General features: G+C 39.6%; 1 long non-coding RNA gene across 2 annotated transcripts; it reads right to left on the bottom strand.

Annotated features, from left to right (window-relative positions):
• Positions 1 to 26749: 26749 nt before the first annotated feature.
• Positions 26750 to 42772, bottom strand: LOC138843948 (uncharacterized). Of its 2 annotated transcripts, XR_011379180.1 has the most exons (5): positions 42540 to 42772; positions 41904 to 42024; positions 39981 to 40088; positions 30809 to 30866; positions 26750 to 27719 (listed from the first exon to the last, which is right to left on the bottom strand). It is a non-coding gene; the product is annotated as an uncharacterized lncRNA (long non-coding RNA). The 2 variants fall into 2 exon arrangements; XR_011379181.1 differs by lacking the exon at positions 41904 to 42024.
• Positions 42773 to 68557: the final 25785 nt, after the last annotated feature.

The raw sequence follows: 68557 nt of genomic DNA, 5'->3' as shown, positions 1-68557 counted from the left end.
TTTCCTTTCCTTTCCTTTCCTTTCCTTTCCTTTCCTTTCCTTTCCTTTCCTTTCCTTTCCTTTCCTTTCCTTTCCTTTCACAGGCATAGTTAGACAGTGAGATAGAGAAACAGAGAGAAAGGTCTGCCTTCCGTTGGTTCACCCCCGAAATGGCCGCCACAGCAGGTGCACTGCACTGATCCAAAGCCAGGAGCCAGGTGCTTCCTCCTGGTCTCCCATGCAGGTGCAGGACCTAAGGACCTGGGCCATCCTCCACTGCCCTCTCAGGCCACAGCAGAGAGCTGGAATGGAAGAGGAGCAACCGGGACAGAATCTGGCACCCCAACTGGGACTAGAACCTGGGGTTTAGAACCCGGCACCGCAGGTGAAGGATTAGCCTAGTGAGCCGTGGCGCCGGCCTACCAGTTTTCAATCTAGTTTGCCATCTTATTCTTTCTTTCCAGTGACATATCATGGTTTCTGAATTCTTCCTTTAAATGACCTTTGCCATACTCCCGTCCATACTCCTGGTTCCTTAATTAAAGACTTAACTTTCAATTTGTATGAAAGTCAATTTCTGAAAGTTCTTATACCTTGAAGTTTAGTTCAAATGGCAATTCTTTTAATTCTTTTTTTTTTTTTTTTTTTTTTTTGACAGGCAGAGTGGATAGTGAGAGAGAGAGAGAGAGAAAGGTCTTCCTTTTTGCCGTTGGTTCACCCTCCAATGGCCGCCACGGCTGGCGTGCTGCGGCCGGCGCACCGCGCTGATCCAAAGCCAGGAGCCAGGTGCTTCTCCTGGTCTCCTATGGGGTGCAGGGCCCAAGCACTTGGGCCATCCTCCACTGCACTCCCGGGCCACAGCAGAGAGCTGGCCTGGAAGAGGGCAACCGGGACAGAATCCGTCGCCCTGACCGGGACTAGAACCCGGTGTGCCGGCGCCGCAAGGCGGAGGATTAGCCTAGTGAGCCGCGGCGCCGGCCTAAAATGGCAGTTCTTATTACTTCTGCAACATTCACCTTGTCCTTCACAGAATTATTTTAAATTTATTTAGGCATTTTAATATTTCTTTATTTATAAAAATATGTTGTATACTTCATCTATACTCAATTCTTATCTCTGAAAGCAGAGACAGCCTCTTTTAATGTTCATTGGATTTAATAGGGTTGTGCTGAATCTGTCTCCATTGTCTTCAGCCTTAGGCTGCTAGTAATAGCAGCATGGAAAGAAAGCCTTTGCTCTCACAGAATATTAGTTATTATAGATATCATTCTAGTCTCTTAGGAGTATTTACACTGGCTATTGTTTGTTTTTGTAGCTGTCCATCTTGGGTCCAATTTTGGCAGCTTTCTAAAATCTCTCTATAAGCAGCAGAGCATGTTTGAGTCATCTTCCTTAATGCCAGTAAAATGTCACCCAGTTTCCCCCTTGGAATACTGGCCTGAAACTAACTGCATCATTCCTTTCTTACCTATGAATTTTATCCACACTGAGCTAGATGATGCCTGGGAATTATATATAATGTAACATTTATGCCCTTCTTCTTTTGTTTTCATATGTTGAAATTAATGTGTCATTGTGAGGATTCTAAACAGATGGGGAAAGGTCAAGGTTTCTTTGTTGCTAAGTGTGTTACCATGGCTACAGTAATATCTGTGCATTATCAGAAAACATCATTTATTTGGCTGCTGGTGGCTCATTAGAGGAGGGAGCAGCCCTGCCTTCATGGTTCTGGATGGTTTATTTCTGTTTTATACTTTTTATCTTGCTATGAGAACCACAGTAATAGGTTGGAACACAAACAAATCTGGTGGCAGTAGGTGGAGAATAATCAAAGCAGGCCCACACTTGCATACAAATGACCCAAACAATTTAACTGGGACAGCTGGGCCCAGATCAAATAAGCTTTGGGTAAAATTAAGCAGTGTCCAAACAATCATGTATCTGGGCTGTGCTTGACTGAACAAGCAGTGCTCTGAATGGAACCTTTCCTGTCCTGAGTCTTGGGTAATGCTGCCTTCATACCTGTTGCTTTTGTACTGTCCAAGGTGATCTTGCTCTAATGCAAACTGGAATTGCAGCAGAGAGTATGTGAAAGGGAATACCTTAGACTAGGCAGTCTAAGGACTAGAATTGACCAAGTTAATCCCTAATGAGGTGATGTGTGGTGTAAATACTTGGATACCAATGTATGATAATTATAAAAATTTAATTCAAGCAGAATTCAAGAGATTCTAACAGGGATAAAATGTGGCCATGAGTGACTGAGCAGTAGGGATGTTAGAAGTCAGACCCGTGTCAGGCTATCTGATTTCAAGCAGGACCTCAGTTAGTGGATAAAGATTTGGTGAAATTATCCAATTCCCAGGAAGAAAAGTAACAAGACAGACTTTTGAAGAGCATCATCCAGGGTAGACTGAATTTCCTACAAATGTTTCAACCCCAGTGAATACACAATATAGGCAGTAGTGCCATGGATAACATCCAGACCTAACAATAGCCAAAATAATTCCAGTGTGCACTGGTCACTAGGTCTAGCTTGAGGATTTGCTGTCTTCTTCAGCAAAATGGTGCCTACATAAATGAAAATTCATTTTAGATTTTTCTCAGGCCTGGGGTTTATTTCCCTGTGTTATAGCCTCTAGCACCAGGGCTCATGAGGATTAATGAATATGTGTCAGGAGCCCAGTGATCTGTGAGGGCTTTGCCTAAGGGTTGAAGAATATGTGCCTCTCCTGTGAGAGACTAGAGGAGTCAAAAACCAAGAGCTTTTGCGTCTTTGGCAGGAGCATATCCTTGCTCTGAACTTGGTCTCTTGGGATGATGATTGATGGTTTCTAGGGTGAAAATTCTGGTCTAACGAGAGCAATACCAGAGTGACAAGAATGGACCTATTCTTGGCTTACCGCTAGCACTGGATGCTGTAAGACAGTTCTCTCTTCTCTGGACTGTAGTATCTTCATTGATTCAATTTGAAGCTGAATCTGATGTTCAGCTTATGTGCTTCATGGATTTATTGATGTTTTTCAATGTATATTGAAGTGTATGCATCAGAATATTGCTGTCTTGGTCTGTGGGTGCTGCTGTTAAGAAAATTCCTGGGATTAGGTAATTTACAGAGAGCAAAATTTTCTTTCTTTCTCATTGTTCCCTGGAGACTAGGGAATCCAAGACCACGGCGACAGCACGCTCAGGGTCTGGTGAAGGGCCTGGTCTGTCATTCCAAGATGTGCTTTGGTTTAGTTTCCTCTGGAGGGGAAAAAAACTGTGTCGTCCCCCTGGTAGAAGGCACATAAAGGTAAAACAGGGCTAAGGTAGCTGTCTGCAGGTCTTTTATAAGACATTAACCCATTAAGTGCCTTTATATATATATATATATATTCTACATTAAGATTCATTTTCAGTTAACTTTGTACACAGACTACCAACTCTATACTAAGTAAAGATTTCAACAATTTGCACATATACACACTCACACACAAAACTGTTTGAGAACAAGTATCACAGTTAATTCTCACAATGTAACTAATTTAGGACAAAGGTCCTGCATGGGGGGTTAGTGCACAGTGACTCCTGTTAATTTAACTATTAATGCACTATTCGTTCTCACAGATCAGGGAGAACATATGATATTTGAACCTTTGGGACTGGCTTATTATAATAAGTATATTTTCCAAATTCATCTATTTTGTTGCAAATGACCAAATTTCATGTTTTTTCTGCTTTGTAGTATTCCATAGTGTACATATCGATTCTTTATCCAGTCTTTGGTTGACGGGCATTTAGGTTGTTTCCATGTCTTAGCTATTGTGAGTTGAGCTGCAATAAATATGGGGAGGCAGATAACTCTTTTATTTACTTATTTCATTTCATTTAGCTAAATTCCCAGGAGAGGGATGGCTAGGTCAAATGGTAGGTCTATATTCAGATTTCTGAGTTATCTCCATACTGTCCTCCAAAGTGGCTTTACCATTCTACAATCCCACCACCAGTGAATTAGGGTACCTTTCCCGCCACGTCCTTGTCAGAATTTGTTCATTTCTGTATGAAAGCCATTCTCACTGCAGTGAGATGAAGCTTCATTGTGGTTTTGATTTGCATTTCCCTGATGGCTAATGATCCTGAACATTTTTTTATGTGTCTTGGCCATTTGGATTTTCTCTTTTGAAAAATGTCTATTTAGGTCCTTTGCCCAGTTAAAAAATGGGTTGTTTGTTTGTTGTTGTAGAGTTTCTTCATCTCTTTGTATATTCTGGCTATTAACCCTTTATAAGTTGCATAGTTTGCAAATAATTTCTCCCATTCTGTCGGTTGCCTCTTTACTTTCCTTTCACTTTTCTTTTGCAATTCACAAACTTCTCAATTTGATGTAATCCTATTTTTTAATTTTGGCTTTGACTGCCTGTGCCTCTGGGATCTTTTTCAAGAACCCTTTGCCTGTGCAAATGTCTTGCAGGGTTTCCCCATTGTACTCTAACAATTTGATGGTATTGGGTCATAGATTTAGATCTTTAATCCATTTTGACTGGATTTTCATGCAAGGTATAAGGTAGGGGTCTTGGTTCATACTTCTTTTTTAGTTGTTGTTGTTTTATAGGCAGAGTTAGTGAGAGAGAGAGACAGAGAGAGAGAAAGGCCTTCTTTCCATTGGTTCACCCCCTAGATGGCCGCCATGGCCAGCGTGCTGTGCCGATCTGAAGCCAGGAGCCAGGTGCTTCCTCCTGGTCTCCCTTGCGGGTGCAGGGCCCAAGCACTTGGGCCATCTTCCACTGCCTTCCCGGGCCACAGCAGACAGCTGGACTGGAAGAGGAGCAACCGGGACTAGAACCAGCGCCCATATGGGATGCCAGCACCACAGGTGGAGGATTAACCTAGTGTGCCACGGTGCTGCCCCTCTAATTACTTGATGTAGGCACCAGTTGCTATAAACTTTCCTTTTAACACTGCTTTTATTGTATTTAATTGATTTTAATATATTGCATTGTTGCCTTCATTTGTTTCCAGAAATTTTTTGATTTCTTCTATGAACCCCTGTTCATTCAGGAGTATGTTGTTCAGTCTTCACGAGTTCGCATATGTTCTGAAGATTCCTGAGTTGTTGATGTTCAGCTTCATTCTATTGTGGTCCAAGAAGATGCATGGTATGATTTCGGTTTTTTTGAATTTGCTGAGACTTGCTTTATGGTCTAGCTTGTGGTCAGTTCTAGAGAAGGGTTTGTGCACTGCTGAGAAAAAGGTGTATTCTGCAACTCCAGGGTGAAAAGTTCTGTAGATATCTCTTAGGTACATTTGGTCTCTAGTGTTGATTAACTCTATTGTTTCTTGCCGAATAGAGATCCATATAGAATGGAACTCAGCCAAGATCAGACTTTGAAAGTAGGGAATGTGAATTTGAAACTATTGTTTTTTACTTAAAAATGAATTATATTTTCACTATTTACTTGGTGAGTAATTATCCTCTCTTCGTAGACTCCAGAAATCCTGCTGAACCATCTGGAATCACAATTAGCCTTCAATATCATACATCCTTATCTACATGAATGTCTACTGATCTCCCACTTCTGTGTTAGGTGGTAGAGCCAGCTGTTCTGTTTTGTAAGGACAGGGAGCTAACATTAGCATTCATTGAGCTCCTAGGTACTATAGATTTCATATTAGTTTTTATTTTTTAAAAAGATTCATTTATCTATTCATTTGAAAGGCAGAGTAATAGAGAGAGAGGAGAGACAGAGAGAGAAAGGTCTTCTATTTGCTGGTTCACTCCCCAAATGGCTACAATGGCTAGGACTGGGCCAGGCTGAAACCAGGAGCTCCATCTGTGTCTTCCATTTGGGTGACAGATGAATAAGTAGTTGGGCTACCTTCTGCTGCTTTCCAAGGTCATTAGCAGGGAATTGGATCAGAAGCCAAGCAGCTGAGACTCCAGCTGGCTCTCTGATATGGGATACCAGCAATGCAGGCAGTGGCTTAACCCATTGTACTACAGTGTCAGCCCTAGTCTCATATTTTTTATGAAGCTTTCACAAGAACCCTTTGTCTACTTATTTATTATGTGTTATTAATTCATATTAATATTTTATAACTTCTTAGAGTGTGTAGGTCTTTAAGCATCATTTATATCAACTTGTAAGGAAGAGAAACTTGGCTCAAATTCTTATTTTCTGACTGTTATTCCATAACGTTTCCATTGGCCACACTGTCTAATGCAGGAAAAGGGAGTTTTATAGTCTCGGATTTGAGTTATCATATTCTTGATGACACATATATGAAAAATTCTCTCCACACTTTAGAAACTCCCTTTTTCCTAGGGCACTAATAACCAACCAATGAAATACAGAAATGGAAGAAAAGCTTGAGATCAGTATCCTCTCATAAAATCAGAAAAGTAAAATTGGTGCTGTGGCGTAGCAGAAAAAGTGATGCCTGTGGCGCCAGCATCCCATATGGGTGCTGGTTTGAATCCCAGCTGCTCCACTTCCAATCCAACCCCCTGCTAATGTGCTTGAGAAAGCAGCAGAGGATGGCCTGAGTGTTTGGGCCTCTGTACCCATATGGGAGACCTGGAACAAACTCCTAGCTCCTGGCTTCCAGACAGCCCACTTTGAGTCATTGCAGCCATTTGGGGAATGAACCAGTGGCTAGAAGGCCTCTCTCTCTGTGTCTCCTTTCTCTCTCTCTGTAACTCTGCGTTTTAAGTAAACAAATAAATATATATTTTTAAAAAGTCAGAAAAGCATGACTTCTTTAAAAGTGCTGCCTTTTTCATTCCTGTGCATAGTTCTTTTGTAAAAGTAACTTTCCTCTGCAAGAAGATTGCTTTTGGTGAAAATATCATGTGTTTAGCTAAAACGAACTCTACGAAGTATGAAATGACAAGGGAGAAAACGCTTTCTCCTGGAAATATGCTGTCAATATGCTGTTCTTAAGTATAACTTCTGCCTTGGGCAGTGGTTTGTTTTATGATGTTGAGATATTGGGAGAAAGTGGGTTTTCTCTAACAACAAATAGGAAAGCCTAACATTTGAAATAAAAAGGCAAGAGGAAAATGCATTCATGGATCTAGAAAATCAAGAGCAAACCAATCCCAATGTTGGAATGAAAGAAATAATAGAGATAAGTGACAATATAAGTGAATTAAAAAATTTAAAAATATGGATAGACAATGAAAGGAAAAATTATTATTTAAAAAAAATTAAAATAAGCCTTTGGCAAAACTAATAAATAAAGAAGATTAAATAAATCAGAGATGAAAATGGAGATATTATAACTGATACTACAGAAATACAAAGGATCATTAGCAGCTATTATAAACAAGTACAGGTAAAAAATTGAAAAAAAAAAAACTAGAAAAAGTAGATAATTTATGGATACAGAAAACTTACCAACATTGAACCAAAATGACATGGAGAACATGAATAGATTAATAACAAAGCAATGGGATTCAATTACTAATCAAAAGTCTCTTATTCATTTTGAAAGAGTTGGAGAGAGGGAGATATACACACACACACACATACACACACACAGAGAGAGAGGGAGAAAGAGAGAGAGAGATTTTCCATCTTCTGGTTTACTTCCCAGATGGCCACTATGGCAGTGCTGGGCCAGGGAAAAACTGGGAGCCAGGAGTTTCATCCAAACATCCCATGTATGTGGCAGGGCCCCAAACACTTAGGCCATCTTCTGTTGCTCTTCCTGGGCCATTAACAGGGAGCTGGATGGGAAATGGAGGAGCCTGGACAGAACTGACACCCATATGGGATGCTGTTGTCACTGGCAGTGGTTAGTTTTATCTGCTGTGCCACAAAGCTGGCCCCAGAATCCTACCAAACTTTTAAGGAAGAAATAACAGTAATTCTTTTCAAAAGATTCCAAAAATTGTAAGAGATGGAATCCTTTCAAACCCATTTTATGAGGCCAGGATTAATTTGATTCTGAAATTGACAAGGATCAAAATAACAAGAGCAACCACAACATCTTTTTTAGGCCAATATCCCTAATGAACATAGTTGCAAAAATTCTCAACAAGGTACTGGCAAATCTGGGGCCGACGCCGTGGCTCTCTTGGCTAATCCTCTGCCTGTGGCGCCAGCATCCCATATGGGCGCCGGGTTCTAGTCCCAGCTGCTCCTCTTCCAGTCCGGCTTTCTACTGTGGCCCGGGAAGGCAGTGGAGGATGGCCCAGGGGATTGGGCGCTTGCACCCGCATGGGAGACCAGGAGGAAGCACCTGGCCCCTGGCTTTGGATTGGCGTAGCTCCGGCCATAGCAGCCATTTGGGGGTTGAACCAACGGAAGGGAAACCTTTCTCTCTGTCTCTCTCTCTCACTCTCTAACTCTACCTGTCAAATAAGTAAAAAACAAACAAACAAAAAAACTAGCAAATCTAATCCAGCAACACATTAAAAGATCATTCATCATGATCAAGTAGGATTTAATATGTAGATATAGATATGGTTCAACATATGCAAAGAAATAAATATAATACATTATAAAAGCAGAATGAATAATAAAAATCATCTCAAAAGATGCAGAAAAGCGTTCAATAAATTTCAACATCCATCCGTAAAAACAAAAAAAGAAACAAAAAAACCTTGAGCAAATCAGCTATAGCAAATATATAGAAGGAACATGACTCTACATAATAAGTTATTTATGAAAACCTACAGCCAACATCATATTGGGTGGGGAAAAGATGAAAGCATTTCCTCTAAGATCTGGAATCAAACAAAGATGTCTACTTTCACCGCTCTTATTCAATACAATACTGGAAGATTTAGCCAGAGCCATTAAGCGAGAGATAGAAATAAAATGCAAGAAGGAATTCAGTGTCCTTCTCTGAAGATATCATGATTCTGTGTAGAGAAGAACCTTGACTCCACCAAGGGAATATTAGAAGTGAAAAATGAATTCTATAAAGTTGCGGGATACAAAATCAACAAAAATTAGAACTTTTATATATCAATAATAAATTCATTGCAAAATAAATTAAAAGCGATCCCATTAACAGTAGCTATAAAATTAAAATACATTGGAATAAGTTAAACCAAGGATATGAAAGACCTTTGCAAAGAAAATTACAAAACATTGCTGAAAGTAATTGAGGAAGACACAAAAAGTGGAAAGACCACCTATGTTCAAAGGTTGGGAAAATTAATATTACTAAAATACCCTTATTACCCAGAAGAATATGCAGATTTAGTATAATCCTCATCAAAATACTAATGACACTTTTCACTCAACTATAAGAAATAACCCTAAAATTTATGGAACCACAAGACACCAAAGAGCCAAAGCAATTTTGAAGAAAAACAAAATCTAGGGTATGTAATGCCTTATTTTAAGACATTTTACAGGAAAATTGTAACCAAACCAGCATGGTAATATAAGGAACAGAATAAAGATTTACACCCAACTGTCCTTTAATAAAGGTGTCAAAAACATAGATTACATCAACAGCCAATTGACATTTTAACAAAGGTGCCAGAAACATACACCGAGACAACACAGTGTCTTCAGTGACTGGTACTAGGAAAACTGGATGCTACTTGTAGAAGATCAAAACTTGCTCTTTCTCTGTCTCCCTATGCAAATATCAACTCATCAAAATGAATCAGAGATCTAAATGTAAGACATGAAACTACTAGAAGAAAACAAATGAAAAATATTTTAAAACATTTGCAGCAGGCAATGGTGACTTTTTGGAAAAGACCTCAAAACACAGGCAACAAAATCAAAATTAGACAAATGGTATTATGTCAAACTACAAAGTTTCTGCATAGCAAAAATAATGATTGGAGAGACAACCAATGTAATGGGAGAAAATATTTGCAACCTATTCATCTGGCAAAGGATTAACACACAGAATATATAAGATTATAAAACACAACAATAATAAGAGAAGGGTTAATAAATAGGCGAAAGATCTTAATAGACATTTCTCTTTTTTTTTTTTTTTTTTGGACAGGAGGTTAAATACAAATGGCTAACAAATACATGAAAAAACTGTTCAATTTCATTACCCATCTGGGAAATGCAAATCAAAAGCAAGATGAGATATTTCACTTCAGTTATAATGACTGTTATAAGAAAGAAAAATATTAGAGGTGAGTTTTTGGTTCAGCAGTTAAAGAGGCCACCTGAGTCTTTTTTCTACAAATATTTCATCACCATCATTAAACATGTTATCACTCTGAATTTTAGTATAAAAAGCAGAACAGAAATTGGTTAGGATGGAATGATCACAAATAAGTAAAATGAATAGAAAAAAAGTATGTTAATGATAATTATGTCTGGGTTATGGAACTTGGTAGCTAAAACAACTTGACAGGACCATGATGAAGGAGGGACCAGAGGTTTAAGCAGCTAGATGACCTCTAAGGTCCACTCAAGTTCTGATATATTATGGTAACTACAGTGAAAGCATTCTTAGGTGCTAGTTTAGTTGTAGCAGAAATACAACTCAAACTGGAGTAAGAAAACAAAACTATTTATTGGCTCCTGACCTCAGGACTTCCTTACTCTGAAATTTGAACTTTGTTTTCTTCTGTGTTTTGACCTTTTTATTCTCCCACCCACTGTGGATTCTTGTATGTGGTATGGAAATCTGGCAGCCCTGGATTCACCTATGTCAGATTCTCCAGTAGAAAAAGTAGCTGCTTGCTGCTAATATCTGAATGTCACTCTCAGAGATAAGCTATAATTGGCCTTGCTTGGACTGTCTTCTCCCTCTTTGTGACTGGATTATATAACTGACAGCTCCACTACATGTAGTCATAGAAGTGTCCCAATCAAAGCTTTCTTTCACAGAACCTGCTGTGGGGGAGCATAGCTGATTGACAGCTTCAGCTGCCATACCTATGGATCCGCCACATCACTCACACCCAGCCCTGAGTGAGCATAGAGATGTTGCTCTAACCTAGCCATTCCTGCCTGATGAGAAATTTCTCTAATGAGTGCTAATGAGTTCAAGAACTCTACACTGACCCGACTGAGACTGTCTCATAATTATTTTGACATCTGAGGTCATTCCTACCCAATGATTCCTCTTTTCACTTTTTATAGGTGTCAAATCTGTCTCACAGTCTGAGTGAAGTTTCTCCTTGCCTAGTTATTCTTGTTCCCTCTACACTCTCTCCACCACAGGCGTTTCCTCCAATCTCTTGCTTTCTTTCCCTGACTTGATGTCTGCTTTCTATAGAATCTGAGTCAATCCACACTAAATGAAATGTGAATGAGGCGGCTCACATCAGGAAGGAATGTCAGGTATTCAGAATAAAACACATGTATGGATTATTCTGTAGAGAGGATAAAGAGAAAATGCCAAACTAGGCAGGTTTCAAGCCTTGTATGTCTTCTAGAGGAACACTGATATTTCCATGGCCCAGTGAAGCCCCAAATGGTCAAGACAAAGATATAAAGTCTTGCTTGTAGAAGAATCTATTAAAAAGGAATACATCTAGATGCAAAAGAGTTGTTACATATGTTATTTAGTTCTCTAGAGACATCAGTCATGGAGTTCATTGTCTTATTAAAAATTGCACTGCCCAATTGATGTTTCCAGAGCCCATTTAACCTAGTTTTTCTAATTAGTAAAGAGATATAGACTCTATATAATCACTATTTGGCATGGATAAAAGTTAATTTTCAAAATATATGCTTCAGAATTGGCATTTGGTACAGCGGTTAAACTGCTCCTTAGGATGCCTTCATTCCATATGGGAGTGCTTGGGGCGGAGTGTTGGGTTCAAGCACCAGCTTCATTTCTGATTTTGCTCATGTATACCATAGAATGTTTTGGGTGATGGCTAAAGTACTTGGATTGAATTTTCATTCTTTGGAGCTTGGGGAGTGAACCAGTGGATGGGAGTACTCTCTTTCTTTGTCTTCTTGCCTTTCAAATTAAATTTTTTTAAAAAAATTCTTTATATTTTTTGGTTGTTGTTTATTCTTATGAGTGGTAAAAGAAGCAGAAAGTTTTTAGTAGAGAGTAAATAGAATTCTTTTAATACTTCTTAAGCCTTAGCTTTCAGATACCAATTCTCTGATCTCATCACTTTTCCTGAGATAATCTATTACATATTCATTTCTTCTTTCTTAAGGGAAAATTATTGAAGAGCCTAGTGTTAATATGCTAGCATTCCTGAAGGGAGTTACTCTTTAATCAACTTTTATAAGCTCTTCAGTGTGAGCTACTTCTTAGCTCAAATTTCAAGTTAGCAACTTGCTGGGAGTGGGACTCGAAAGGGTAAGAATGTTTCCATGTCTTTGGGGCTGAGGAACAAACAAGTCTGGTTCCTCAGAGCAGTTAATGTCTCCTTAGGCTGATTTGGAAGGATACTAAGTCATGGTTGTGAGTTATCAGGGTCCACTGGTTGTCTCAGGGGGTGGGGATTGGGCATAAATTGAGTAAATGAAAAGATTGGAGAAAAAATGAGGAACAACGAAGGCAGAGGTTTTCTGCTTTGTAATTTTGCCAAAGGTCTGGCTTGGGCTCTGTCTGCCTTTGCAGGAAAATGTGCAGAAGTTACCATGACATCCTGAGAGAACAGGTGGTCACAATCGCCCTTGTATCTCTCCAACCAGAAGGATGCTCATGTCCAGTCCTTGGCAAGGGCCACTTGATGATGATCTGGGGATCTCTGCCAATTTTTCTGCCTGGCCAAGCTGTGAGACCAACTGTTCCTTATTTTCCAGCCACTGGGATACTTCTGGACTTTGCATCTTTGTTTAGGAAATTTAGCCAAAACCCTCTCTTGTGGAATTGCTTGATCCCCCAAGCCTGAAGTCAAGCCAGCACTGGTTATTCTCTGTTCTCCCAGCCTCATATTTAACAATCAGAAAACATACACACATTTATAGGGTCACTTGTTTTTGTCAAGAGGCTTCTTCTTATTCCACCTGATTTGATATGAGAAACAAAGCTCTATGTTAGATCAGGCAGGTATTATTACTTGTTTGGCAGGTGTTAGGCCTATAACCTGGAGAAGCTGACACAAAACTTGCCAGAGTCAGAACCCAACTTCAGGCTGTGTATAGCTCATGAATACCAGTGCATTCTCTCTCTCTCTCTCTCTCTCTCTCTCTCTCTCTCTTGACAGGCAGAGTGGACAGTGAGAGAGAGAGGGAGAATGGTCTTCCTTTTCCATTGGTTCACCCCCCAATGGCCGCCGCTGCTAGCGTACTGTGCTGATCCGAAGCCAGGATCAGGTGCTTCTCCTGGTCTCCCATGTGGGTGCAGGGCCCAAGAACTTGGGCCATCTTTCACTGCACTCCTGGGCCCTAGCAGAGAGCAGGACTGGAAGAGGAGCAACTGGGACAGAATCCGGTGCCCCAACCAGGACTAGAACCTGGAGTGCCAGTGCTGCAGGCAGAAGATTAGCCTATTGAGCCATGGCGCCGGCCACAGTGCATTATCTCTTGAGATATCTTGTTGCCCACATCTATTGGGCAAAATATAAACTCCAATGGGACTTTCATCTTCAGTTCTTTATTCTCAAGCAGCCAAGTGAAGGAAACAAGGAATTAATATGATAGAGCCCAAGCCACCCAATTTATAGAGCCAAAGTGGGAACTTGTAGGAGTTGTTTTAGGTTGCTCATGTCTGTGATTTAATAAGAGGAATGTAAAAACTAGGAACATAAAAAACAAGAATAAGAAAGCCTACATTTTAATTTTGTCTGGTGGATTAGTTCCATGATGTGTGTTAAATTCAACTTCTCTTAGTTTTGCTTGCTACTTCTCTTAAGTCAGAATGCTGACCTGCCATGTGTAACTACACAGAGTTACAAAAATTCAGTGAAGCTATAAAATATGTTTTTAAAATTATAAAGCAGATTAAAATAGCAAGGTGGTTTCAACATTGTTAACAATATTTGCACAGAGAGTGACTAAATTAGTATCTGTGAGAAGCATGAATAAATGAATGAATGATTTGACTCTTTGAATACATCTTAATGATGTATTCATCCTTTATTATCTCCAGTCATTCTTAAATGCTGGTAGATTTATCTTTTCTCTTTTTTTCTTTATCTGGATATCAGTCTACCAGGCACAGCCTTAATGCCAAGTTAAGTGTAGTCACTAAGTACCATTCATGAACCCCAAAATTAGCAGTGACACTCCCTTATCAAGTCCTAAATATTGAGTGCTTTCTGAACCAAATCATCTCCCATCCCTGTTGTTCCCTTATCCTAGCAGTTTCTAAAAAGTATGTGCAAAGAATGAAACACTGGACACCATGGGAGAGAGAACAAACTTTAATGAGTCAAAGAATCTTAGAGCTAAAGGAATCCCGAGAGACCATCTTAACCTCTCCACTTATTTTATAGATGCAGCTGCTGGGGTTCACAGGAATCAAAGCCGTGAATTAGGCACACACAACCAGTAGGTAAAGTCCAAGGTTTTAGATTTACCAGCACAGTGGTCTTTCCAACTTATAATTCTGATTGTATTTGCGGCTTTCATGGAATGGGAGAACAAATTTCCCAAGGTCTGTTTCTGGTGTCTTGAGTCACTCCTCAATTTTGAAGACATCTCTTTGAAGACTTCTTCAGCCCTGAAGTGCCCTTTAATGCTATATTCCACTGGAGTTAGCTATTCTAGGTTGTATTATTTTATTGGCTTATACTTTGGGGACTCAGGATTTAATGTCTACCTTCTTGTGTTTTCGCATGTTTTACATTCAGTTTCATTAGAGAGTAACTTCAATTGATGCCTTATGTAACAAACTTATTGAGGAAAATTGTAGACCGTTGATCCCAACTATGTTGAGTACTGTAGAAATATAGGAATTTCATCAGGTTTGAACAACTTATAGCAGACCTGGAGAAATCTCAGTGGTACTATAGGGGAATACTCAAAATTTCCCTATGCAAAGATGTTTAAATATTTTTGCATAGAAATAAACAACTTTTTAAAGTTTTTTAAAAATTTTATTTTAGAGGCAGTGGTGATAAAAGAGATAGGTAGTGACAGAGATAGTCACCATCTGCTGATTCATTTCCCAAACTCCCATGATGGCCATGGCTGGATCAGATATGAAGCTGGGAGCTAGGAATTCAATCCAGTTCTCCTGTTGGGTTTTAGGAATCCAACTAATTGAGTCAAAACTCCTGCTTCCTAGGGGTCTGCACTCTTAGGAACCTGGAGTCAAGAGGGACTGGGAATCAAACTGAGGTACTCCTATGTGGGATGTAGGCTTTGTAATAGCTAGGTTAAACACCTTTTCCTATAAATTTATATTTTAATTATATTTTCCCATAGACTTTTTCAAGTGCCATATGTTTCAAGGATTTGAGCCTTTAAATTTGCAGTTTATCTTCAGAAACATGTGAAATTATTCTTTAGGGAATTTGTACCTTTAATATCAATTGTATTTGTAAAAGTACAGGTTCCAGGCTGTCCACTCAAAAGTGATCAGCCTGTGACCAAGAGTAGTCTTTGTTCTTTGTATTCAGGGTGACTTAGTCAATATTTTTGACTTATTAATAGACAATTTTGATTTCTTCCTTTGCATCATAATTTCCAGGTCATTGCACTACATACATTGCTCTAGGAAGAATCTTCAGAGGAAATAAATGGTTGCTTTGGAAGTGGCATGATTTTAGGAACCCAGGGAAAGACTCCAAGTCAATGAGTGGGTTATGGAAAAGCGTAATTTTGGTGTAATTACTTATGTTTATGGAATATAATATAAATGAAAATATGCTTTATGATCTGTTTTAAGCATTCTTTCATTGTTTTATTCAATAAATATTTTCATGAGTTCTTCTTAAACTCCTGGCAATGTCAATAAGGATTTTGGAGATTGTGTGAGGCCTAATTACTGAGCTAAGTACAGAAGAATCACAACGTGGACTTGTAGGTTCAGTGTTCTTTGTGATGCATCATGTGCTAGGTCTCCTGGCTTCTGCCATAGACTGTGCTCCATCCTTCCAGTGTTGTGCTGTGTATTCAGCATGGAATAGCAAAAGATGCAAAAGGACAAGCCTTGGTTTTGAATGTTATGGAATAAGCATGCATAATTGTGCTGACTTCTTCACTTTTTAAACACCATGTCCATTTTAATTGTCCTGTGACCATTCCATATTTGTTGGTAAGTATTTGATGTCTAGTTGTCATCCCATCACATTTCAGGCTATTTTGTATTTGAACTGAACTGCTCAGCATTGGGTATAATATTGACCAAAACTATTCCAGTCCCTCCTTGGCGCAGATGTAGATCTTTCATTGACAGACACCTTTATTTGTTCTGAGATTCAGCTCTATCCTAATGTCCTGGAGAAGGGTCAGAGATATGAAAAGGGCAATGCACAAACCTCACTTTTCTCATCTCTAAAATTCTAAGACTTCATTTCTGAAGAAGTTTATTCCACAGAGTACTTCTGAGGATCAATCAATGTAAGATCTTTGGAAATACCTAATAAATGATAACATATGTGAGAAATAAAAGATGGCATTATATGTTTTATGCATGAGAATATAAAAGACAGTCATTGCATGTGGCACCCTATAACACATGTACACTGATCTATTAGCTTGTCTTTCATGGGATCTGAGAATTATTCATTGTTGTGTTCTTGACATACAGTGTTTGAAGAAAGTATAAATTAAATAAGAAAACAGGGAGTACATAAATGTTTAAGGAAAATTGCAGAAAATAAGTCTTACAGAAATTTGCAGTAATGAGGAAATACAGTTATGTGAAGAGATGACACAGATGTGTTTTTTAAAGATTTATTAATTTATTTTAAAGGTAGAGAGAGATATTTCATTCACCAATTAACTTCCAACATGCACACAACATGCAGGCCTGAGACAGCTCCAAACCAAGAGCCAGGAATTCCATCCAGGTTTCCTATGTGAGTAGCAGAAACTCAAGTATGTGAGCCATCATCTGCTGCTTCCCAGGTGTGTTAGCAGAAACCTGGATCAGAAATGTGGAGTAGCCAGTACTTGAACCAGACTCACCCATACTCATGGGATATGGGTGTCTCAAGCAGTGGCTTAACCCACTGCACCACAACATTTTTAAGACCTCTATTATGTGTGCAAATGTATGGGTAAATATATTAAAGTATTATTCACACCAAGGAAGCATGTAGGCTAAGTTTGGTTTGTATGCTGCACATTTGTGGCCTCTTTCCTTAGAAAGCTACAGAATAAAGGGATATTTTGGGGATTCCAGGATGGTGGAATAGTCACAGGGTGGTCTGCTCTAGGTGAAAATAGTAAAAAAGGAGAGAGAGAGACAGAGACAGAGAGAGAGACAGAGAGAGAGAGAGAGAGAGAGAGAGGAGAAACTGCATTCTCAAGGGAGATTTGGAGGGAAAACTGCAGTATAGTTTCTGAAGAAGGAGAAATGCTGTGGATCTGTGTGGAAGGTGCAGACACGCAGCAATGAGAATGCACACAACAAATGATCCCAGCAAATGGAGAAAGTGCCAGCTTTGGAAAGCAAAGTGAAATCAATCTGTAGCAGCCTGTGCCACTGCTGATACAGCTGGAGGGGAAGCCTAGCAGACTACACTATCTTTGAGTCCAGCCCCAAGCCTTGAGGGGAACAGGGTGCCCATCACTCTCTCCTCATCCCCCACTACAATGGCACCCAGTAACCAGCTGTGAGAGGGTGGGTGCCAATTTGGATGTAAGTAGGTAGGAGTTGCAGCAGGTCTTGTGTGCACACCCAGCAACTGGAAGAGACACAGAATGGGTTAGATATTGAATGGATTAGAAGGTCTATATAGTGAAATAATTACAGAAAATTTCTCCAGTTAGGAGAAAGAAGGGGACATTCAAGTACTGGAAGCACATAGAACTCCTAATAGATATGACCAAAAAAGATCTTCACCACAACACTGTAGTCAAACTTTCAGCAGTGAAACATAAGAAAAAAAATTCTAAATTGTGCGCAAGAGAAATGCCAGATTACTTTCAGAGGATCTCCAATTAGACTCACAGCTGGCTTCTCTTCAGAAACCCTAGTTGCTAGGGGAGAATGGAAGACATAGTCCCAGTCTTAAGAGAAAAAAAACAAAACAAAACTGTCAACCCAGAATACTGTACCCTGCAAAGCTCTCATTTATGAATGAAGGTGAAATAAAGATCTTTTGTAACAGAGATTGAAAGAATTTGTCACCACTCATCCAGCCTTACAAAAATTGCTTAAGGATGTGCTACACATAAAACACAGAAAGATAGTCATCATTATGAAGAAATGTGAAAGCAGAAAATCTCCTAGTAAAAGAACAAAGGAGGCCGGCACTGCGGCTCCCTAGGCTAATCCTCTGCCTGCGGTGCCGGCACTCCAGGTTCTAGTCCCGGTTGCTCCTCTTCCCGTCCAGCTCTCTGCTGTGGCCCGGGAGTGCAGTGGAGGATGGCCCAAGTGTTTGGGAGACCAGGAGGAAGCACCTGGCTCCTGGCTTCAGATTGGCACATTACACTGATCCTGGCAGACATTTGGGGGGTGAACCAATGGAAGGAAGACCTTTCTCTCTGTCTCTCTCTTTCTCATGTCTAACTCTGCTTGTCAAAAAAAAAAAAAAAAAAAAAAAGGAAATCCAAAGTAAGTAATAGGAATATTTGTGGAAAAATGACAGGGACAACTTATTACTTATCAATGGTAACGCTGAATGTAAATGGCCTGAACTCTGCAGTTAAAAGATACAGAGTGGTTGAATGGATTAAAAGACAAAACCCATCTATTTACTGCTTATAAGAAACACATCTTTCCAACAAAGGTGCATGCAACTGAAAGTGGAATGTTGAGAAAATATATTACATGCCAACAGAAACCAAAAAAGAGCTGGTGTAGCTATCTTAATATCAGACAAAATAAACTTTAACACTAAAACTGTTAAGAGAGACACAGAGGGGCACTATATAATGATTAAGGGATCAATTCAACAGAAAGATGTAACCATTATTAACGTATGTGCACCTAATTACAGGGCACTGGATTATTTAAAAGATATGTTAAGGAACTTAAAGGGAGACTTATACTCCAATACAATAGTATTGAGGCACTTCAATACTGCATTTTCAGCAATAGACCAACCAGACAGAAGATCAACAAGGAAACAGAAGATTTAATCGACATTATTGCCTAAATGGATCTAACAGATATCTACAAAATTTTCATCCTGCACTTGAAGAATACACATTTTTCTCAGCAGTGCATGGGACCTACTCTAGGATTGACCACATGCTAGGCCATAAACAAGTTTCAGCAAATTCAAAAGAATCAAAATCATACAATGCATCATCTCAGAGAACAATGGAATGAAGCTGGAAATTAGCAACTCAGGAATCCCTAGAGATTATGCAAACACATGAAGACTGAACAACATGCCCCTGAATGAACACTGGGTCATAGAAGAAAACAAAAGAGAAATCAAAAACTTCCTGGAGGTAAATGAGGATAACAGTTCAACATATCAAAACTTATGGGATACAGCAAAAGCAGTGTTAAAAGGAAAGTTTATAGCAATAGGTTCCTACATCAAAAAATTGGAAAGGCACCAAATGAGCTATCGATGCATCTCACAGATCTAGAAAAACTGCAGCAAACCAGACCCAAAATCTAGTAGGAGAAGAGAAATAATTAAAATTAGAGAAATTAGAGAAGAAATCAGCAGAATTGAATCAAAAAAATTAGAAAAGATCAACAAAACAAACAGCTGGTTTTTTGAAAAAATAAACAAAATTGACACACCATTGGCCCAACTAACCAGAAAAAGGAGAGAAAAGACACAAATTCATAGAATCAGAGATGAAAAAGGGAATGTAACAACATACAGCACAGAACTAAAAAGAGTTATCAGAAATTACTACAAAGAGTTGTATGCCAGCAAACAGGGAAACCTATCAGAAATGGATAGATTCCTGGACACATATAACCAACCTAAATTGAACCATGAAGACATAGAAAACCTAAACAGACCCATAACTGAGACAGAAATTGAATCAGTAGTAAAGGCTCTCCCAACAAAGAAAAGCCCAGGACCAGATGGATTCACTGCTGAATTCTAAAGAATTTAAAGAAGAACTAACTCCAATTTTTCTCAAACTATTCAGAACAATCAAAAAAGAGGGAATCCTCCCAAATTTTTTCTCTGAAGCCAACATCACCTTAATTCCTAAACCTGAAAAAGATGCAGCATTGAAAGAGAATTACAGGCCAATTTCCCTGATGAACACAGATGCAAAATCCCCAATAAAATTCTGGCCAATAGAATGCAACAACACATCAGAAAGATCATCCACCCAGACCAAGTGGGATTTATCCCTGGTATGCAGGGATGGTTCAATGTGTACAAATCAATCAATGTGTTACACCACATTAACAAACTGCAGAAGAAAAACCATATGATTTTCTCAATAGATGCAGAGAAAGCATTTGATAAAATACAAAACCGTATCATGATGAAAACTCTAAGCAAATTGGGTATAGAAGGAACATTCTTCAATACAATCAAAGCAATTTATGAAAAACCCACGGCCAGCATCCTATTGAATGGGGAAAAGTTGGAAGCATTTCCACTGAGATCTGGTACCAGACAGGGATGCCCACTCTCACCACTGCAATTCAATATAGTTCTAGAAGTTTTAACCAGAGCCATTAAAAAAGAAATTAAAAGGATAAAATTGGGAAGGAGGAATTCAAACTATCCCTCTTTGCAGATATGATTCTTTATTTAGAGGATCCAAAGAACTCTACTAAGAGAGCTTTGGCAAAGTAGCAGGATATGAAGTCAATGCACAAAAATCAGCAGCCTTTGTATACACAGGCAATGCCACGGCTGAGAAAGAACTGCTATGATCAATCCCATTCACAGTAGCTATAAAAAATACCTTGGTATAAACTTAACCAAGGATATCAAAGATCTCTACGGTGAGAATTACAAAATCTTAAAAAAGAAATAGAAGAGGATACCAAAAAAATGGAAAAATCTTCCAAAAATCTTCCATGCTCATGGATTTTAAGAATCAATATAATCAAAATGTCCATTCTTCCAAAAGCAATTTATAGATTCAATGCGATACCAATCAAAATACCAAAGACATTCTCCTCAGATCTGGAAAAAATGATGCTGAAATTCATATGGAGACACAGAAGACCTTGAATAGCTAAAGCAATCTTGTACAACAAAAACAAAGCCAGAGGCATCACAATACCAGATTTCAGGACACACTACAGGGCAGTTGTAATCAAAACAGCATGGTACTGGTACAGAAACTAATGGATACACCAAAGGAAGAGAATAGAAACACCAGAAATCAATCCAAACATCTACAGCCAACTTTTATTTGATCAAGGATCTAAAACCAATTCCTGGAGCCAGGACGGTCTCTTCAACCAATGTTGTTGGGAAAATTGGATTTCCACATGCAGAATCTTGAAGCAAGACCCCTACCTTACACCTTATACAAAAATCCACTCAACATGGATTAAAGATCTAAATCTACAACCTGACACCATCAAATTATTAGAGAACATCAGAGAAATCCTGCAGATATAGGCACAGGAAAAGACTTCTTGGAAAAGACCCCGGAAGCACAGGCAGTCAAAGCCAAAATTAACAATTGGGATTACATCAAATGAGAAGTTTCTGTACTGCAAAATAAATATTCAGGACAGTGAAGAGGCAACTGATAGAATGGGAAAAATATTTGCAAATTATGCAACTGATAAAGGATTAATAACCAGAATCTACAAGGAGATCAAGAAACTCCACAACATCAAAACAAACAACCCACTTAAGAGATGGGCCAAGGACCTCAATAGACATTTTTTCAAAAGAGGAAATCCAACTGGCCAACAGACACATGAAAAAATTTTCAGGATAACTAGCAATCAGGGAAATGCAAATCAAAACCACAATGAGGTTTCACCTCACCCTGGTGTAATGGCTTACATAAAAAAAATATACCAACAACACATGCTGGTGAGGATGTGGGGAAAAAGGGACAGTAATCTGTTGGTGAGAATGCAAACTTCCACTATGGAAGTCAGTTTGGAGATTCCTCAGAAACCTGAATAGAACCCTGCCATATAACCCAGCCATCCTACTCCTTGGAATTTACCCAAAGGAAATTAAATTGACAAATAAAAGAGCTCTGCACCTCAATGTTTATTGCAGCTCAATTCACAATAGCTAAGACACAGAATCAACCTAAATGTCCATCAACAGAAGACTGGATAAAGAAATTATGGGCTATGTACTTTATAGAATACTATACAGCAGTAAAAAAAAATGAAACCCAGTCATTTGCAACAAAATGGAGGAAATCTGAAAAACATCATGCTCAGTGAATTAAGCCAGTCCTAAGGTGACAAATATCATATGTTCTCCCTGATCTGTGACAACTAACTGAGCACTTAAAAGGAAACCTGTTGAAGTGAAATGGACACTATGAGAAACAATGACTTGATCAGCCCTTGTCCTGACTGTCAAGGATATTTTAATTTAACTGAAAAGTGATCCCTGTTAAATATGAGTGGGAATAAGAGAGGGAGGAGATGTATAGTTTGGCACATGCTCAATTTGACTTGCCCCTAATGGTAGAGTTAGAAATGTGCCAGGGGATTCCAATTCAGTCCCATCAAGGTGGCATGTACCAATGCCATCTCACTAGTCAAAGCAATCAGTTTCAGTTCATAATTGATCATTATGATAAGATTAAGAGTCAAAGGGATCACATAAAGAAGACTAGTGTCTGCTAATACTAACTGATAGAATTAAAAAGGAGAGAATGATCCAACATGGGAAGCGGGATACACAGCAGACTCATAGAATGGCAGATGTCCTAAACAGCACTCTGGCCTCAGAATCAGCCCTTAAGGCATTCTTCTGGCTAAAAAGCCCATGAGAGTATTTCAGGCATGGAAAGCCAAGACATTCTGGAAAAAAAAAAAAAAAAGAAGTGACCTAAATGAAAGATCTCTGTGAGTGGTTCATAGAGTAAATCAAAAGAAAAATAAAAAATTTCTGAAAACAAATCAATACAACACATGAAAACTTAATGGATTCAGCAAAAGCAGTGTTAAGAGGGAAGTTAGGCCAGCGCCATGGCTCACTTGGCTAATCCTCTGCCTGTGGTGCCAGCACCCCAGGTTCTAGTCCTGGTTGGGGTGCCAGATTCTGTTCTGGTTGCTCCTCTTCCAGTCCTGCTTTCTGCCGTGTCCCAGGAAGGCAGTGGAGGATGGCCCAAGTGCTTGGGCCCTGCACCCGCATGGGAGACCAGGAGGAAGCACCTGGCTCCTGGCTCCAGATTGGCACAGTGGGCTGGCCGCAGTGTGCTAGCTGTTGTGGCCATTTGGAGGGTGAACCAATGGAAAGGGAAGACCTTTCTCTCTGTCTCTGTCTCTCTCTCACTAACTCTGCCCATCCAAAAAATAAAAAAGGGGGAAGTTAATAGCAGTTGATTCCTACATCAGGAAATTGGAAATGTACCAAATAAATGAGCTGTCAGTGCATCTCAAGGACATAAACAACATCAAATCCAACCCAAATTTGGTAGGAGGACAGAAATAATTAAAAGCAGAGAAGAAATCAAGAAAATTAATACCAAAAATACAAAAGATCAGTAAAATGAAGAGCTGATATTTTGAAAAAATAAAATTGACACTCCATTGGCACAAATCAAAAAAAAAAAAAAAAAGAGAGAGAGAAAAGACCATAATCAATAGAATCAGAGAGTTGAAAAATGAAATGTAACAACTGATACCACAGAAATAGTACAATCATCCGGAATTACTACAACGAGCTATTTGCCAATAAACTGAGAAACCTAGAAGAAATGGATAGATTCCTGGATACATACAACCTACCTAAACTGAGCCATGAAGACATAGAAAATTTAAACAGACCAATAACCAAGACAGCAATTGAATCAGTAATAAAGACCCTCCCAACAAAGAAAAGCCCAGGACCAGACAGCTTCACTGCTGAATTCTACAGACATTTAAAATAGAACTAATTCCAGTTATTCTCAAGCTATTCAAAATAATTGAAAGGGAAGGAATCTTCCCAGACTCCTTTTAGGAAGCTAGCATCTCCTTAATTCCTAAGCTATAAAAAGATACAACAGAAAAAGAGAACTATAGTCAAATATCCCTGATGATCGTATATGTAAAATATTCAGCAACATACTTACTGATCAAATCCAACACCATCCCAGAAAGAGCATTCATTTGGGACAAGTGGGATTTATCCTTGCTATGCAGGGGATGGTTCAACATTCTCAAGTCAATCAATGTGATAAATCACATTGACAAACTGAAGAATAAAAGCCATATGATGATCTCAATAGATACAGATAAAACATTTGATAAAATACAACATCCTTTCATGATGAAAACTTAAAGCAAATTGAATATAGAGGGAGTATTCCACAAGAAAATCAAGGTAACTTATGACAGACCTACAGCCAGCATCTTATTAAATGGTAAAAATTGGAAGCATTCCCACTAAGATCTGGAACCAGAAAAGGATGCCTACTCTCACCACTGCTACTCAATACAGTCCTAGAAGTTTTAGCTAGAGCCATTAACTAAGAAAAAGAAACTAAAGGGATATAATTGGAAAAGGAGGAAGTATAATTATCCCTATTTGCAGATGACATGCTTCTGTATATAAGAGATCAAAAGACTTCACTAAGTGATTATTGAAACTCATAAAAGTGTTTGATAAAATATAAAGTTAGATAAAGTATACACAGACAATTCCATGGCTGAGAAAGTACTTCTAAGATCAATTCTATCATTTTAGCTAAAAAAGCAATTACATACTTTGGTATAAATTTAACCCAGGATATCAAAGATCTCTATGATGAAAATTGAAAACATTAAAGAAAGAAATAGAAGACATACAAAAATGGGAACATATTCCATGTTCATAGACTGGAAGAATGATAATCATCAAAATGTTCATGCTGCCAAAAGCAATTTACAGATTCAATGTGATCCCAATGAAAATACTGATGGAATTCTTCTCATGTCTAGAAAAAATAATGTTAAAAGTCATATGGAAACACAAGAGACTCTGAAGAGCTTAAGCATTCTTATACAACAAAAACAAACCCAGAGGCATCTCAAACTAGATTTCAAGATATTCTAGAGGGCAGTTATAATCAAAACAGTTATAATCAAAACTGGTCTATCCACTGGGTAGACCAATGGAGCAGAAGAGAAACTCCAGAAATCAGTCCATACATCTGCAACCAACTTATCTTTGACAAAGAAGCTAGAGTCAGTTCCTGGAGCATGGACAATGTTTTCAACAAATTGTCTTTGGAGAACTGGATCTCTGCATGTAGTAGTATGAAACAAGACCCCTATATTGCACCTTATACAAAAGTCCACTCAAAATGGTTTAGAGACCTAAATCTATGACCCAATATCACCAAAACCCTAGAAAACTTTGGGGAAACCCTGCAACACATTGACATAGGCAAAGACTTCTTGGCAAAGACCCAAGAAGCCAGGCAATCAAACCCAAAATTGACAAATGGGATTACAGCAAGCTGAGAAGCTTCTGCTCTGCAAAATTTACACTCAGCAAAGTGAAGAGAGAACCAACAGAATGGGAGAAAATATTTTTATACTGTGCAACTGATAAATGGTTAATATCCAGAATCTATAAAGAGCTCAATAAATTCAACACAAAACAAAAAATCCAGTTAAAAAAAGGACAAAGGACTTGAACAAGCATTTTTCAAGAGAGGAAATTCAAGTGGTCAACAGATACATGAAAAAAAAAAATGCTCAGGATCACTAGTCATCAGGTAAATGCAAATGAAAGCCACAGTGATGTTTCACCTTACCCCAGTTAGATTTGCTCTCATACAGAAATCAACAAATAAGAAATACAGGTGAGGATGTAGAGGAAAAGGTACCCTAATCCACTATTGGCAGGAATGTACATGGTGCAGCCATTGTGGAAGACAGTATGGAGATGCCTTAGAATTCTGAATATAGACCTAGCATATGACCCAGCCATCTAACTCCTGGAAATTTACCCAAATGTAAATAAATCAGCATATTCAAAGTCATTTGTATACCCATGTTTATTCCAGCTCAATTCACAATAACTAAGATATGGAGTCAGCCCAGATGTCCATCAGTTTATAACTGGATAATGAAATTATGGTATATATTCACTATAGAATATTATACACTGGTAAAGGAAATTGAAATCTTGTCATTTACAACAATATCAATTCAACTGGAAACCATTATACTTGGTGAAATAATCCAGTCCCCAAAAGACATACCATATGTTCTCCCTGAACTGTGGTAACCAGTAGAGTACCTAAAACTTAATCTACTGGAGTGAAATTGACATTTTGAGATGCAGTGATTTTGAACAGCCCTTGTCTCAGCTGCTGAGGAGCAGTGCTTTTTTTGTCTTCATACTTGTCTTTACTTAGTGTAGGGTTAATCATATCAGTATAAAACTAACTGAACATAGATCTTTGTAAAAAATAAGAATGGGAATAGGACAGGGACGAGGAACAAGAGTGGGAGCATAGGTGGGAGGGAGGGCGGGAAGAATCACTATGACCCTCAATCTGTGTGTATGACACACAAGAAATTTCTATACCTTAAATAAAAATTCAAAAAACAAATAAAATTATATTTTTTCTGTATAAACTTCTGTATAAACATACAAATATACATACTTATATATGTATAAAATGAATTTGTTTCTTGGGCTGAGCTTTGTAGGCTTTAAACAAGAAATTTATTTAGTTTCTCTCAACATTTTCTTTAACATATTCTATCTCATTTCATTTCATGTCCTTGCCCCTTGATGATATCTTGGGCAGATTCTACATTTGTCCAATCATTTTCTAAAAAATATTTATTTACGCCGTGGCTCAATAGGCTAATCCTCCACCTTGCGGCGCCGGCACACCGGGTTCTAGTCCCGGTTGGGGCGCCGGATTCTGTCCCGGTTGCCCCTCTTCCAGGCCAGCTCTCTGCTATGGCCAGGGAGTGCAGTGGAGGATGGCCCAGGTGCTTGGGCCCTGCACCCCATGGGAGACCAGGAAAAGCACCTGGCTCCTGGCTCCTGCCATCGGATCAGCGCGGTGCGCCGGCTGCAGCGGCGGCCATTGGAGGGTGAACCAACGGCAAAGGAAGACCTTTCTCTCTCTGTCTCTCTCTCTCACTGTCCACTCTGCCTGTCAAAAATAAAAAAAAAAATAAAAAAAAAATATTTATTTATTTATTTCAGAGACAGAGTCTAAGAGAGAGGGAGAAAAAGAGAAAGATCTTCCATCCACTAGTTCACTCCCCAAATGGCTGCAATGGCCAGAGCTGGACTGATCTGAAGCCAGGAACCAGAAGCTTCTTCCTGGTCTCCTACATGGGTGCAGGAACCCAGGCATTTTGTCTGTCTTCCACTGTTTTCCCAGGCCATAGGCAGAGAGCTGTATCAGAAGAGGAATAGTCAGGACTCAAACTGGCATCCATATGGGCTTAGCCCACTACACCACAGTGCTGGCCTGTGTCTAATCCTTTTAAATTCATTTTTGAATATATACACACCCTTTCAGGTGTTAAAAGGCCAATTCTCTCATTTTAAAAAAGTCAATCTCTTGCTCAAGTTACACTTTTTTTTCCATCCTTCAGAGAAGGCTTAACTTTATAGCTTGTAGACCAGAGTTGGGACTGGTGTGGTCTCTCTTTATTCTACCTTTACTTTCTTCCTCTTCTGTTCCATGTTCCTCCAAGACCTGGGGTGTTAAAGAGGGTAAAGAAGAGATGTTAGAGATTAGATATTGGAAGAATAGGGGAGGCAAGGACTTAGATAACTATTTGTGATACAGGCATATGTACTATAGGCTGTAGTGAGTGCCAAGATACTATGTTAGGACTATTGCTAAATTGTTCATGCGGTATTTCTGTATAGTACCACCATCTCATCCCCAACACAGATTTCTGCTGGGCCACATTCTCCATATGACCCTTGCAAACTCATTCAAGCCCCTGCCTTTCTGAGGTCAATCCTAGGCATCCAGCCCTCTTGGACAGCATCCTATCGAGTTGCCTTTGCTAGGCCATGCTCTGCCCTTTGATCCTTGCATTTGAAGTACAGGAATTTCACATGCACTTGTCAAGCACACACTACTCTGCTTCTGCCTGCTTCTATTACCCTGCTATCCTGGACTTCTCTGGGCACCCCTTTGCTCCTAGATTCCTCTTGTTGGTGAGTAGGTTTCATTCTTTCTTTTCTTTTTTTTTTTTTTTTTTTTTTGACAGGCAGAGTGGACAGTGAGAGAGAGAGACAGAGAGAAAGGTCTTCCTTTGCTGTTGGTTCACCCTCCAATGGCTGCCGTGGCCTGCGTGCTGCAGCTGGCGCACCGCGCTGATCCGATGGCAGGAGCCAGGTACTTCCCCTGGTCTCCCATGGGGTGCAGGGCCCAAGTACTTGGGCCATCTTCCACTGCACTCCCTGTCCACAGGAGAGAGCTGGACTGGAAGAGGGGCAACCGGGAAAGAATCCGGCGCCCCGACCGGGACTAGAACCCGGTGTGCCGGTGCCGCAAGGCGGAGGATTAGCCTAGTGAGTTGCGGCGCCGGCCTCATTCTGTCTCCATATGTCCTCAAACTCAAGCTTTCCCAGGAAGGCTTCCTCTGTGGGAATTCAAGTCTTTAACTTATCTTTAGAGTGTGTGAGTCCTGGAGTGGGCATTGTGGTTGCAGATGGTTAAGCAACCCCTCTGATGTCTGCATCCCATATTGAAGTGCCTGGTTTAAGTCCTAGCTACTCCGCTTCTTATCCAACTTAATGTGCATCCTAGGAGGCAGTGGGTGATGGCTCAAGTATTTTAGTCCATGTCACCCAATGAGAAACCTGATGGTTTTCTGGGCTTCTGATGCAAGTCTGGCACAGGCCCAGCTACTGCAAGAGTGAACCACTGAGTGGAAGACTTTCCCTCTCTTTCTCTCTCTCTCTCTCTCCCCCTCTCTTTCCCTTCCTCCTTCCCTTCTTCTCCATACACATACTCTATCTCTCTCACTTTGACTTTCAAATAACTAACCAAATACACATTTTAAAATAGCATGTATTAGTCCTTTCTTGTTCTCAGTTTTAGCCTTGATTCTAGGACAAGAAGAGTCATTCTATTAAATATGCGTAATTCTGAATCATGTCAGTAATTGCTAAATGGAGCCATGTGTTGAATAAGTTCAACAGGAAGAAGAGAAAAGAGGGCCTCAGGCAGCCAGGCATGATGAAGAGCAAGGTCAATAAAGACAAATGGGTTTTAATCAGGAAGGAAGTGAAAGGTTCCCTAGGCAGAGGCATGGGAACAAGCTTTATAACAAATAGGGTTTGGTAAACTGAAAACAGAGTACAGTGGCCAATTGAGTCTGTGGAGGAGGAGGAAACCATGGTTATAGAGACCACTTGGAGCCAGAGAAGGGAGTAAATCCACTGTAGAGCTTACAGGAGAAAGTGCAATGATAATGACTTCCAGTAAGAAGGAGTATGGGGAAGAAAGCAGAGAAAACAGTTAAGAGACTCCTGCCTGGCCTGCATAGAGATATAACAGCTGGCTTTCAGGAAGGGCAGAAATGGACAGGAGGAACCTCTGGGAGAAAGATTCTCAGAAAGAGCCTGGTAAAGACCAGGCTGTGTGGAACTCAGGGTTGTGGGTAAGGAGTGAATCCTTGAACTGATCCTCCAAATAATTCTATTGAACTTCAACATTTTATCCTTTACATCTTCCTTCTATGAACCTTTCTAGAGTGGTGACAAACAATGACGAACAAGTGGCAAAGTGTTTGTTTTGTATTGGTGGAGGTTCATGTGGCCACAGTTTATTTTGATCATGTCTGTAAGACAATGAAATAAGGCATATGAAAATCTTCTGTAAAATTAATCTTAGAAAATGTAGGGAACTCTTATAATTAAGCAGTAATTGTACAACTACTTTGGCAACTAGTTAGGAAGTAACAGTGATATTTCTTCTCTTGTTTTCTGGTTTACTTTTTAAGTTCTGATTTATATATTTATTTTGGAATTGTTATTTAAGTCTATAGATCTGCTTGACCCACCCCTCAGGGCTCTGTTCCTTGGTTTCCAAGGTGACAGCTACCTAATAAATAGATTAAGCAGTTAATTGCTGCTAAAGCAGAAAACTCAAAGTAATGCCATGAATTTTCAACCTAGTATACTCATGTTCTTGGAGAAAAATTTACATCAGACCCAAAGTATTGACTGAGAAATTTTAAGTTATAATAGTAATGAAAATACATGTACAGATTGAGTATGCCAGATATGTTGCATTAATTTATAGACTTCCATTTAGATTTAATGAGAGTCTGAGCATTCATTGTATTTGCAGGAAATTAAATCTTAGACTTATTAGGTTTTCCCCCTGCATCTTAGCTAATGCGTCCACTAAAGGATGTGCAAAGGACTTGGTAGAAGGGGATCCTCGTCAGTCACAAAGTAGGTACACAATTGACTGACTAATATTCAGTGAAATAGCCCTATCCATGTCTCCAGGTAGTTTAAAGTCCACTTTCTGTTCCCTCTAGTGCATGCTTGGGCCCCCAGATTGGACCCTAGATACCTAGGATTCAGTTTCCCAAAATAACACTTAGCAGTCCCTTGCCCTGTCTCCTAGTCCTTGCCTTGAGAGGTAGTAGGACCTGAGTTTCTACTACTATAGAGACCCTCAGATCTATATTTTCTCTCAGACTTGGGTAAATCTTAAGTCACTTCCTCTACCCTGTACTCCTGAGCAACAATTTTGCTTCTTTCCTGCCCTCTCTGGTGTATTCAGTATAGTTTCTCAATAAATGAAATGCTCACAAAAAGCTCTGTGTGATGTCTTCCTTAAGTAGCTTTGATTGTGGTCCCACCAGTGCTCCTATTGTGACAGAATAAGAGTAATTTATTACTTACAGTCAAGGAAATAGCAGGCAATGTAGCCCACAAAATACAGCTTCATAGCTCAATCAATTCTCCTACCCCATATGTAGACATAAAAGTACATATATCTTTAAATGCCTCTTGCTGTTAATGCACCGTATTACAGTTGTTAAGTAAGTACAAAAGTACAAACCCATTTTCAACCCAATAAGATGGAAAGTAAGAATATTACTTATATGAAGACAGCATTTGAAGAAAAATCATTATTCCTACCTGATCATGCCTCTGACACTATGATATCCCTTTTGATGTCAACACGGATTATTATATGAGTTGTGTGATAATGATTCAGTTCCCCTACAGTTTTTCTTGTTCCAGCTACTGTGACCTATTTGTATATAATTAGTGTGATGCTATTTAGAATTCAAATTGTGCCATTTTAAGTCATTATTTATATAATAAACATACTATATTCTCATTTATCTGGGACAATTAAAGTAGTGCTAATTTGTACCAATGCAGAGTTTATCATGGAAATTATGGGCTGGGGTTTGGTTATTCAATTGCTGTTGAGATAATCTCTGTGTATACATCATTTCAAATATTATGGAAATGCAAACAGCTAAATTTTTTTAATTGAATGCTTGGAAGCTCAAGGATATGCCTTGCAAGGAAGTTCAAGACTAATGTTAGGCCGGCGCCGCGGCTCAATAGGCTAATCCTCCACCTCGCAGTGCCGGCACACTGGGTTCTAGTCCTGGTCGGGGCACCGGATTCTGTCCCAGTTGCCCCTCTTCCAGGCCAGCTCTCTGCTGTGGCCCGGGAGGGCAGTGGAGGATGGCCCAAGTGCTTGGGCCCTGCACCCCATGGGAGACCAGAAGTACCTGGCTCCTGCCTTTGGATCAGCGCGGTGTGCTGGCCGCATCGCGCCAGCCGCGGCGGCCATTGGAGGGTGAACCAACGGCAAAAAAAGGAAGACCTTTCTCTCTGTCTCTCTCTCTCACTATCCACTCTGCCTGTCAAAAAAAAAAAAAAAAAAAAAGACTAATGTAAGGCAGTTTGGAAACACTGCTATGGCTTCATGAACATGAACTCCACTGTCAGTTCAGGGCTGAACCTGAACTGTGCCTCAGTTTACATGTCAATAGCCTAGAAATGGTAAAATTTCCATCTGCATTGGGTTTCCCAGTGCTTCCAGAGCAAAGTAGTACAAACGGTGAATTAGGGCTAAAGAAAGTTATTATCTCACAATTCTAAAAGCAAAAATTCTAAAATTAAGATGTCAGAGATCCATGCTCCCTCTAAAGATGCTGGGAAAGAGGATCTGCTCTGCATTTATTTCCTAGCTTCTGCTAGCTTCAGGCATTTCTTGCCTAATAGCAAGAATCCTCCAATTCTCTATCTTCATTTGGAGTTTTCCTTGTGTCTTCCCTCTATGTCAGTCTGTCTCTGTGCCCAAATTTTCACTTTTTATAAGGACATCATTCAAATTGGATTACATCCCACCCCACTGATTTTGTAAATCCTCTTATCTTTGTAAATACCCTATTTCCTAATCAGATCACCTTCTGGGTATGAGGGTTAGGACTTCAAAATATTTCTGTATTGAGGGGATTAATTCAACCGGTAGCACCTTCCTTTGGTCTTTTGAGTATTAGAGATAATGGATCTGAAATTATAAGCTCATTTTAAGTGCTCGATAAGGAACTGTTAATGTTTTCATAGCAGAATAGTGTATCACTCCTCCCAGAGTCATATTTCATAGCCATATTTACACTCTGCATAACAGTTGTAGTTAGAAATTTCTGGCCTTATACTGTGTCAGTGATAAAAACGTGCTTAGATGAAGACCAAGTTCCACCAAGATGTTTATGTACACCCAAGGCTAAGTTTGTCATATTTCTTTATTTAGCTTAGCGTTATTTTTTCAAAAATCATATGGGCACTGTGGGCAATCCCACATGCTGTGAGATCTGTGCTCACTTAAGACTGTATGTATCCTTTGTGTGTTTTTTGTGGCTGTGTGGATGAATATTGCACCCACTGGGGCTAGCTCCTGGGCATTGGTCTCCTTGGAGGAGAGAAGGTGACTGTGAGACAAACCAAGAGAACTGAACAAACCCTCCTCCCTGACCAAAAAAAAAAAAAAAAAAAAAAAAAAGGAAAGATTTACCCCATCCAACTTGAGTCCCACCTTGGGCACTCCCCTAATCTTGGAGCACTGAAAAGAGCCCCAGGGCCATACCCAGCACACACTTCAGGGTTTTCACTGAAAGAGCAGACCCTCCACTAAGCCACAGAGGTATAGTCCAAAGATAAAAGCCATGACAGGAAAAAGAGCAAAACAAACCTACAGGTATCCACACAGATGTCTAAAATTAAACACAGAAGTTCAAGAAACAAGAATAAGGAAGAAAACATTATGTCCCCAAGGGAACACAACAATGCTTCAATACTAGAATATGAAGATGAGGAGATTGAAGAAATGCTGGAAATGGAATTCAAAAAAGTCATCATAGGATTACTTAGAAGTAATCAGAAGCAAATCCATGAATTAACTAAATCCATACTTGACATGAATGAAAATTTTTCCCATAAATTACAGAATTTAAAGGTAAATAAAAATGAAATACTGGAATTGAAGAATTCAATAAAATAAATAAAATATGCGGTAGAAAGTCTTAACAAACAACAAACTTGGTGAGGCAGAAGAAAGAATATCTGAGCTAGAAGAAAAATCTCTGGAAATTTTAATAAATCAGACCAAAAAAAGAAGAAATTAAAAAAAAACAAAAAACAGTGTTGGAGATTTATGGGATACTATCAAATGACCCAACATACACGTCTTAGCAGTTCCTGAGGGCGCGGAAAGAGAGAATGTCTTAGAAGACTTTTTAAGTGAAATAATTACAGAAAAATCCCTAATTTGGAGAAGAAAGGGCTGTCCAAGTATAGGAAGCATATAGAACTCCTAATAGACATGACTGTAGTCAAACTTTCAACTGTAAAACTTTAAAAAAAATTTTAGAATGTGCATGAAAGAAATGCCAGGTTACTTTCAGAGGGTCTCCAATTAGACTCATAACTGAGTGTTCACCAGAAACCTTACAGGTCAAGAGAAAATGATGAAATATATTCCAAATCTTAGGAGAAAAAAATGTCAACCCAGCATACTGTATGCTGCAAAGCTCTCACTAATGAACAAATGTGAAATAAAGGCTTTCCAAAACAAACAGAAATTGAAAGATTTCTTACCACTTGTCAAGCTTTACAAAGGATGATTGAGGATATTGCTATGCACAGAGACGTGGCAATCACCATGCAAGAAGGTGCAGGTAGGAAATCTCTTAGTAAAAATACAAAGGAAATCCAAAGTAAAAAATAGGAATATTTATGGAAAAATAGCAGGGCAAAGTCATTACTTAGCAGTAGTTGCTTTGAATGTAAATAGCCTCAACTATTCATCTAAAAGATACAGACTGGGTGAATGGATTAAAAACAAGACCCATCTTTTTGAGACCCACAAAAAAACATATCTCACCGAGAATGATATATTCAGACTGAAAGTGTAAGGATAGAAGAAGGTATTCCATGCAGCAGAAACCAGAAAAGAGCTGGTGTAACCATCCTAATATCAGACAAATGACTTCAACACAAACATTATTAAAAGAGACAAAGGGCACTATGTAATGATTGCAGAACCAATTCAATGAGAAGATCTGATTCTAATAAACATATATGAACCAATTATAGGGGATTTGGTGATTAAAAAGAAATGTTAATGGACCTAAAGGGAGATAAAAACTGGAATACAACAGTAATGGGGGACTTTCATACTCCACTTTCAGCAATGGACAGATCAACCATACAGAAAATCAGCAAAGAAACAACAGAGTTAATCAACACTATACCAAATGAACCTAAAGAATATCTACATAACTTTTCTTTTACCCCACAGTTGCAGAATACACATTCTTATCATTAGTGCATTGAACTCTCTCTAGGATAGACCACATGCTACACCATCAAGTGAGTCTTAGCAAATTCACAACAATGGATATCATACTATGCACCTTCTCTGACCACAATGGAATGAAGTTGGAAATCAACAACTCAGGAATTTCTAGAAATATGCAAACACATGGAGACTGAACTGCATGCTCTGGAATGAACAATGGGCCATAGAAGAAATCAAAAGAAAAATCAAGAAATTCTGTATATGAGTGAAGGCAATACAACATATCAAAATTTAATCGATGCAGCAAAAGCAGTGTTAATAAAAATGTTAATAGCAATTGATGCCTACATCAAAAAATTGGAGAGGTACCAAATAAATGAGCTATCAGTGCATCTCAAGGACCTAGAAAAATAACAGCAAACCAAACCCCAAATTAGTAGGAGAAAAGAAATAATTAAAATTAGAGAAGAAATAAACAAAATTGAATTGAAAGAAACATACAAAAGATCAGTGAAATGAAGTAAACAAAATTACCACACCATTGGCCCAACTAACCAAAAAAAAAGACCCAAATCAAGAAAATTAGCAATGAAAACAGAAATGCAATAAGATATCACAGAAATAAAAAGAATCATCAGAAATTACTACAGAGAGCTGTATGGCCACAAATCTGGAAACCTAGAAGAAATGGATAGGTTTCTGGACACATACAACCTACCTAAATTGAGCCAAGAAGACATAGAAAACCCAAGCAGAACAACTAAAAGGACAGAAATTGGATCAGTATTAAAGACTGTTCCACGAAAGAAAAGCCCAGGAACACATGGCTTCACTGCTGAATTCTACCACTCATTTAAAGACTAACTACAGACCAGTTGTCCAGATGAACACACTGTGACATCCTAAACAAAATTCTAGTCACTCAAATCCAATAACACATCAGAAAGATCTTTCACCCAGACCAAGTGGGATATATCCCTGGTATGCAGGGATGGTTCAACATTTGCAAATCAATCAATTTGATCCATCACAAAGCAAACTGATGAATAAAAACCACATGATTATCTCAATAGATGCAGATAAAGCATTTGATAAAATATAAACACCCTTTCATGATGAAAACTCTAAGCAAATTGGGTATAGAAGGAACATTCCTCAACACTGTCAAGGCAATTTATGACAAACCCATGACCAGCATACTATTTAATGGGGAAAAATTGGAAGCATTCCCACTAAAATCCAGATAAGGATGCCTACTCTCACTATTGCTATTCAAAATAGTTCTGGAAGTTTTAGCCAGAGCCATTAGGCAAGAAAAAGAAATCAAAGGGATACAAATTGAGAAGGAGGAAGTCAAGCATCCTATTTGCAGATGACATGATTCTATATATAGGTGATCCAAAAGATCCGCTAAGAGACTATTAGAACTTATAAAAGAGTTTGGTAAAGTGGCAGCATATCAAATCAACACACAAAAATCAATAGCCTTTGTGTATACAGACAATGCCATGGCTGAGAAAGAACTTCTAAGTTGGAGTTAATGGCATGTGTATAAAGTTACTGGAAAATAGATCTTAATAAAAAATGAGAATGTGAATAGGAGAAGTAGACGGAAGAGGAGTGGGACTGTGGTTGGGTAAACAGATATGTTGGGAAGCTATGGTCTTAATGTTGTACTTAAGAAATATATGAAGCCGGTGCTGCTGCTCAGTAGGCTAATATTCCGCCTTGCGGCGCCTGCACACCGGGTTCTAGTCCCGGTCGGGGTGCCAGATTCTGTCCCGGTTGCCCCTCTTCCAGGCCAGCTCTCTGCTATGGCCCAGGAGTGCAGTGGGGGATGGCCCAAGTGCTTGGGCCCTGCACCCCATGGGAGACCAGGAGAAGCACCTGGCTCCTGGCTTTGGATCAGCGCGATGTGCCGGCAGCAGCGCACCAGCCACGGCGGCCATTGGAGGGTGAACCAACGGCAAAGGAAGACCTTTCTCTCTGTCTCTCTGTCTCTCTCTCACTGTACACTCTGCCTGTCAAAAAAAAAAAAAAAAAGGAAAGAAATGCATGAAGTTTGTATTCCTTAAATAAAAATTTTATGGGAAAATATTTGCAGAAATAAATAAGGAAATTAAACAACTGAAGAAAAAAAAAGAGATCAATCCCATTCACAAAGCTGCAAAAAATTAAATACCTTAAAACAAATTAAACTGATTAAACTGAGGACATCAAAGATCTCTGTGATGAGAATTACAAAACATTGAATAAAGAAATAGAAGGAAAAAAATGGAAAAATCTTCCATGTTCATGGACTGGAAGAATTAATATAATAAAAATGTCCATACAGCCAGAAGCAATTTACAGATTCAATGTGATACCAAAGAAAAAACCAAGGACATTCTTCTCAGCTATAGAAAAAAATGATGCTGAAATTCACATGGAGGGGCCAGTGCTGTGGTGCAGTGGGTTAAAGCCCTGGCCTGAAGCACCAGCATCCCATATGGGTGCTGGTTCAAGACTCGGCTGCTCCACTTCTGATCCAGCTCACTGCTATGTTCTGGGAAAGCAGTAGAAGACAGCCCAAGTCCTTGGGCCCCTGCACCCGCGTAGGAGACCTGGAAGAAGCTCCTGGCTCCAGGCTTCGGATTGGCACAGCTCCAGCCATTGTGGTCAACTGGGGAGTGAACCATTGGATGGAAGACCTCTCTCTCTCTCTCTCTCTCTCTCTCTGCCTCCCCTCTCTCTGTGTAACTCTGACTTTCAAATAAATAAATAAGTATTTTTTTAAAAAAGAAATTCACATGGAAACACAGGAGACTTCAAATTGCTTAAGGAATTTTATATGACAAAAACAAAGCCAGAGGCATCACAATACGAGATTTCAAGATTTACTGCACGGCAGGTTTAATCAAACAGTCTGGTACTGGCACAAAAACAGATGGATAGACCAATAAAACAATAGAAACTCCAGACCTCAACCCACATATTTACAACCAACTTATCTTTGAAAAATGATCTAAAATCAATCCCTGGAGTAAGGACAGTCTCTTTCATAAATGATGCTGGGAAAACTGGATCTCCACATGCAGAAGTATGAAACAAGGTCGCTGCCTTATGCAAATATCCCCTCAAAATGGGTCAAAGATCTAAATTACAACCTGATACCATTAAATTATTAGAAAACATTGGGGAAACAATATTTCTATTACAGAACAATAGACATTGTTCTGCAAGACATTGGCATAGGCGAAGACTTCTTGGAAAAGACGCCAGAAGCACAGGAAATTAAAGCCAAAATTGGCAAATGGGATTACATGAAGCTGAGAAGCTTCTGTACTACAAAAAAACTCCCAGCAGAGTGAAGAGGCAGCTGACAGAATGGGAGAAATTATTTGCAAACTATGCAACTGATAAAGGACTAATACCAGAATGTTTAAAAAGCTCAAGAAACTCAACAACAACAAAATGAACAACCCAGTTAAGAAATGGGCAAGGACTTAAACAGGCATTTTTCAAAAGAGGAAATCCAAATGGCCAACAGACACATGAAAAAATGCTCACTATCACTAGCCATTAGGGAAATGCAAATCGAAACCATAATGAAATTTCACCTCAGCCCCATTAGAATAGCTTTCATACAGAAATCAACAAACAACAAATGCTTGCAAGGATGAGGTACGCTAATGCACTGTTGGTGGGAAAGTAAACTGGTAAAGCCTCTATGGAAGACAGTATGGAGATACCTCAGAAATCTGAATATAGACCTATCATATGACCCAGCCATCCCATTCCTGGGAATTTACCAAAAGGAAATGAAATCCACATGTGAAAGAGTTTTCTGTACTCCCATGTTTATTGCAGCTCAATTCACGGTATCTGAGACATGGAATTTACCTAAATGTCTGTCAAATGAAGACTGGATAAGGAAATTATGGGACATGCACATCATGAAATACTACATAGTGGTAAAAAATGTTATCCTGTAATTTGCAACAAAATGGATGCAACTGGGAAACATTATACTTAGTGAATTAAGACATTCCCTAATGGACAAATACCATACGCTCTCCCTGATCTGTATGTATTTAATTGAGAACCTAAAAGGTAATCTATAGAAATGAAATCGACACTTCATGGTGTGATGACTTTGAATAGCCTTGTTTCAACTGTTGAGAAACAGTTTTTTATACTATTTGTTGAATTCTTTACTTAGTATATAGTTAATAATATATGTATAAAGTTACTTGAAAATAGATTTTCATAAAAAATAAGAATAGGAATAGGAAACAGAGGAGGAAGTATGGTGGGAGTGTGGTTGGGAGGGCGGGTAGGGTGGGAACAATTACTGCCTTCCTAAAATTGTATTTATGAAATGCATGAATTTTGTATACCTTACATAAAAGGTTTCTGGGGAAAAAATTGTACTGGACCATACTGAGTCTTTTGATTGCATTAGCTGCTGTGTCTTTGTTTTCCAACAGATTTCTCATGTCCTGTGTCCTTTCAAGTTTAGGTTGTGAGATTCTGTTGCTTAAAAGAAACAAGATACTATCTATTTTTTATTTGGCTTTACTTTTGTTTTTTCATGTTTTTGTGTTTTTGAACTGAGTCTGTCCCACAAATAAGGAATATGAATGCCAAACTAGAGGCAATGACAATGCAGAACATCTCAAAAACAGGACTTTGCAAAACTAGGAAGTGTGTGCCCTATGTTTTTGTGTGCCTGGCCAGAGGATCCAGAGACATTAAAAATCTTCACATTGCAATACTGGGTTCATACTCTGTGCAGGTTAGATTGCCCAAGAAATCTCTGAACAGTGGCCTTTGCCTCATGGGTTAAAAAAAGTGATCTTTTTGAGTCTTATATTCATTAATACAGGAATGAGACCTGGCTCATCAGGCAAGCTGAGGGTTTTTATGTGGTGGAAGGATTGCAGGGGACCAGCTTTATAGAGTGCCCTATCAGGTAGATACACATTTGACACAAGAACGCTGAGTTATCAAGTTTTCTCCAAGGGCAATCATATATCTTAGAAATCCACAGCCAAATTGTATTTGACATTTCATTTAAAGTCTGAGACATCTTGATGTTAAACTAGAGTCTAAGAGTACTAAAGCATGAGGCCGTTCAATTTGACAGAGCGGATGTTTCTATTCCTGTCTCACCTGCATGGGTAATAGACAGGTCCTGTTCATTCTTCCTTATTTCATCCAGATGAAAATCACCGAGTTAGCTCTCTGCTGAATTGACACTAGCTCAAAATTATTTTCTCTCTGGCAATGTGAAGAGAGAACATCTGGAGTTATTTGGAAGCTGTACCAAGCTGGCATTTTTTGTGCAGTGGGTAACAAAGCTGTAATTACAGACTTAAATTCCAGATTGAAGATGTATAGGGGATTTTTGTATGTGTGAGAGTGGGAGATACCTGAACAATACACTCATCAAGTAACATTTACTCCTGATGTAGGGAGCAAGCAAGGAGATTGGGAAAACTGGCTTTAACTTGGGGTGGTGGAAGTTACCATGTCCCTCTTTCCTTTTTATGGGGATTTTATTACTGGTACATGTGGATTTGGGGAGGAGGGCAAGGATGAGCAAAAGGGGTGAAAGGAAGGCTATGCTTGTCCAATATTTTACAAAGACTGTGAAAACAAAATAATTTGCTGTATGAAAATATGAAAAGCTCATATGTATTATATTATATGGTGGTACATGCATGTAGTTCATAGATAGTGGGAATTTTCTTTTTTTCTTTACTTAGGGGAGCGTGTGATCCAAACTATGTGGCTATAGCCAGCTGATGGCTTATACTGGTTTGTATACATAAACAGACAGTCCCATTTTGCAATCAGTAGAAGTATGCTGAGTACTAGGTGGTTGCTGAGAGCTGAGCTAGTACACTCATCTCTTCTTGCCCAGTACCAGTGTTGAGTGCCTGCCAGGTGGCATGGCATCAAGAACAGTTGGTGGATTAAAGAAATGTGATGGGCTAGTGTGTGGCACAGTGGGTTAAGCCACTGCTTGCAATGCCAGCATCCTAAATCAGAGCACCAGTTCAAGTCCTGGATGCTCTGCTTCCTGAAAATGCACATAGGGAAGAAGTGGAAGATGGCCAAGTACATTAGTCCTTGCCAGCCATGTGGGAGACCCAGATGGAATTCCTGGTTCCTGACTTCAGCCTGGCCCAGACCTAGCTGCTGCAGGCATTTACGAAATGAATCTGCTTGTGGAAGAATTTCTTTTCTCTTTCTCTGTTATGATGCTTTTGAAAATGAAGAAAGGAAGGAAGGAAAGAAAGCAGGAAAGCAGGAAGGGGGGAGAGAGGGAGGGAGGGAGGGATGGAAGGAAGAAGAGAGGAAGGGAGGGAGGGAGGGAGGGAGAAAGGAAGGAAGGAAGGTAGGAAGGAAGGAAATGGATGAAAGAAGGGAGACTCATTTATTTTTAACTTCTGCAGAGTGTTCCTTCTTGAAGGTATTCAATAGCTATTTATCCTGTCCCTTATTGCTGGATGCTTGGGTGCATCCCAGTATTTGCTTATTATAATGTACAATCGTATATAAATGTCAGTTCATCCTTATGTACGTATATATGTGTAACTGTATCATAGAAGTGAAATTGCAGGCTACAATGGTAAATCTGTTTGCCATATTGTTAGGTATTGCTAAATTCCCCTCCTCAGAACTAGTACCATTGTGCTATCTTACCAGTATTTTAGAATCATACACAGGTGTGCCTATGATATTTCAGCCATAGAGTCTGTATCTTTTAACTGGAGAGTTGAGGGCATTTACATTCAAGGTGACTATCAATAAGTAATGTGGCCCTGACATTTTTTCATAAATATTCCTATCGTTAACCTTGGATTTCTCTTGTACTTTTACTGGGGAATTTTCTGCCTTCAAATTCTTTGTGTTTCTGTGTGTAGCACATCTTTAAGCATATTTTGTAAGGCTGGATGATTGATGACAAATTCTTTCAATTTCTGTTTGTTTTGGAAGGTCTCACATTCATTCATAAATGAGAGTTTTGCAGGATATAGTATTCTGGGTTGACAGTTTTTTTCTCTTAAAACTTGGACTATGTCTTACCAATCTCTTCTAGCCTGTAGAGTTTCTGATGAGAAGTCAGCTGCACCTTCTTTGAAGCCACTGAGTCCTCGTGGTCTCAGCAAACAAGACTCCCACAGTCACAGGATATAGAGGTTTCGTACTGCTCTGTCAGCATGTCCAGTCATCAGAGAGGCAGATTTTTTCCTGCGCTAGCTCTACCTGGGTGGCTTGAACCTGGAAGCTTGTGATATGTTGGGAGGCTAGGGGCATCTCATAGTCCTAAATGGGTGCTTAACTACCTGTCAATCCTCCCAGCCAGGCTTAAAGTCAGTGGGGACTGCGGATTTTCCCTTCACAAGAATCTCTGGATCAGATGCCTACACAAGAGCCATAGGCCGAATGTTGCTGTCTCCCCACCACTGCCTCCAGTACTGCCTAGAAGATGGTGTCCTCCTTCTGCAGCTGTTGCCCAAACTCAAAATGGTGCCCTCCCTGTCTCAGCCAGGCAGCAGACATTGTTGTGGTGAGGTTGGGGTGAGATCAACCTGCCCCTTTTACTTCCAATGGGTCCACAGGTAGCAATTAGTAACCACTAGCCTCTAGGGCTCCAGTCTGGACTCAAGGCGCACCCTCCCTCCAGCTATATCTACACGAGTTTCTGTAGTCTAGTCTCACCTCCACCTCCAAGCTGCCATCCAATCCTGCACTTGGCTGCTGCAGTTGTGTTTTATGTCCGTGTTTGTTCTTCACATCTGCACCTTCCACAAAGGCCCATGGTCTTCCTTTTCCTTTTGTAGACTTTCCAGTATAGTTTTCTCTCTCATTCTCCCTGAAGAGTGCACTTCTTGTACTCTTTTTCCCTCTATTTATCCCTAGCCTAGTGCAGTATACCATTCCCTATTCTGCCATCTTGGAATCTCCTGGTAGATAAAATTCTAGAACATAATATTCCCTTCCTTCCTCCCTCCCTCCCACTCCCTTTGTCCTTCCCACCCTCCTTCCTTCTCACTTCCTTTCTTTTCTTTTTCTTTTTTTTATTTTTTGAGCTAACACATTTTAAATTTACAATACAGTAAAAAAGCTTGATACTATACCAAATAAGAAATTTAACAAGTAAAAAGCAAAAAGACTCTAGTTTCTTGGGAGTACATCAAAGGCTATAAACAATAATTGAATGGAAAAATGACCATTTCATCCATAAACAGTACATTTTAAAGTAATCACATTTAATTAAAACTATAGTAGTATAACATTCTTAACCACTGGTTTGACAAAGGTATAAAACAAAGTTTTACAAAACTATATTTGCAGCAGTACTGATATACACAGGCATTTCTTTCTTTCTTTTTTTTCAGAAAATTTTAGCTGCCATATATAAAGAAGAACATTTGGTATTTGTCTTTCAGAGTGTGGCTTATTTCACTCAACATGGTGTCCTTCGGTTACATCCATTTTGCTGCAAATGGTAGAATTTTGCTCCTTTTTTTAAGGTAAATAATATTAAAAGGGAAATTTATTAAGTAAAGTTTTTTTCAAGTGTTCCAGAGGAGACATTTTATAAGATATGAAATAATAATTTCTGATTTATAAAATTGTTTTAAACCAATAGGTGCTGCTAAAATGGATGGAAATAATTTATAAAGATTAAGTATCTCTAATTCGTTTCCTAACAATTACTTTCCTATGTTAATTTAGCAAAACCTCTCTCCTAGACAACTTAGAAGAGGATTTCAGCCTGAGTCAGAATCATTAGATTTCTAATGATACAGTCCCAAATAGTGAACTTTAAGGCTTGTTTTAGGGTTGACAACCTAGCAGGAGCCAAGCTGAAGGACAGCCTCAGAAGGTCCCAGATGAAATGCCTTGGCACACTCTCTTCTGTCTTTAAGGGCTGTGCTTAGTTCTTGCCGTGTTAATCCCTATTTGCAATATTAACATAATAGCATACACATACATATTTTTATAGTGTGTGCCTTTCCAAAGAGAATTCACATTAAGATTAAGCCAAGTATTTTTATTTCCCCAAGTGCATTATAAACAGAATGATTGCTTTCCTTGCCCTTGGGATAGAAAGCTTCATTTGTCTGCAAGCCACTCAACAAAGATGATGAGGAAAGTGACTGAAATTAAGGCATCATTTTAAACTGAATGATGTAGCTTTAATACAAGTCTTGAGAGTAATGAAGATGGGTTTGGAAAGTTGAAGTTTTCTTATGGTGCATTCAGTTGTCCATATGGCATTAAATGGCAAAAAGGTGTTGCCTTCACTGAGGTAATCTTTATGTTATTTTAAAAGCATTCAAGAATATTGACTGGTTTTCAATCGGACTCTGTGTGATACATACACAAATCCTAAGTACTCTGCACCTGACTTGCCTTATGACCCTTTAATATTTGCAACTCATGTTCATGTGATTATTTTATCAATGTCTATATTTTTCTCTCAGATCACCATGATTTCAGAGATTGTTTCTGATTTATACTCAGTTTCAGCACAAAGAGTAGTAAAGAGTAGTACCAAATAAATATTGGTAGAAGGCAGGCAGGCAGGCAGGCATACAGAAAGAAAGGGAAAAAAAGGGAGGCAGGGAGGAAGAGAATACAATGTAACCATAGTTCTTGAGCCTCTGGTTGGGGCTTTTCAAATGTTTTGAAGAAGTGGATGGCATTTTTGGTTAGAGTCTTCAGATCCCGAAACATGGCTTATGTCACTATAGTCCTGTTTGCCTGGATCAGTCTCCAGTGACTTCTGTTGACTTGGAATAATTATTCATAGAGTCCCTTTTTAGTCTTAAAAGGACACCTAATTTGTCAACTCTAGTGCTAGGGAAAGATACAGGCTTCCGTCTTCATAAATGTCTTTACTTGGTAGACAAATTTTATGATGATTGTAGGCATGGGGATATGGAAGTGAGATGTGTTAACCTTTAGCTATCTAATAACCTCTCTTAATTGAACCAGTTCTTTTTTTATGAAATGTGGGCCCAGATGATGTCTCACACAACATGCACCTGCTTAAACTAGCTTCTCGTGATGTAATCTACAAGGACTTCTGAACCAAAAATGGCTGGATATTTAACTAATATTTGATACTTCCAGGGCATAAGGTGTGGCTCCAGTTTCTTGCATGACAAACAGACATGAAATAGCTAGAAGAGTTCTAGGAGTCAGTGCTGCACTTAGTTTTTACTTGGCTGTAAGTTTCTATAGCAACCAGAGTGCTTATTTTCATTTAGGAGCAGAAGTAAAATACGAACTAGAAGTTTAATTTGGTTCACACAAGGCCATAACAGAAGGATAAAAATGAGATCACTGGGGGCAGGTGTTTGTTTTCCTACCAGTCAAGGTGCTGGTTAAGATGTATGCACCCCACATAGAAGTGCTTGAATTTTATTTCCAGGTCTGGCTCCTGACTCAAGCTTCTGGCTAATGCAGAACCTAGGAGGCAGTGATGGTTCAGTAATTAGTTTCCTCTTTCCCTTGTGGGAGACCTGGATTGAGTTCCCAGCTCATGACTTTAGACCCCCATTTGTTGCTGGCATGAATTGGTATATGGTATCTCTGTCTCTTTCTCTCTCCCTCTGAAATAAGTAAACACCTTAAATAAGACAATTCACTAAATTTCCCGAATGTTTTGTTTATGCAGTATCCAGCATATAAACATGGGATTCGAAAGCAGCCAAAGTATTCTCATGTTCCACGGTTTAACTGATCATTTTCTCACATGTCACTGTTTATCTGATTATTTTCTCTCTCTCAATATATATATATATATATATAGTTTGCTATTCTACTTACTATATATAATATATTCTATTATATATATATTTAATATTCATCTGACTTCATATTTCCTTGGAATGAGAGCATGGTCAGACCTGCCAAGCATTTGATTGCAATTCATTATGAATAGAATTAGCATTGGAATAAAAATGGAATACAGGCAAGCTGCTCAAATTGTTTTAGATCCTGAATTTCAAATCCATGAAGAACATGGGTGTTTATCATATTCTCATTCTGGCCACAAGGAGATGAGGCTCAGAGAGGTTAGGTGACTTGCTGAAGCCCACACAGTTGATGGAAGAATTCTGGCACCTCTTTACCTAGGTAACTGCAGACAAAATCTGCATCAGACTCTGGTTTCTGTTTTCTCAATGCTATGAAGAAGCCAGAGTTCTTGCTTTATCCTGAATGAGCTTACACAGAATAACTGCAGAATATTATAGCAAGCTATGGGAGGAGTTTGCTTCCTGTCATATGGAGTATAGGTATCTGGCTGAAACCAGCCCTACTCAATCACTAAATTTCTTTTTGGCTCTTGGGAAGGAGGCAGTGGGTTTTTTGTAGGTGATGGTTCAGTTTGCTCTTATGGGTTGATATTTTAATAAATATGCTTTTTTTGTTTGTGAAAAAGTTAAATTAGGTACCTAATTTGTCAATTCTAGTATCACATAAAGAAGCTTCTCTCTTCAAACCTAGACATGGTGCCTGGTCCCTGCTATTTAACATCCCAGGGCTGTGTACTTCATTCATCTTACTTATGCAGTTATTTGAAAAGATTCCAATATTGTCCACTTATCAAAGGTCTGTGGAACACACACCACACCCCTCTGATTAGAGGTGATTAGGAGTGATTAGAGAAATACCTGATATCAAACTGTTTTCACATTTCCTTCTATATTGATTGTCCAAAAGGTGATTATTGTAGCTGCTCAGTCGGCCATTCTCATTAGGGTTCCATTGATCGAGGACTGGTTATGGTTCCAAAATGCCAGGCTAAATGTGATTATTTCAATCCATAGTAAGAGACATAAAAATACAGAAAAGAATTAAGGCCAATATTTTATTGTCTAAGCTCTGGTTAAATTTTTCCATCTTCTTACTGCTTTCCTAGTTCCTTCCCCAAAGAAACAGCATTAATTAGTGTTTTCAGCTATGCAGTCTCTGGAAGCAATACTCATGATCTATTGAAGGCCACATTATTAAAATTATCTGCTGTGTCTGTCCTTAATAAGGTCAAAGAAGGAATCTATGAAAGCTGATTCATCACAAAGGCCCCGGGGATGCACATCATTGAGAAAACCAATTTTATTTTCCTCCTGCAAGACAAACTGGGTTGCAACCTCCCTGCTTATCAGAAAGGCTAAGCCCAGAGAACCCACCATTGATTTGGAGAAAGGCCTAATCAGTCTATCCACTGTTCTTTGTGGGGGATTCCTCACGACCAGGCTGCATATGCACGATGGAACGGTAAGGGAGAGTTTTAACTCTCTAAGTGAAAGATAATTCCTCTTGGGAGATGCCTGTCAGAATAGATTTCCTTGCAAGAACTCAGCTTACATTTCTTTAATAGTTATTAATGCCACTGTATTGGCAATGTTCTGCCCCTGCCATGATAAAATTTCCCCAAAGACGATTGCTATCGTGTACATTCAGCAGGATTTAGAAAGACAAGGTACAAGGGAAGAAAATTGATTTTCCCTCTTTCAGCAGAGGACAATGATGGGGACATTGATGCATCTTATATCACAAATCTGTAAAATGCTTCAGAATTTCACAGGATATTCTTCCTAATATCTTCAAAATATAAAAGTTGCAAATATAGGCCTATTTACCTTAATTTTTGTTTTCTGAAAAGAGTTTGTTTCCTATTTCCACTAAAAAATTGCAGTTCTGCAGTTTGGGGGCAGTTGATTTAAGAAAAAGGTTGAAGTTTGCTCACATATGGCAGTAAACACACAGTAAGTATCCAGTGAGTATGTCTTCAAAACTTTCATGACAGTGTATATTATAAAGAATTTATGCATGGATTTTGATTTTATTTTTTGTCAAAATAAGCTCTTTTTAAAAAGTTGTAAGTGGGGGCTGGCACTGTGGTATAGTGGGTAAAGCCGCTGAGTGCTGGCGGGCACCAGTTTGAATCTTGGTTGCTCTACTTCTGATACAGCTTTCTACTATGGCCTGGGAAGGCAGTAGAAGATGACCCAAGCCCTTAGGCCCTGCACTCTTGTGGGAGACCCAGAAGAAACTCCTAGCTCCTGGCTTTGGATCGGCCTAGCTCCTGTTGTGGCTATTTGGGGATGAACCAGCAGATGGAAGACCTCTTTCTCTCTCTGGCTCTGCCTCTCTGTAACTCTGCCTTTCAAATAAATAAATAAATATTTAAAAGAAAATGTTGTAATTGAATCAGAGAAGCAGAGGGAGAGGGGAAGAAACAAAGTGCTCCCATCCACTGGTTCATTCCCAAAATGCTGCACCAGTCATGGCTGGGCCTGGGCTGAATACAGAGGCTGGAAACTCAACCCAAGTCTCCCATGTGGGTAATGGAGACCCAATTACTAGAGCCATCACTTGCCTCCCAGGGTATATAATGGCAGGAAGCTGGAATTGGGAGCTAGAGTCAAAACATTAACCTCAGGCACTCTGATTCAGGATGTAGGATTCTTTTTTTTTTTTTTTTTTTAAGATTTAATTTATTTATTTGAAAGACAGTTACAGAGAGAGGTAAAGACAGAGAGAGGGGTCTTCCATCCGTTGGTTCACTTCCCATATGGCCGCAACGGCTAGAGCTGTGCTGATCTGAAGCCAGGAGCTTCCTCTAGGACTCCCACGTGGATGCAGGGGCCCACGGACTTGGGCCATCTTTTATTGCTTTCCCAGGCCATAGCACAGAGCTGGATCAGAAGAGGAACAGTTGGAACTAGAACCAGTGCCCATATGGGATGCCGGCACTTCAGGCCAGGGCTTTAACCCGCTGCACCACAGCGCTGGTCCCAGGATGTAGGATTCTTAACATCTAGACAAAGAGCAGCTCTTAAACTTATCTTTTAATTTCATTTCCTATGAACTTTTTAAAGTTCTCTTGTGTTTGCTAACTTGTGGATGTGTTGCCAAGATAAGATATTAGAATTCCTTATGATTTCATTCTAATACAGCTTCTATGACAATTAATTAGAGCTTGATATTTCACATAATACACTTTTGAAACAAGTATAACTATATAACTTATGTAATTATATATAAGCACTGGAGGAGCTCCAAGTTCTACCTGACATCAAAGGCAATCAACTTAAATGGCATCATCTAGCCTCCACATCTGGGACCATGTCAATTTTTTTCAGACTTTTTTTTTTTTTTAAAGATTTATTTTACTTATTTGAAAGGCAATATTACAGAGATGAAGAAGGAGAGACAGAGAGAGATGTTCCGTCTGCTGGTTCACTCTCCAAATGGCTGCAGCAGGCCAGGATGGGCCAGGCCGAAGCCAGGAGTCAAGAGTTTCTTTGGGGTCTCTCACATGGGTGGCAAGGGCTCAGGGACTTGGCTATCCTCTGCTGCTTTTCCAGGCGCAGATCCAGGAAGCTTTTCCAGGGAGCTGGATCAGAAGCTGTACCTTGAATTGGCACCTATAGGTATGCAGGCACTGCACAAGGCAGGTTAACCCACTGTGCCACAGCACTGGCCACCTTTGTTTAAGATTTGCAATGTTATTTTTTGGCCTTATCCCTAACCAAGTAAAAGCAGATGCATAAAGAAATGAGTGTCAAGGCAGGTTATTTTTCAAAGTCTTGGAAATACTGAGTTACTCTTGGCTGAGAATGCTATGAGAACTCTCATTAGATCATATTTGGGAACTTTTTACTCAGCATATTAAAACTGTACACCTAGCAGTTTCTAGAGGGTTCTAGGCCCTTTTCTTAAGATTAGTGGTATGAAGATAATCAATCAATGGGCTCTATCTAAATCAACTGTTTAGATTTGTAAAATATTATGGAGGTATGGACAAGGACAAAACAGTTCCTCGGAAGAGTAGAGGTATTGCTACCATGATCATGGAACAGGTGTACTACAATCACTTGAATATGCCAAGGCATAAAATCCTAAAAGGTTATAGTCCACCTGGGAAATTTGATCTGAGTGATAATTAGTATCTGGAGAAATGCTTGAGAAGTAAACAGGGAACAAATCATCCAGTACTTGGCTAAGCATTTTGAGACTTGATGAATGCTTGTATAGCCAGCAGAAAAAATACGACCCAGGATGACAAGATCACCATTGCCATTTAAGAAACTTGTAGCCATCCATCTGTACGAAGGAAAAATTGGAATTCTAGCCACAATGCACCTGCTATGTAAAATATCCTATGATCTAACTTTTTAAGATTCTTTTCTACTATTTCGATAACAAACTTGGCAGATACATTCCAGTTGGGAGGTCACTAATTTGCATTTCTCAGTGTCAAGATCACAGGGAAAAATGTCACTTGTGAGACTTCGGGAAGGTTGAGTGATCTTCAAATAGGATAAAATATCTTGCACATATTCTTCATCTTTTTTTTTTTTTTTCATAGTTGCTCTCCGTTCATCAAGGAACGCTCTGCACGACTTCCTAATGCTGACCTGGATTTCACCTGTCGATTCCCTAAATTGTGTTATGATGGTATACCACTTGTTTGGTATTCAGGCTTGCTCCTTCATAACTTAATATCATGATTTATTTGATGTGACTTTCTTTATTGAATACTGACTTTTCCTAAGAGGTTCATGTGGAAATGTGCTGCATGAGAAGAAAATGAAGGAGTGCAATTTGGCCTCAGGGCAAAAACATGAATACTGACCCAGGGATATTAATACAAGGCAGACTAGACAGTGCTCCATGTACTTATCAGCCAACAGAAATAAATCCTTCCTTTGCTTCCTGTACATACATTTCCATATGTGGTAGTCTGACAAATTTTAGCACAGAACATAAAGTTAGGAAGCAATTGCTATTCATTAGGAACCCATTCATTAATTCTGAAACTTAAGAAATTTGCTTCAAAACACATTTTTATTTTCTCCTGACCCAGTGAACTGAGATTTAAGGTATATGGTGGCTCTGACACTACTCAAAAAGCAAATATTTCTTGCAGTCTACTTCAGAATTTGAATGAGCTCAAAGTAAATGACTCAGAGATGGATTAAATGTCCCTTGAAATATACCAAAGTTTAATAATTAGGAGAAGAGTGCTTGAATAAACTAATTTAGAGTGTTATTGTGCACATACAAGCTTTGATGGTCCATATTTTCAAAAAGCAGTGAGTCTGTGGTACATTCTTGGGAGCTGAGAAAATTGTGCCATAAATAAAAATGGCAGTGGAAGCTTTTGTTTTATCATTCATTTAAGTAGGAAGAATTTTTTTATACCTAGAGTGGCTCAGGTAAGACTAATGAAAAGACAAGCCTAGCAGCAAGAAAAACAAACAAAAAAATGAAACATTAGTACTTAGGAATAGGAATCACTTCTCTCAGTAAGGTTTGGTATTTAATTATATACTTTTTTTTTGTTGATAATGCCAAAATAAAACTTTCCTTGAGATAGAAGATAACTCTAAGTCTCAACATACCTGTGGGGATTTTGGTTTTGTACAATCCAACTAAAAATTCCTTGTATATTTCCATGTCACTTCTCTCAGTTTCTCCAGTGTTCAAAAAACTAGCTGGGCAGACTGTTGTGTGTTACAGATCAGTAGCATGCACTTTGAAGTGTGCAGCAGCAAGTTGAAATCCTAACTCTGTCATTGTCTTGCTCTTTAGTCTTGAGCAAGGTATTTGTTTTACATCTGTAAGTGAGAAATGATGCCCCAGGACTGAGAGGTTGTCCTTTGACTTGAACAAGGTAATAGGGGAAAGTGCATGGCTAGCCTTGTAACTTGACCTCCTTATCCAACCAATAAACTCTCTTGGTATGCAGATTCAGAAGGCCTCTTCCAATCTCATGCCTTGCCTTTCTCTAATATAGCTCAGACAGTCTCTGCCACCTGTTGAGTTTTTGTCTATGGATGCACTTGGCATGGGCCCATATTTGTACTTGTCCCAAATTATTAGCCTATTCATAAAACCTCTAATGACGGGGCAATCTTTCTAGATAATCTCTGAAGGAGAAATTTTACTAGTCCTTGGTGAATACATAAATATACTCATAGATAAAGATAAAGGAAGGATGAAATATGATTGAAGATGAAGTTTCTTTCTTTCTTTCTTTCTTTCTTTCTTTCTTTCTTTCTTTCTTTCTTTCTTTCTTTCTTTCTTTCTTTCTTTTTTTTAAGGCAGAGTAGACAGTGAGAGAGAGAGAGACAGAGAGAAAGGTCTTCCTTTTGCTGTTGGTTCACCCTCCAATGGCCGCTGCGGCCGGTGCGCTGCGGCCGGCACACCGCACTGATCCGATGGCAGGAGCCAGGTGCTTCTCCTGGTCTCCCATGGGGGTGCAGGGCCCAAGCACTTGGGCCATCCTCCACTGCACTCCCTGGCCACAGCAGAGAGCTGGCCTGGAAGAGGGGCAACCAGGACAGAATCCAGCGCCCCGACCGGGACTAGAACCTGGTGTGCCAGCACCGCAGGCGGAGGATTAGCCTAGTGAGCCGCAGCGCTGGCCAAAGATGAAGTTTCATATTTTCCTTGGGAAAATATGATATATATTGGGATATATATTATATATATAATATATATATATTGAATATATATATATCTCCCAAGGAAAATATGAGACTCTCTCATATATATATGAGAGAGAGAGTGAGCAAGAATTAAATTTTTACTTGAAAAAGTAAATCCATGGAAGCAAATTTACATGTCTTTCTATCAACACTCTTGTTCTAACCATACAGAAAAGCTCATTTCTGTCCAGTGCTGTGGTGCAGTGCATTAAACCATTGCCTGCAGTGCCAGCTTCTGGCTGCTCCACTTCCTATCCAGCTCCGTACTAATGTGCCTGGGAAAGCTGTGAAAGCTAGCTCATGTGCTTGGAACTTGCGCCCATAGAGAAGACCTTGATGAAGCTTTTGGCTCCTGGCTTTGACCTGGCCCAGCCCTGGCCACTGTGGCCATTTAGGTAGTCAACCAGCAGAGGGAAGCTCTCTCTCTCTCTCTCTCTTTCTCTCTCTCTCTGCCTTTCATAGAGCTACATCAATCTTTATTAAAAAAAAAAAAAAAGAAAAGAAAACTTTTATCCCCTTTGTGTCCCAGGCTCTTTGGTGGTTTATTGGTGCTGTTGGCTACTGTGACTCTCCAAGTACTCCTCAGGAAAAGGCAGAAGTCTTCTCTCCCATGAGTCAGACATGGCATCTACATGACAGGACCAGAATTCACCTTGGTTGCTTTTCCACCACAGATAGCCATGTGATTGGCAGTTTTCCCTGACTCATTCTTACTCACAAATACCCTTACTCTCTGGAGGCCCCCACTCTGTTCACCTCTTATGCCACGTCTCTTATGCTGCTTGCCAGTGGCTACTCAACTTCAAACTATTTCCAGAGCTTAACGTTCTGTGCTATAGTTTTTTTTTAAAGATTTATTTATTTATTTGAAAGGAAGAGTTACACAGAGGCAGAGAGAAATAGAGGTTTTCCGTCTGCTGGTTCACTCCTGATATGGCCATAATGGCTGGAGATGGGCCAGTACAAAGCCAGGAGCCAGGAGCTTTTTCCAGGTCTCCCAACTGGCTTCAGGGGCCCAAGGACTTGGGCTATCTTCCACTGCTTTCCCAGGACATAGCAGAGAGCTGGATTGTAAGTGGAGCAGCCAGGACTTGAACCTGCATCCATACAGGATGCCAGCATTGCAGGCGACGGCTTTACCTGCTACACCACAGCACTGGCTCCATCTGTGCTATAGTTTAAACATGGTTTGGCTTCTTGATTCATACAGATGTTCGCACCTGAAAGTCTTATGTTGATGGTGGTGACAGAGTGGGAACTTAATCCAATTATGGTTTCTGAAGGTAGGGCCTTTGGAAAGTGATTTTATTACTAGTGCAGAACCTCATGATCAAGTCATGGTGGCTTCATATGAAGAGATCTCATAGATGAGCATGTTATATATCTCTCTGATTCTTGGTTCTCCATGAGAATTTCCCTTGCACCTTTTCTACTGTCCACTACTCTCATCAATAAACAGTAGATAAGTGGGGCTTCTCAATCTTTACTGTGTACCACCAAAGCTGTGAGAAAAAACAAACCTTCCTTCCTCTCAGGTATTTGTTATAGTGACAAAAAAGCTGACTAACATACCCAGCTCATGTATAATATGATTCGTAAATTATGCATTATACTTATGTATTAATATATGATTTATACATTATAAATTTTCTTATAGACCAAAATAGCTTTTTAAAATTCAGCTGTCAATCTCTCACTCCTCTGGGCCATGTCAGTCTTCTCCCTGTTCAAGTGTACATACTCCTGGGAAGAATCTGTCATATCATCTCCTGACCATTAATGGTTTAAATCACACTGGACTGGGAGGAGTTAGCAATGGGTATAAAGTGCATGAGGGGATGTGAAGGGGATTTGAGAGATATTTACACATAAGAGAACAGAGAAGGAGGAGGTGATAAGGGAATTGAACCAAAGTTACCTTATATTGCCCTATTTTTGAATCAGAGCTGCCACAACTTTTCACTATACTTTAGTGATAGGAGTCACCAGTACCTCTCATTAGGAACAAAATTCTTTATTGCTAATGGTATATTTGTCTCCTGAAAGAACTAACCTTAGAATGGTATTCAGCTTTTCAGAAAAGCCCAGCGCCAGCATATTTCTTATTAGCTTTGAAGGTTTTAGTAAATCCCTCTGTTAATTTACAAATTCTTTTGCCACATGCCATCTGAGGGCCATATGCTTTCCTTCTTCTCCCTAACCCTAGGAAAGATCTTTTGCATCCAATCTCTGTAGATATCTGAGAATGAAATTGGGTATGGTTATCCTATTCCTCTAATCAGAAGCACAGTAGTTACCTATGGCTTTTGCATCTGTCCTTCAGATGAATGCTGGCATTTAATAAATAAAAAATTGGTTACAAATTAACAAAACTGACTGACTCAATGAGATCCAGCCTGGAGTCTTTGCTGGAAGGGAAAGAGTTTATCTATTTAGAAAAGAGATTCTAGGTGAATTCTATTTAATTTTATTTATTTATTTTAGACACAAAGTAGTAGCTGCAAACAATTGTTCTCAAAGTGTTTCATCCCAGAAATCAGTTGCGAGGTTTCTGCTAGGGATCCCATAACTGCCAGGTTTTAGAGTAATACAGGATATGTCTAAATGGCACAACACAAAAACAGTATGAAACAACTTGTATATAATGAAGTGCTAACCTACGGGTTGTCTATTACAGATGTCTTAGGGTACCAGGAAAGGAGGGAAAAGACAGAGGTAACCAAAAAAAATTGCAGTGTCTGGTGCTGTGGCACAGTAGGTTAATCCTCCGCCTGCAGCACTGGCATCCCATATGTGTGCTGGTTCTAGTCCCGGCTGCTCCTCTTCCAATCCGGCTCTCTGCTATGGCTTGGGAAAGCATTAGTTTGGGCCTCTGCACCCAAGTGGGAGACATGGAAGAAGCTCCTGGCTTCTGGCTTCAGATCAGGTTAGCTTTAGCCATTGCAGCCATTTGAGGAGTGAACCAGCAAATGGAAGACCTTTCTCTCTGTCTCTCCCTCTCACTGTCTGTAACTCTACCTCTCACATAAATAGATAAAATCTTTAAAAAAATTGCAGGGAAGCTTCATAGAGAAGCTAAATCTTGTGATGGGCCATAAAAAATTTGGTGTGGCTTCTACCCTAGAGGTAAGAAGAGAGAATTGGTGGGACAAGGATGGTGGAAGCAAAGACACTCACTGAGGTTTCTCAAAGATAATGTAAAAAGAAGATTAAGGTGATCTTTTAATATATACCTGGTCATGAAGTTGAGACTGGGAAGAAGGGTAAAGAAGGGTTAACATAATAATTCAGACACTGGGGGCAGGCATTTGGTACAGCAGAAAAGATGAGGCTTGGGAAGTCCATATCCCATATTGGAATTCCTGGGTTCAAGTCTAGGTTCCTTTTTCATTTCCAGATTCCTGCTAATGCTTACCTTGAGAGGCAGCATGTGATCGATCAAGTACTTGTGTCCTTGCTGCTCATATGGGAGAACCGGATTGAGTTCTAGGCTCCTGGCTTTAGCTTGGCCCGCTCCTGGCTGTTGTGGGCATTTGGTCAGTGGTAGAAGTAAATGGAAGGTCTCTGTCTCTGTTTGTTTCTGCCTGTCTGTTTCTCTACCTTTCAAATAAATAAAGATTAAAACAAAAGTAATCCAGGCAGTGACTTGATGGGATTGGCTTATAATGGGGAGATGGAGAGAAGAGACAATTGGGAAGTAAAAGCTGTAAATAAAAACCAGTAGGACTTCAGCAAAAGACAAGGCTTCAGATAACTTACAATCTTCACCCTTTTCTTTCAGGGGAGAGAAACAATGTTCATTGGATCATGTTGGGACTTTTCTACTGACGGGAACCTCTACTAGAATGTTTCTGTTTTGATGAAATTCCTCTGCAGCTTTTGAAACCTGCTCCTTAAGAGCAAGGAGTCTATTGGCTCTCTCCCTATGCAGGTGAGCTCAGGAAGCAGGTGGTCACTACATTCTTTTTTTTTTTTTTTAAGATTTTATTTGAGAGGTAGAGTTATAGACAGTAAGAGAGAGAGAGAGACAGAGAGAGAGAGATTTTCCTTTCGTTGGTTCACTCCCCAATTGGCCGCAACGGTCAGAGCTGGGCCAATCCAAAACCAGGAGACAGGAGCTTCCTCTGGGTCAGTTGGTAGTGGTGTCGTAGTCTCAGTGTTCTGAGATCTAATAATCTCTGCTTCTCTGTGAAGTACTCCCAAGCTTCCTGACCACTTGCACCTGGTTTAAAGCACCAATATGATTGCACATGAAGAGATGTAGCTGTAAAGGGCCTGGCTGACCACCTAGCATTTGCATCTCAGGAAGCTGTTTCCTTTCTCATCACTATCCTGTATGTAGCAATTATAAGGATGAAGAGGACACTGATTTTTTTCCCTTTAAAATTTACTGTGTTTTATGTCAGAAATTATCTGCTAAAGTACTGTGGGGATCCATCTTGACATGACTGCAGCCATTTTGATCATGATTGCCATCTTTCCTTTTAGATGAACCAGGCAGTTGTCCCAAAACCTTTGGGCTGGGGGCCAGCATTGTGGCGAAGTGGTAAAGCTGCCACCTGCGAAGCTGGCATCCCATATGGTTGCCAGTTTGTGTCCTGGCTGCTCCAGTTCTGCCAGTTCCCTGCTAATGGCCTGGGAAAAGTGGCAGAAGATGGCCCAAGTACTTGGGCCCCTGCCAACCACCCTGGAACCCAGATGAAGTTTCTGGCTTCAGGGAGTGAACCAGTGGATGGAAGACCCCTTTATATCTCCTCTTTTCTCTGTGACTCTGAATTTCACATAAGGAAATAAATCTTAAGAGCAAACAAACAGACAATAAAAACTATTGGCTAAACAAACCCTTTAAAGTAATCTGTTGCTTTTATCTGACAGCTGAAGTCTCTTACAAATGTTAATATTTCATGAGAAAGTCCAGGTACATTCTAGTTGGCCATGGGTCACTTTTGTCTAGCTTAGCATATACACCCTATTTCTCTGACATGCTGGTGCAGGGACATGCCCAAGACATGTTTCCATTCTTAAATTCTTAAAAAATATACTCTGTGCAATACCACATTTGTCCACCTCTTTCTTCTGTCTCCTGACAACTTCCACCTTTGTTGACCAGTTCTTGTATATAGGGTCTTGCTAGAACAGGTACTATTTGCAAATTACACAAATTTACAGAAAACCAAAGACCTCTGAACATATATATGAATATCAAAGGCATGATGGGGCCTGGGCCTGTTCAGTCTTTGTGGTTTTAAGATGTGAGACACAGATGGAGGTTGGGGATGCAGGGTCAAGAATTAAATTAAGCTGAGGACAAGACCATCTGGACTGGGCAGTTTAGAGGGATGTCAAAGCAAGAGAAGGGGCACTGCTTTGCCTGCAGCTGTTTATCAGAGCCACCTTTTATCCCAGCATTCTCTCACTGTTTGCTGAAGACTGCAGCTTGGGGAGGGTAAGCAAGGGGCCATAAGTGACTGCGCTGGAGCTGCCATTGATGAGTTCTCCTAGCTGGTGATAGAGGCAGTTCTTCCCAGGATAGCTTGGAGTTTTTGAGGATGTCAGACAAAAACTGAATTCCTGAATCCCAAGGGCCATCCCTATCCTATTAGGTTCTTGCAGCTGGGACTGAAGGCTTTAAAATGGGGCATGTAACTAGGGCTCTGACTCCCCTTAGCAGTCATTTTCACACTTGTGAAGGATGATGTATTTTCCCAAGTGGGTATATGGCTGCCTATAGCAGCCTTTAGCTAAATGAATGCATTCTCTAGGTCTCTGGGGAATCAGATGCTGACAGATGGGTTTCCAGGACTTGGAATTTCTTTGGTTTGTTATTTGAAGGCTCAAAAAGAAGAAAAATCTATTCTGTATGCAATTAGACCATTTTTCCTTTGTATTCCCCTCTCCCCCTGAGAAATAGAGAAAGAAATGTGAAGGGCAGACTTTACTGCTGTTCTTGGTAATTTTGAGCCGTGTGTGGCTGAGATAATATCTGATAACAAAGAAGAAGTTATGTGTGTCCTTTTAGCTCTCTGGAAAGGCTTTAATGTGGTGAGTATACTTTGAGCAAGAGGGCAATTTTCAGCATATTCTAATAAAGGGTAATTTTATTATGGCACATCATTCAGTAATGCATCTGTGCCTGCTAGAAACTCCCCAAGGGAAGGAAGCAGGTTCAGAGTGACTACCGCATACTGAGAAGGGTGCTTTGATTCTGGGGAGGAGAGAGCACAAAGTTTCATTGTGCAGAGATATAAACAGCATCATCTGTGTTGGGCTCCCACTAGTATATAGTGATGATCTGTAAGTATTATCATCCCAATCCTGGTACTCTTAGTAACTCCAAATAAGCACTGCATAGTTTTTTTTTAAATATTTATTGATTTCTTTGAAGAGCAGAGTTATAGAGAGGCAGAAGGAAAAAGAGAGAGAAAGGTGTTCCATCTGCTAATTCACTCCCCGGATGGCTGATCCAGAGCCAGGAGCCAGGAGCTTTCTCTGGGGACCCAAGCAGTTGGGTCATCTTTTACTGCTTTCCCAGGCCATAGCAGAGAGCTGGATCAGAAGTGGAGCTGCCAGGACTCGAATTGGTACCCATATGGGATGCCGGCACTTCAGGTGTTGGCTTTATCTACTTCAGCACAGTGTGGCCCCATGCATTGCATAATTTTTTAAAAGTAACTTTTAAACTTTTTTACTGTAAGTTACCTACAGTAAAATTCACCAATTGTGAAAGTGCAAAGTTTGACAAATATGTGTAGCTTCATAGTCTCCGCTGTAATCAACATGTAGAACATTGCCATCATCTCGAAATGTTTCCCTTTCCCTTTCTCAGGAATTTCTACTGTCCCTCCACCCCATGGCCACCACTGATCTACTTTCTATCACTGTAGTTTTGCCTTTGTTTTTTGTTTGCTGGGTTTCTAAATCAACCTCTTAAGTAATTTCCACTGTTTTTCTGGCAGTATGCTAATGTTACAAATCTCATTTTACCCACGTCTTTATGATCCTAGACTCCTTCTGTCTCTGGAAGATAACTTAGTAGAATTCCACTTTGACCTGGAATATGTAGTCCTTGTGAGATCTTAGTTTAATTCTCATCTATTTTGTTCTGGGTTCATGGTGGGAGTACCTCATTGTCACCTTTACTTATGACTTTAAAGTCATGAATTAATATCATACATATGCTAGGAGGTAGGGTGTGGTCAAGAGGAGGGGTCCAATAGTGGGGTGAGGGGAAGAAGTAATCAGGGAAGTCAGGGAAAGGGCAAGTATCATTTATAGCTCAGAATCTGGGGAGGCAGATGAAAAATGAATTTGGCTTGGTGGTATGGTGACAGAGAAGGATTTTAGTGAATGGGAATACCATTTCTTCTGAGACAGCAATTTAGGATACTTAGATGTGGTTTTCATGTTGACCTAAAGGTGAAGGAAATGGCACCAAGTTGTGTTATGATGTTGACTGGAATGACCAAGTAGTGTTATGACATTGACTGGAATGAATAGAGTTGGGGATCTGAGGCATGTACTAGAGGTTTGCAGTTCATCAAGGAATTGCAGCACACAATGGCATGTTATGAAGCAGTAAATTGTAAGGGGAATCACCAACCAGATTTTCCTTTAGGTTCTGCCTGGGTCTCATTCTCTGTGGGTGTTTCATTGATCAGGCAGATGCTAAATCTTCTCAAGTAACTTTTTATTTAAAAAATTATACCTATAGAAAAGTTTCAAGAATGTATATACTCCTATACATTCTTTTTTTAAAGTTTTGTTTAAAGAACACAAACTTCATGCATTTCATATATACAAATTTAGGAATATACCTCCCTCCTGCACATACTCCCACATTTCTTCCTCCTCCCTCTCTCATTGCCATGCTTATTTTTACAAAGATCTATTTTCATTTAACTTGATACTCAGAAAATTAACCATACACTATGTAGAGAGTTCAACAAATAGTATGAAGAAAAAATAAACAAACAAAATAAAACCCCCCAAAAAGACATTGTTCCTCAACAGTCAAGAAAAGGGCTGTTCAAAATCATCACATCACAAAGTGTCAATTTCACTTTTATAGATTACCTTTTAGATACTCTATTAGTTACCACAGATCAGCGAGAACGTATGTTAGCTATTGTGAATTGAGCTGCATTAAACATGGGATTACAAATCACTCTTTCATATGCTGATTTCATTTTTTCGTGTAAATTCCCAGGAGTGGGATGGCTGGGTCATATGGTAGGTAGGTCTATATTCAGATCTCTCTTTTTTTAAAGGTTTATTTAAAAGGCAAATTTACACAAAAGCAGATGCTTATAGAGAGAGAGAGGTCTTCCATCTGCTGATTCACTCCCCAAATGCCTGCAATGGCCAGAGCAGGGCCGGTCTGAAGCCAAAAGCCAAGAGCTTCTTCCAGGTCTCCCACGTGGGTGCAGGGCCCAAGGATTTGGACCATCTTCTACTGCTTTACCAGGCCATAGCAGAGAGCTGAATCAGAAGTGGAACTGCCGGGATTCAAACCAACTGGTACCCATATAGGATGTGGGCACTGCAGGCAATGGTTTTACCCGCTACGCTACAGTGCTGGCCCCTATATTCAGATTTCTGAGGAATTTCCATACTGTCTACTCCCATACATTCTTTTTGTTTGTTTGTTTGTTTGTTTTGTTGTTGTTGTTGACAGGCAGAGTGGACAGTAAGAGAAAGAGACAGAGAGAAAGATCCTCCTTTTTCTGTTGGTCCAACCCCAGTGGCCGCCGTGGCTGGCACGCTGCAGCTGGCACACCACGCCGATCTGAAGCCAGGCGCCAGGTGCCCCCACCGGCCTCCCACACGGGTGCAGGGCCCAAGCGCCTGGGCCATCCTCCACTGCCTTCCCGGGCCACAGCAGAGAGCTGGCCTGGAAGAGGGGCAACCGGGACAGAATCCGGTGCCCCGACCGGGACTAGAACCCGGTGTGCCGGCGGAGGACTAGCCTATTGAGCCACTGCGCTGGCCCATACATACTTGACTCATAGGCAAACCCACTGTGAGTGTTGCCACATTTTATTTTTTTTAGAATTATTTATTTGAGAGAGAGAGAGAGAACTTAAATCTGTTGATTCACTCTTCCAAATAGTTGCAACAGCTGTGCTGGAGATAGGAACTCAATCTGGATCACACACGAGGGCGTAGTGGCCCAAGTATTTTGGTCATCTTCCTTGGCTTTTCCAGTCCTTTAGGAAAGGAGCTATATTAGAAGCAGTTGGGATTCGAACTAGTGCTCCAATGTGGGATGCTGATGCATTAGGCAGTGCCTTAATTTACTGAGCCACAATGCTAGCCCCTTTTGTCTCTATTAAAGAAAAACCTTAATCGTATTATTATTATAATTATTAAGATAATTATTATCATCTTGCTAAACTATTCAAAAGTAATTTGCAGAGATCAGATCTTTATACTTTTAGCATATTTCCTAAGAACATTGGTTTAAAATGCTTACACTGCATTCTCCCATCCAAGTACTAACCAGGCCCGACCCTGCTTAGCTTCCAAGATCAGACGAGATTGGGTGCGTTCAGGGTGGTATGGCCGTAGACACACTGCATTCTCAAAATCAAGAAACTTAACACGGATATAATAGTACTACCTAGTATGTAGTTTGTAATCAAGTTTCTCCCATTGTAGGGGCTTACACTTTAAATAACATTCTTAAGGACCAAAATACCCTCATGACTCAAAAAACAATACTTTTATGGACCAATATAGATCATGGGGTTGCTATGCGGGAGCAAAGTTTTACCTATTGACCATGTCTGAACCTAGTCATGTGAACATGTTCAATATTGTATTGTATTGTACAATATTGTATTGCACACTGTTTGCTTACTTTTTATTTTGATTCTTAGCTTTGTGGGTGCTGCTGATAATGAGTGAACAAGTCTGGGCTATTAGCTATTGAAACACTCCATCTCAGCTCCCATTTCTCCAGAGACTTGTAACAGGCAGGATTGTACAAAGAAAATCCTTTTTTTTACTGCCTCAATTCATATCAATCAAAGACCAAGGAAAGAATCCTAATATCTTTTTAAAATGTTTTCATTTATCTTGGAGTTTAGTTGTCATAAAAACCGTATGTTTAAAGTGTCCATTGGGTGTAAATGGTCTCATAAACTCTTGTAACTGAGTGACATGTGATAATGAAAGTACCTTCACAAAGAACAACAAAATAGATCTTTTTTTTATTGTAATCATCAAATAGTGTGCCCCAAGGTATTGATTGAATTATACATAAACCTGATATAGAGCTATAAAAAGGATGATAGCATGCTGGTTCAAAACAAACCACACACAGATTAGTCCCAAGAAATAACCTTAATTCTAACAACATCCACAACCTTTGCTGGATGGATCAAAAAATAAAAATATTTCTGGATGAAAACATTTCATGCATGTATAAAACTTTTTACGTTACAATAGTGAGGAGTGTATCAATCAATCAAAAAACAAGAAATCTATATTCTAATAGGAAGAGACACATTTAGTAAGGAGACAAGACTTAATACCCAAACATGCTGGTAGTCCCAGGTTATACCTCACTAAGTCAGGACGATGGAGTTAGTGTTTAGAGGAGAAGGTCAAGATTTGGAAAAGTCTGGGGAATAGTTTGTGAAGAAACATAGTTTGAGCTGGGTTTCTTATTTTGAATATTTTCTCTTGGAAATGTTAAGGTGTTTTAAAACAATATATTTATTTTAAAATTTTTACTTCAGGTTTTTTTTAACTAAATCTGTATGGTAGTTTGGGCAGGGTATTGGGATTCAGAATTCTCTTTATTTTGGTCATTATTTTCTCCCTGAGAAGGTAACCCTTTAAACAGCCTCATCTGCACAGAAAATTCTGGAATGATAAACATACTACTCCTTACATTTTTCTTCAACTTATATTCTAATCTTATGTGCATTGCATTTTTCTTGTTCATGCCTCTGCTTGTGTTTCCACTCCTGCTGGAATTCACTTCTGTTCATGTCTGTGAATCCAAATCTACCCTCCTGTCAGGATCTAGCTCATGTCCCTCAGTGGGATGACTCCTCCCTCAGTCTCCTCATGTGGTCCATTTCCCGTGGTGCTTACCATGAGTGTGAATAAAACTTTCCTATTCCTCCTGGCCTATGAACTTTTCAAGGAATGGACCTGAGCACATTGTTTTTGAATACTTTTTTGCTGCCACCCTTGTGACAATGTTAATGACATTGTTGATGCAGATTCAAAAGCACAGTATCCATCTTAGTATATAAATTAACTGAATTATTCTGCATTAAAATGTATTTTAAAATTATTTCTGAAACTAATATATTCACAGTATATTCTGTAATTTTAAAGGATCCTTAAGGTTTGTTTTTGGAGGTAGATCCACACAAATATGGGCAATCTATTTTTGAGAGAAGTGCAAATGAAATTCAAGGAGGAGAAGATAACTTTTCAACCAATAGTGGAAAAACAAATAGATAACCATATGTGTGTGTGTGTGTGTGTGTGTGTGTGTGAGAGAGAGAGAGAGAGAGAGAGAGAAGAGGAGATATAGAGAGATGGAGAAATTCAAGCTTTACTTCACATTATATACATATAAAAGTTAACTTGAAATGGGTTATATACCTAAATCTAAGAGCTAAAGCAATAGAATATTAAAGAGGAAACAGGAAAAAAATCTTAGTGACTCTGATTTTAGCAAAGTGTTCATAAATACCACATAGCACATGGATGTTTTGGACTTCAACAAAGTTAAACATTTTTGCTGCTTAAAATAAACTATTATGAAAAGGTGAAGGAAGAGGCCTACTCTGGGGAATGTACAGGAAAACTTGCACCTAACACAAGATTTGTATCTAGAAATATATATATATGTGTGTGTGTGTGTGTGTGTGTGTGTGTATAGGCCTTTCTGTCTCTCCCTCTTATTGTCTGTAACTCTGCCTCTCAAATAAATAAATAAAATATTAAAAAAAGAGTTACACAGAGAGAGAAGGAGAGGCATAGAAAAAGAGAGAGAGAGAGAGAGAAAGAGAGAGAGAGATCCTCCATCTGCTGGTTCACTCCCCAGTTGGCTGCAATGGCCAGAGTTGTGCCATTCTGAAGCCAGGAGGCAGGAGCTACTTGCAGGTCTCCCATGTGGGTATAGGGGCCCAACGACTTGGGCCATCTTCCACTGCTTTCCCAGGCCATAGCAGAGAGCTGGATTGGAAGTGGAGCAGCTGGGACTCGAACTGATGCCCGTATGGGATGCCAGCACTGCAGGCCGTGACTTTATCCGCTATGCCATGGCGCTGGCCCCAGAGCTGTTTTTTTGAAAAAATAAACAAAATTGACAAACCATTTCATCAACTAACCAAAAAAAGGAGAGAGGAGACCCAAATCAATAAAATTAGAGATGAAAAAGAAAATGTACCAACAACACAACCAAAATAAAAAGAATCATAAGAAACTACTACAAAGAGGTGTATGCCAACAAACCAGGAAACCTAGAAGAAATGGAAAGATTCTTGGATGCATGCAACCTACCTAAATTGAGCCATGAAGACATAGAAACCTAAGCAGACCCCTTAAAAAGACAGAAATTGAATCAGTAATAAATCAGTAATAAATACCCTCCCAACAAAGAAAAGCCCAGGACCAAATAGCTTCATTGCTGAATTCTACCAGACATTTAAGGAAGACTAACTCCAATTCTTCTCAAGTTATTTAAAACAATTGAAAGCGAGGGGAATAAAGACCAATTTCCCTGATGAACATAGATGATAATATCCTCAACAAAATTCTAGCCAATGTAATCCAACAACACATTAGAGTTCACTCAGACTAAGTGGGATTTTTCCCTGCTATGCATGGATGATTCGCAAATCAACCAATGTAATACATCACATAAGAAACTGACGAACAAAACCACATGTTTATCTCAATAGATGCAGAGGAAACATTTGATAAAATACAGCAGACTTTCTAAGCAAACTCTAAGCAAATTGAGTATACAAGGAACATTCCTGAACACAATCCAGGAAATTTATGACAAATCCATGGACAGTATCCTATTGAATGGGGAAAAGTTGCAAGCATTCCCACTGAGATCTGTAAACAGACAAGGGGGCCACTCTCACCAGTTATTTAGTCTAGTCCTGTATGTTTTGGCCAGAGCCGTTAGACAATAAAAGGAAATCAAAGGGTACAAATTGGGAAAGAGTAAGTCAAACTATTCCTATTTTCAGATGACATGATTCTTTATATAGTGGATCCAGAAGACTCCACCAAGAGACTGTTGGAACTCATAAAAGAGTTTGGTAAAGTAGCAGGATATAAAATCAATACACAAAAATCAATAGCCTTTGTATACACAGACAATTCCTTGGCTGAGAAAGAACTTCTAAGATCAATCCCATTCACAATAGCTACAAAAACAATCAAATACCTTGAAATAAATTGATCCAGGGATGTTAAAGTACTCTACGGTGAGAATTACAAAACATTAAAGAAAGAAATAGAAAAAGATACAGAAAATTCAAAAATCATCCATATTCATGGATAAGAAGATTCAATATCATTAAAATGTCTATACTACCGAAACGAATTTCCAGATTCAATAGTATGTCAATCATAATACCAAGGACATTCTTCTCAGATATAGGAACAGTGATGCTGAAGTTCACATGGAAACACAGGAGACCTCGAATAGCTAAAGCAATCTTATACAACAAAAATAAAGCCAGAGACATCACAATACCAGATTTCAAGACATGCTACAGGGCAGTTATAATCAAAGCAGCCTGGTACTGTTAGAAAAACATATTGATAGACCAATGGAACAGAACAGAAACTGCAGAAATCAATCCAAGAATCTACAACCAACTTATATTTGACCAAAGAGTTAAAATAAATCCCTGGAGCCAGGACAGTCTCTTCAACAAATGGCAATGGGATAACTGTATTTACACATGTAGAAGTATTAACCAAGACCCCTACCTTACACATTACACAGAAATCAATTAAATTGGATTTATGACCTAAATCCATGACCCTATACCATCAAAGTATTAGAGAACATTGGGGAAACCCTGCAAGACATTGGCACAGGCGGGAGTTCTTGGAAAAGATCTCAGAGGCACAAGCAATCAAAGCCAAATTCACTAACAGGATTATATCAAATTGAGAAGCTTCTGAACTACAAAAGAAGCAGTCAGGAAAGTGAAGTGACAACTGACAGAATGGGAAAAATTATTTGTTTTTTTTTTTTTTTTTTTTTTTTTTTTTTTTTTTTTTTTTTTTTGACAGGCAGAGTGGACAGTGAGAGAGAGAGACAGAGAGAAAGGTCTTCCTTTGCCGTTGGTTCACCCTCCAATGGCCGCCGCTGCAGCCGGCGCACCGCGCTGATCCTGGCAGGAGCCAGGAGCCAGGTGCTTTTCCTGGTCTCCCATGGGGTGCAGGGCCCAAGCACCTGGGCCATCCTCCACTGCACTCCCTGGCCATAGCAGAGAGCTGGCCTGGAAGAGGGGCAACCGGGACAGAATCCGGCGCCCCAACCGGGACTAGAACCCGGTGTGCCGGCGCCGCAAGGTGGAGGATTAGCCTATTGAGCCACGGCGCCGGCCGGGAAAAATTATTTGTAATCTATGCAACTGATAAAGGATTAATAACCAGAATATTTAAAGAGATCAAGGCTGGCGCCGCGGCTCAACAAGCTAATCCTCTGCCTAGCAGTGCCGGCACACGGGGTTCTATTCCCGGTCGGGGCACCGGATTTTGTCCCGGTTGCCCCTCTTCCAGGCCAGCTCTCTGCTATGGCCCAGGAGTGCAGTGGAGGATGGCCCAAGTCCTTGGGCCCTGCACCCCATGGGAGACCAGGAGAAGCACCTGGCTCCTGCCTTCGGATCAGCGCAGTGCGCCAGCCGTGGCGGCCATTGGAGGGTGAACCAACGGCAAAAGGAACACCTTTCTCTCTCTCTCTCTCTCTCTCTCTCACTATCTACTCTGCCTGTCAAAAAAAAAAAAAAAAAAAAAAAAAGATTAAAGAGATCAAGAAACTCCACAACAACAAAACAGGCAACCCAGTTATGGATTGGGCAAAGGACTTAGACATTTATCAAAAAAGGAAATTCAAATGGCCAACAAACACATGAAAAAATGTTCAGGATCACTATCTGTCAGGGGAATGTAAATCAAAACCACAGTGAGGGGCTGGCGCTATGGTGTAGCAGGTAAAGCTGCCGCCTGCAGTGCTGGCATTCCAATCGGTGCAGCTCCAGCTGTTGCAGCCAATTGGGGATTGAACCAGCGAATGGAAAACCTCTCTCTCGCTGCCTCTCCTTCTCTTTCTGTGTAATGCTGACTTTCAAATAAATAAATAAAAAAACAACCACAATGAGTTTTCACCTCACCCCAGTTAGAATGGCTTTCATATAGAAATCAACAAACAACAAATGCTGGTGAGGATGCAGCAAAAAAGGCACCCTAATCCATTGTTGGTGGGAATGTAAACTTGTAAAAGCACTATGAAAATCAGTTTGGAGATACCTCAGAAATCTGAATATAGACATACCATATGACCCAGCCATCCTATTCCTGGGAATTTACCCAAGGGAAATGAAATCAGCATGTTTATTGAAATTTAATTCACAATAGCTAAGACATAGAATCAATGCAAATGCCTGTCAACTTAGGACTGCATAAAGAAATCATGGCATATGTACACCATGGATAGCTACTCAGCCATAAAAAATAAAATCCAGACATTTGCAACAAAATGGATGAATCTGGAAAATATCATAGTTAGTTAAATAAAGCAATCCCAAAGGGAAAAATGCCATATGTTTTCCCTGACCTGTGATAACTAGTAGAGCACCTAAAAGGGGAACCATAGTAGTTAAATTGACACTTCGAGAAGCAATGACTTGAACTACTCCTGTCTTGACTGTTGTGGAATAGTTTTTTTTTTTTTCATACTATTTGTTGAACTCTTTAGTTACTGTAGAGTTAAACATATGTGTATAAAGTCAATTGAATGTAGATCTCCATAAAAAATTAAGAGAATAAGAGAAGGAGGAGGAAGGGAGTGGGAATATGGATGGGAGGGCAGACATGGTGGGAAGAATCACTATGTTCCTTAAGTTGTAATTATGAAGTATATGAAGTTTTTAACTGTAATGGTGTAGAGTTCTGCATACATTCCTACATATTTACTTCTGTGGGTACAGTTTAAAAACA

The sequence above is a fragment of the Oryctolagus cuniculus genome, chromosome 10, assembly GCF_964237555.1.
Source record: "Oryctolagus cuniculus chromosome 10, mOryCun1.1, whole genome shotgun sequence".
Classification (NCBI taxonomy): Eukaryota; Metazoa; Chordata; class Mammalia; order Lagomorpha; family Leporidae; genus Oryctolagus; species Oryctolagus cuniculus.
The sequence above is the reverse complement of the archived record's forward strand: the minus strand, read 5'-3'. Positions and strand labels throughout refer to the sequence as shown.